This window comes from Arachis stenosperma, chromosome 9 (assembly GCF_014773155.1).
Source record: "Arachis stenosperma cultivar V10309 chromosome 9, arast.V10309.gnm1.PFL2, whole genome shotgun sequence".
NCBI lineage: Eukaryota > Viridiplantae > Streptophyta > Magnoliopsida > Fabales > Fabaceae > Arachis > Arachis stenosperma.
The window spans coordinates 24275608-24347696 of NC_080385.1; the positions used below are offsets into that span (position 1 = coordinate 24275608).

At 35.1% G+C, this 72089-nt stretch overlaps 3 protein-coding genes and 2 non-coding genes across 5 annotated transcripts; 4 read left to right on the forward strand and 1 right to left on the reverse strand.

Moving 5' to 3' along the window:
* Nucleotides 1–10620: 10620 nt before the first annotated feature.
* LOC130949248 (uncharacterized) lies at nt 10621–11997 on the forward strand. The gene is made up of 3 exons (XM_057878022.1): nt 10621–11486; nt 11626–11699; nt 11984–11997. The coding sequence occupies exons 1-3, from the start codon at nt 10621–10623 to the stop codon at nt 11995–11997; spliced, it is 954 nt and encodes a 317-aa protein (XP_057734005.1).
* Nucleotides 11998–26274: 14277 nt separating this feature from the next.
* Nucleotides 26275–26382, forward strand: LOC130953678 (small nucleolar RNA R71). The gene has a single exon (XR_009075840.1). It is a non-coding gene; the product is annotated as a small nucleolar RNA R71 (small nucleolar RNA).
* Nucleotides 26383–36747: 10365 nt separating this feature from the next.
* LOC130953447 (small nucleolar RNA R71) lies at nt 36748–36855 on the forward strand. The gene has a single exon (XR_009075617.1). It is a non-coding gene; the product is annotated as a small nucleolar RNA R71 (small nucleolar RNA).
* Nucleotides 36856–55550: 18695 nt separating this feature from the next.
* On the forward strand, nt 55551–57345 carry LOC130947678 (transcription factor MYB108-like). The gene is made up of 3 exons (XM_057876380.1): nt 55551–55942; nt 56229–56358; nt 56447–57345. Exons 1-3 carry the CDS (start codon nt 55747–55749, stop codon nt 56946–56948), a joined length of 828 nt encoding a protein of 275 aa, XP_057732363.1. The 5' UTR covers nt 55551–55746; the 3' UTR covers nt 56949–57345.
* Nucleotides 57346–64662: 7317 nt separating this feature from the next.
* On the reverse strand, nt 64663–66108 carry LOC130950894 (transcription factor MYB2-like). Its single transcript, XM_057879493.1, has 3 exons — nt 65760–66108; nt 65439–65568; nt 64663–65310 (listed from the first exon to the last, which is right to left on the reverse strand). Exons 1-3 carry the CDS (start codon nt 65923–65925, stop codon nt 64806–64808), a joined length of 801 nt encoding a protein of 266 aa, XP_057735476.1. The 5' UTR covers nt 65926–66108; the 3' UTR covers nt 64663–64805.
* Between the last annotated feature and the right edge of the window lie 5981 nt (nt 66109–72089).

Here is a 72089-nt window from a genome sequence, read left to right on the forward strand (position 1 = left end):
GTTTTAGTTTAAAAAATGAACAATCTACAATACAATATGTGGGTTTAATCCATGTAACTCACTTAATCTATCTAATCATAAAATTAAAAACAAATTAATAAAATTTTATATATTTTTGTAGTTAGGTGTTAAAAAAATATATCTTATTATTTATGTCTCCAAACAATATGAAATGTGTAACACCCTACCATACAGAGTCTTATGCTTAAGTCATAATTCAAAGATGGCAAGGTATTACGACCTCTAAAAATAAAAATTTAGTACGTATAGTAGTATGAATGATTGATTATAACTAGGAGCCTTTATAGAAAAAGGGGTAAACAAAAATCGCAACTCAAAAGCGCAACACTCCGATCGATAACGTAACGAACAAGGATAAACCAACGCGAGATTATATATATACAAAGGAGTGTCAAAAACAGGAATATCAAGACTCAAAATCCGGTTGTGAAGATAACCGGTCCGAGCATAGCAACATATATACATATGATAAAATAAGGAAACCCTAAAGGAAACCCAAAGGGACACAAATACAGAAACCTATTCTCCAAAATCTCCTATAAGAGGAGTCATCTCAGTTTGTATTATTTAATGGAGATAAAAGTATCTAAGCAAATCATATAAACCAAAACATAGTCCCGAGAACAAGGAATCTTCGCAAATTTAGAAGTCTCCAGCATGCCTCAGCGGGAAACCTCGCGTCCTACATCTGAAAACCACAAAATCCGCATGGATGAGAACCAAAGGTCCCCAGCATGGTAACAGCTTCCACATATATAATGCATAATAATGGAGGAAAGCCGAAGGCAATCCTAGAACTTCCTCCAGATAATTCAAAGCTTATAAACAAGCTAAACCATATGTGGCGACTGACTAAAAGTTCTTCAGTCTAACTAATGCTTCCCTTTCCAATTCCTTCAGACCTCCCATCCACCAGCAGGAGTATAATATAGCAAACACGGTTATATCAAACAAGAAATATACAAATAGAAACAATTAAAGAATTTAGACAATTAGCAAGTAATATGCAGTCAAATAGGCAATCTCAAACAATTCATATAGTATGCATATGATGAATGCCTGTCCCTAGTGGCTGATGATATCATCTGTCGGTTATAGAGCCAACCCGACAAGTCCTGGTAGCTAACCATTGGACTGTCCCTCTGTCACGCATCCCCAACTCGAGTTATACTCATCATAAGCTTGATCATAATCATGATCTATATCCATCACCTTCACTGGTGAATATTTACGGGGGCGAGCTCATCCGGGTCTTTCACAGTGCCTGGCCACACTTATGACATAGGGTCAAAAGAGCTTCGAGTCTCAACCTGGAGCACGTGGTGGCTAGCCACTGCTTCCTCCCAGGGAAACTCTCATCTCCAACAGTGGAAGTGCAACATTCACAATTCATTCAACAGCATATATGCATTTATACATAGCCATAATCATGGCTCCGCCGTAACACGGCAATAAGCTAGCCATCCGACTCACGGTTAAATCTATAACCAGCCACCCTGCTCACGGTTAAATCCATAACCAGCCGTTTCATTATCAATTACAGCCTTTCGGCCCATGGCATAACAAGCACTTCCACCACCATCCTCCGCCTCTCACATAATCATCTTTGATCCTCATTGATCATTCATTTTTCCCCTGCTTCACTCGCAAGTTACCACATCCACTAGCTCCTTTTCTAATAGCTAGGCATATCATAATGATTTAAGACATAAGTGGTGAGATCGGAGGCTTAGAAGTATGAGATTTGGCTTTTAAAACTCAAAAATCAACTTTGGAATGAAAACAGGGCCATGCGTATGCGCACTCCATGCGCACGCGTGGATGGCCTCAAAACCTCATCGACGCGTATGCGTCATGCACACTAACGCGTGCATTGAAAATTAGCCAATCGACGCGCACGCGTCAACCACGCGTACGCGTGGGTACTCTCGTGCCCCAGACACAAAACTGGCACAGTTCTGGCATAACTCTCTGGAAAATGGCTGGGCATTGGGTGCAGCACATTCGGCGCGCCCACGCACATCACGCGCACGCGTGGATGGTGTTTTCCGGAAGAACGGCGCGTACGCGCCAAGTGCGCCTACGCGCAAGGGTTCATTCTGCTAAAAATTTTCTAAGTTAAAGCTGCAGAATTCATAGATTCAAACCCCAATCTTCCGACGGACATAACTTCCTCATTTTAAATCGTTTTTCACCCGTTCTTCGAACGACATGGACATCCCGGATCCAATTTCATTTCTAAATAGATTTGGCACAAAACAGAGATCCGTAGTCCAAATTATGTCCCGTCAAAGTATGCCCAAAAACCATATTTTTCATAAAAACCACAAAGTGCCATTTTCAAAACAAGCCATTTTCAACCCTTTTCAAAACCAATCAAAACATGCCAATTTAATCCCTTTTCTTTGAAATCAATCAAAATATATCAAATTCAACATCAAGCCTCCTCAACTCACACATTGACACTTTACCACAATTCACCAAAATCACTATCCCATCATTTTAACCCACTTCACCCAAGTGGCTCAAACTCAAACACATTGACATATCATATATTCTTCCTCATGCCAACTTTCAACAACACCAATCCCAATAAATCATCATTTTACACAATCAATATCATACTCACCCTCCACATGGTTCAATCCACAATTCAACCATAACCAATCATCAAGCATACATCACAACATGCATTTTTCTCATAAATCATACCATCAAGGCATCAATAATCATCATCACATATATGACCACATCATATATATCAACCATTCAACAATACCAACAATTCAATGCCTATCTTAGGGCCTCTAGCTTAAGTATTTCCTACCACATTACATATTAGATACGAGAAACCGAAACCATACCTTAGCCGATTTCCCAAGCTCAACCGGAGCACTTCCAAACCACTTTTTCCTCAAGCTCTCAAGGTCTCAAAACCTCCAAGAACAGATTTTTCACCACCAAAATCCTTCTTAAGCTTTCCAAAATCACCAATCAAGCTCCAATATTCACACATACACAACCTAAGCCACAATCATCATACCCATACACAACATCTCAATACCCAAATATCATAGAACAACAATTTACACTAGGGTTAAGAATCTTACCACACCCAAGGTCCAAGGAGACAAGATTAACCTTCTTCTTCAAGAGAGTTGGGTCCTATAACATCAAAGAGCCCAAAATCTCAACATTTTTGCTCATGAAACTCGAAAATAAGACTGGAAATTTGAAGAGTAAAACGTGGCTTACCTCAAGATTGATCGTATGAGTTTTGTAGAGCTCTCCGCGGTGAACGCGTGGCCGCAAACAGAGCGGCAATCGGAGCTCTCGATCAAAAGTTATTGTGGTTTGAAGATCAAGTGAGAGAAAGAACTTGAGAGAGTGTTCTTCCTCCCCTCTCTTCAATTTCAGCGTGAGTTTGAGTGTTGTGAGGAGAGAGAGTGCTGAAAACTAGGGTTTTGGTTTAGTTATGTTGGGCCAAGGGCCCACTTTGGGTCCGGTTGGCCCGGTTTGGCACGTTCGGCCCAATCTTAGTCCGAATTATATAAAATTGGTACCGAAATTCTCGTCTCAATCTCTTCTATCATATTAAGCCATAAAAATCACATTTTAGGCTTTTTAGAATAAATTCTCATTTATGGATTAATTAGCCGTTAATTAACTGGGTTTTACAAAATGAATCCATAATAATGTATGATTGGACTTATCCATTTACCCAATCGATCCGACTCATGCGTGATTAGTCCGAATAGGTAACGATTTTTTTTTTTGGTGCCTACTTGCATTTTTCACGACGAAAGTTAGAGGAATTTTGGCTATAGATTTGTAATGCAAGTAACAAAATTTTGATATAAATATAGAAATAGTATCTTTTATTTATATAATTGACTAAAAGAGTGTATACATCTTTAAAATCTTTCTGTCGAAAAATCCTTTAGGGTAAAAATAGGAAAAAAAAAAAAAGAATACATGCATGCAGGGACGGTTCTACATGCATTGTTGTGGGGGCAAGCGCTCCCACTACAATTTGGAATTTTTTTGAGTAGTATATGATAATAATATTTATTTGCCCCCATTAGATTATTAAATTTGACCCCACAATAAATTTTTACTCAACTTTTGGTACTTAATCGTCAATTTAAAAATTTTATATTAGAAATTCGTTAAAACTTAGAATGATCAATTCTCAAATTTAAACGAAATTAGTATTCTTTTTTAAAAATTAACTCAAAAGAATATTATTTATCTTCTTTTCAAATTAGCTTTAATTTTTGCATTGCAACTGTATTAATTGAAAGAACTTTTTTAACTATAAATATAAATAAGAGTCGACTTCTAACTGTGTTAGGAAGTGAATTTTTAAATAACTATTTAGTAATATATAAAAAGAGAGAAATTTTGATGGTAGTTAACAAAAAAATTATTTAATTTTTTAAAATATAAAACCTAAAATAATAGAAATTTAAATTATATATTATTATTTAAATTACTATTTTAGTATTGTAATTTATATATTAGATATTTTGAAGGCTAATCATATTTTACAATAATAAAATATAATCATAACAATAATTATGTTATATGTACATAAAAAATAATTATTTGTATAAAATATATATTAAAATATAAAATACACATTAAAAATAAGTTAAACAATACATATATTTATACATAGATATATAATAATTAATAAATAATTTAATATTAAATTTTTTATATACATATATTATTTTTATTATAAAAATAATTATAATGTTATATAAATTTTGCCCCCACTACCAAAATTTTCTGGATCCGTCACTGCATGCATGTGTTTCCTTTTTACATGTGATACTTTCCATGTCCTGGGAATCATGAAGCCTATTAAGATGATAAGTGTGAGCATTCTAATGAATTAGATTCACACCAGAAAAAATAAAAAGAAGTGAGAAGTTTAGAAAATAAAAAATATATTAACTTAATGTTTTAAGATTTTGAATTAGATCTGACGTTTTTTTATTTTGTATTTTATCTTTTGGATCTTTTTAATTTTTTTTTGGTGGTCTGAACAGCGTGTCTCGCAGTATAATACGATAGTGTAATAGACGAATACTCAAATGTGGTGGAGAAACTAGAAAAGAGAAAGGGTTGACATTTTCAATGTGGTGTATTAATGTTGTAAGTGTGAGGATTGTAATGAATTAGGCCCATCTACGAAAAAATAAAGAGAAATGAGGAGTTTATAAGATTAGAGACCAATTAACTTGATGTTTTAAAGTTTTGAGTTGGATGTGGTATATTCTAATCTTGTATTCTTCCACTTGATTTTTCCTAAAATCTCGGTTCCCAACGTTGGTCCAATAGAGCCATCCACAATAAGGATGGCAAAACTCCCCAAGACACGGGGACGGGGAAAAATTTCCCCGAGGCAGGTGCAGGTACCGAAGCGGGGATCCCCGCTCCGTCCCCACTAATCTTCAAAATTTATAAATTTACTTAATTATCTTTAAAAATTTATTTCTCATATATGTTTTTTAGTCATTTCACATGTCATATATATAGAGAGAAAGAGAGAGAAAAACCTAAAATTCATAATTCTTATTTGTATAACCCTTCTTCAATTCATAGAACTTTAGCATCGTCCATACTTCATCCAACCTCTCTGCAGCCACCCCCTCGCCACTCTCCTGTCTCACCGTATTGTCACTCCTTACCGTTCCACACCTTCACTGCGCCGTTTTCTATATTCGTGGCGTTCCTTTCCACAACTCTGTTATCGTATCCATTCTCCTCTCTGCTGTTGCGTCTCCCACCTCATCCACTGCTTTGTGCTTTGACTCACCATGGTGACTTTCATTGCATCATCATTTTAAAAGAAGTCATTATCTTGTTGTTTAGAATTTTTGTATAAAATATTGCTGTTTTTAATTTGTATATGATGAATATTTTTAACTCTATTCCTATGAAAATTAATAATTAGTTAGAACTATTAAAGAAATTGAAAATGGGATTCCCGCAAAAAATGAGACCCTGTAAGAAATGAGGATGGAAAGTAATATTTCTCACAACCAAAAATGGAGTGCAAATCAAGAGATGAAAATGGAAACAAGGAGGCATCTTCTGCGCGTCCTGTACCGTTGACATCCCTAATCCATAAGCCATCCAAATTAGTATGGCTAGCATTCTTCTAAATATATCCTTTTTTTAGAGTCATCAAGGAGGCTTTACATTTTAGAAGGTCTTGGGCTCTGTCCAAAACCATCTAACTTTTAAATGTACTAACTGGTGTTGTGGGTGGGCGTTGTCATCATAGGTATCTATATCAGTGGAGTGAGAAAATATGTACAGAATGAGCAAATCGACAATTTTCATAGAAAATTGTGGGAGTCTCTTCCTTTATCCCCATTCTGTGGAACAGTGGAAGTACCTTGAGTAACCTTTCTTGAAGTCAAAGTCACATCCAACTTAACATAAGAGTGTTCTCAGATCATAACATCTATTTTCTAGCGAGTGTGTCTTGGGTGTTCTTTTTCATGACATCTTCTAAGATCTGTTCTTGCTTTTGAGTTTGATCTTCTAATCTCTATGCAACTTCCGATTGGATCTAGGAATCTCTCTCTTGGTTGCATAGAAAAGTAGCTAGACCCTCCTCTAACTAGTTGATATCTAGGTTGGAGCTTTCGCAGATTCTTTTAATTTCAAGATTTTTGAGATATTTCAACTCTAATCTCAAGGTCAATTATCACATTAGCTAAAGATTCTTTCATTAGAAAAAATTTATCCAATAGTTGCTGGGTACTTTCTTAAATGTTAATATTTCTTTTTCCTTGAGATTTTAGGAGTTGAAATCTCTCTTGTAACACACACACACACACATATATATATATTAGTATTTCTTAAGTTTTAGTAATTTTTTTTTCTAAGATTTTAACTTCGGATACAATAATCCTTGCAATATAAAAATAAATAAATAAATAAATATTCGTGATATTTGGATGAATTTATAATTTTTTTGTGAGTTAAAGTTGAGCTTACAATTAAGCTCGTTGATTAATGAATCAATCTTAAATTTTGTCTGATTCGACTCAACTTAATTAGTCCCTTCCACTCCTATCCCGTGGATTTTCCCAAAACCTGTTGTTTGACAGATTATATCCTCCTGTTTTATAATCAGGCGAAATGTTTATAATTATAAATTTATAATCAAAATCCTTACCCTATAAAAATGATGAGCACAGATGGCGTCAGAAATTAGTCGTTAACCTTTGACCACCGAATACTTGAGGATGTATACTGGTGACAAAAAAAACTATTCATCCCCATTATTATAACTATCCACTATAATTTTTCAGTGTTTTTAAAACAAAGTTTTCCGTGTCTATAAATTAAACAATTTAAAAGTGTGTATGTAAGAGGTGAATTTCGACTAACAAAATGTAGATGGCTATCGTGACTTTCTTAGTTTCAATATTTTTTTTATTTAACCTTTTTGTTTATGAAACCTTAAAAACATTCAACGTTCTAGAATGCGGCAGTTATTCAACTTTAGTTTATTTTAATCATAATTGAGACTTGAGAGAATGTTGTTAATTAAAACAGTTTTAATTTAATTATTCGATTTTACATTTTCAATTTTTTTTTATTAACAACGAAGCACCCAAATTCTAGTGCGAGTAACGGTCACTTTATTTAGGCATATATTTCTATTTTAATATATTAAATGGGATATTATTTGTCAAAAATTATTTTTAGGTTAAATTATACTGTTGATCTCTATATTTTTTTTAATAAAATTATAAATTAGTCTCTATACTTTAAAAATTTATAATTAGATTTTTAAAAAAATTAAAATTTACAATTTAATTTTTATCGTTCAAAAATTGTTGATTTAACAAAATATTCTCAGCATATGCTGAGAATCTACTTAATATACTAAAATTGGATTTTCCCCCAGCTACTAAAGGTAACGTGTCGATCTCTTATGCCTCCGTTTTCCCTCCAAAACGAAAATTTTTTTCTATTCTAAATTATTTTATTGTAATTATATTATAATTAATACTAAATGAATAATATATAATAATACTAATTTAGCAACATATCTTCATTATAATTATATCAAATCAATATTTAATGCACTATTAAACTACTTATCAATTATCAATTAAAAATATTTTTAATAATTTTAATGATAATAATAATATCAATAATAGTAATAATAATAACAAAAAAATCTTTGTTATCCGATTCACGTATATCAAATAATTTTTTTAAATTATTTTATAAAAAATATCTTTAATATAATTATATTGTAATTAATATTTAATGAATAATATATAATTATACTAATTTAGAAACATATCTTCATTATAATTGTATCAAATCAAAATTTAATGCATTATTAAAAAATTACCTTAATAATAGGTAATTTACATATTTATTTTTGTCTTACTAAAGTCTATATATAGTGTTTTCCTGTGGTACATGAATCTAAATTTGAAAGTCAATTCATAATTTTATATTTAGTATTTTTTTTACTACTTCATAGAATAAGAATGTATTATTCATTTTTTTTATTGAAGTTGATCCTTTTAAGGTACAATTTATAATTTTTTATAATATTTTTTTATATACTCATTCTATTATATTATTCTTTTGATAATTTTTTATTTGTTGTTACTCTAAGTTATTCTTATCGTCTAATGTTCCAGTTCGATTGTCTTTTGCCACAATCATTTACAATGCATCACATCCATGAAATATCTCATCGAGTTGTCTTCACTGATTCGGGTTCCAACTACATGGATGTAAGCGTTCAAAGAAGAGGCAATAGTCTCTACTTTACCGAAGGATGTAAGCGTTCAGTTTTGCTAAATTCATGACAAATTTAGATATGTAATTTCAACGATTGGTAATATATTTAAATTTTTTTAGTTTAAACTGTTCATTATTAGAATAATTTTTTAACATATTTTGATTTTTTTCAGAAATTACCAGCTTTCTTTTGCATGCATGCAATGCCATTGAGGGGAATAAGAGTTAGTTTGGTTTTTCGGTGTGGCAATTCTATACCTTGCCGCATTGCATGGATAGCAGATGATGAAACTTATCTAACAAGAGGATGGTCTGATTTTGCACGAATTCTAAATATTGAAACGTACGATGTTATTTCAGTTGGTTGTCGTTACAAGAATGATTCTATACTATACGTGACTAAAGACTAGAATAGGTTCAATATTGTTTAGGTAATTTGGTTTTACTATTAGTATTTGATTAAATTATAATTATAGAATTTTAAATTATTGCCTCAATTTATATATTACGATTGTTTTTTGTGGATGTGCTATTTTTAAATAATTTAATAAAATGAAGTAGTGTCAGATATTATTAAGTTTATTTTTATCCTTTATTTCTTTATTTGTATTTTCATTATATTTGACAAAAAATAAACATACACATATATTAAATCGTTGACCTAAAAACAATTTATTTACCAATAAAAACATATTTTATTTATAATTGGAATAAAATTTATTTGCCAATAATCGGTGGATAAAATTGAAATTACATCCGTGTCATATAATTATAATTGATTAATTGGTATAAAATGAAATTATACCCGTGCCATGAGTAATAATTTAAATAATTATATCTTAACAAAATATAATTTGAAATAATTTATAAACAATTATCTTAACAAAAATAATTATTTAATAATTGATTTAAAAATCAATGCAAAAAATAATTTTTAATAATAGTATTATTAACTAGGTAAATAATATAATTTCAAATTATTACTTGAAATATAAATAATATATGGAAATCAATTGAGTAAATCAATGATTTCGCACCTTAATAATTTGACAATTATTACTCAATTAACCAGTTAATTGAATTAGTAATAACAATTTTCAATTTCAAATTTTGTATATTAAGTATTTATTAAAAACTGGGTAATAACAATTTACACGGAAAATTCATTGATAAATTCAATTAACCATAAAGAAGATAATATACTAACAGTTTTAGTATATTATTTATGGTAAGAAAAATTATTTTCTCAAATTAAATTTTATATAATTATAATAAGTCTCTATAATTAAAGCAATATAAAACTGCTTCATATATAGCAATAATATTATACATATTTATATATTTCTTCTTTTATCTCTTTTTTACAAATATTGGCATATATATATATATGTATAAGTCGTAATAGTCAATTGTTTCAATTATTTTGACATTAATGCTCTTGCGAATGAATTAAGTGGGTATTTAGAAAGGCTAATTAATGAGCAGAAATTTGCATACGATCAAATAATTGGTGCTGTTAGCGGTAATATGGGTGGACTTTTCTTCTTATACGGTCAAGGTGGTTGTGGAAAAATATTCTTATGGTCAACTATATCATGCTCAATTAGGTCTAAAGGATGTATAGTTTTAAATGTTGCTTCGAGTGGGATTGCTGCACTTTTGTTGCCTAATGGAATAACTGCACATTCAAGGTTTAAAATTCCTTTGGCCATAAATGAGGATTCTTTGTGTAGCATTAAATAGGGAAGTCTTCTTGCAAGGTTAATATCCAAGGCCAAATTAATCATATAGGATGAAGCTCCAATGATAAGTAAGTATTGTTACGAAGCTTTAGACAAATGCCTCAGAGACATCTTAAGGTGCTCAGATTCGTATAATGCTCATTTGCCATTTGGAGATAAAGTTGTTGTTCTCGGAGGAGATTTTAGACAAATTTTACCAGTGATTCCTAGAGGCTCAAGGCAAGATATAATTCAGTCTTCTATTAATTCTTCATATTTGTGGCATAACTGTAAGATTTTGAAGCTTACAAAAAATATGAGATTGTCACTAGGTGAAAACAACAACATACAAGAACTCAGAAATTTTGCAGAATGGCTACTCAAAATTGGTGATGGTTTAGCTGGTGATACAACAGATGGTGAATCGATCGTTCATATACCATCTAACATCTTGATTAAAAACTCTGAGACAGCTTTGGATGACCTCATTGATTTCGTGTATCCAGATATGTTATCCAATTTATCCGTTGAAAATTATTTCAAGAATAGAGCAATTCTTGCACCAACTTTGGATTGTGTCACTGATGTCAACAACAAGATGACTGCAAGATTACCTGGACAAGAAAGAGTCTACTTAAGTTTAGACTATGTGTGTGCTGAAGAGGGAAATATGGAATTTGAGTTAGATGCTTTCTCGTCGGAGATTCTAAATAGAATAAATTGTTCAGGTCTACCACCACACAAGTTGGTTCTGAAGGTTGGCGCTCCTGTTATGTTGCTGCGGAATATAGACCAAAGTAATAGTTTGTGCAATGGAACGAGGATGCAAGTTAGAAGAATGGAAAATCATGTGATAGAATGCAAGACTTTAACTGGTAACAAAGCTGGAAGTATTGTTCTTATCCCAAGACTGAATCTAATTCCAAATAATGAAACATTGCTGGTCAGGTTTCAAAGAAGACAATTCCCAATTATCATGTCATTTGCAATGACAATAAATAAGTCCCAGGACAAACTCTATCGAAAGTTGGAATTACCTTCTAAGGCCAGTTTTCACCCATGGTTAATTGTGTGTTGCGTTATCAAGGGTAACGAGTAAAGATGGTCTGCGAGCACTGTTGCAAGATCATGGACACTTGGAAGATCTGCACGATGAATGTGGTATATAGAGAAATTTTTGAGAGCCTATAATAAAAAGGTAATAACAAAATGTCTTACTAAATCTATTTATTTATTAAAATTTATTACTATCACTTAAAAAAATTTAGAAATTCTAGAAACTAATAGATGAATTCTTATTGTACATTAATAGTTTGAGAATATTAAAATTATCATTAAAATTTGTATAATTTTATTCTCTTGACAAATAATTTTATAATTACATTAATCATATAATTTTATATACAAACATTGATACAGTGTTGTTTCATGTATATATTTTGCAGGTATCAAAGGATAGCATTGAATTGTTATTCAGTAGGTTTAAATTATTTATTGTTTATTACAAAACTTTCTGCATTAGGATTCTCTATTAATTTGTTCTTCATTTTGAGCTGATTTTGATATTTTCTAAACCAACATATAAAACTTTGTTGGTAGATTTAAGTATTACTAGATTATTTATGGTCATATTGAGTATATATGCCTGATTTATTGAAAAAAGTAGATTAAATAACTATTTTATAGTTAATACAATTAACACTATATTAAGAAAAGAAAAACAACGCATACAAGTTATTTTTTTATTAATTAAATTATTATAATTAAAATGAAATTTAACATAACAACTTAAAATTATAATTTCAATCTTATCACGTGCATGGCACGGGTGATTAAACTTGTATTCTATTAAAATAGAGAATATTTTAAAAATATTTTATTAAATCAAACACTTTTTGAATGGCAGGACTAGATTATAAATTTTAATTTTTTCTAGAGATCCAATTACAAACTATTAAAGTATAGGAACCAATTTATAATTTTACCAAAAATATAAAGACTAACGGTATAATTTAACCTTATTTTTAATATAGAAGTGGAAATAATATTTTGTTTAAATATTAACATTTAAAATGTATTATAGTATTGTAAAAATATTCAACACACTTCTTTACGTATTTTAACACTTCTCTTATATATTAATTGGAATGTTGCCACGTGTTCAATACACTTTTTATGTATTAATTTTTTACCTATAAAATTTATTTACCTGTAATTATACCAAATAATTTTATTTCTAACAAAAATACTAATATTTTTTTCATATAAAAAAATTAGCCATTATTTGTAGATATGATTATATAAGAAGAAAGTAATTATACATATATCATATATGAAATCCTTGCTGGATTGGAGCAGAAGAGGATGACCACGATTCCAGTTTGAGTCATATAAGTAAAAAACAATTGTATTAGAAATTTTTATTTCTTAATTGAAACCTCTATCAAATTGAGTTGAATTTTCTTAAATTCCTAGTAATACATAACATATTGAAGCTTAAATTAGTTAATATATATATATATATATATATATATATATATATATATATATATATATATATATATTTGTATATAAATATGTGTTATTATTTAACTTATCTTTAATATATATTTTATATTTTAATATGTATTTTATATTAATAATTAATTTAGTGACTAAATTTTAATGTATAATTAAAATGGGTGTAAGTGTATATAGAGCAAGGTTTTGAAAACTAAATTGGTCATTGAATTACTTTACTTATTAATTCACTAGTTTACTAGTCTAATTGATTGTAATTCAACCAAAAAAATTATTTTATAATAAAATAATAATAAATTTTAAATTAACATTCTAAAACATAATTATAATTTAATATAAACTTTAAAATATCTTCTAAATTTAAAACATTACATGCAATATCATCAACCAAAGTCTTCTTATCTTAAATCTTAACAAAGTACAAATTCAAAACTTAAATGACTAAGATGTTTATTTAAATATATTTTGAATCTTTTAGTATTAAAAGTGAATTTTCTTGATAAGAAGGTATTTCGACTGCCAATTGTTTCGACTACAGAAGTAGAGACGAGCAAGCCGAAGTCGAAGAAAGATGGTGCAAAGAATGTCGAAGTGGAAAAGTAGTTATTGTCTTTCCTTGAAGATCAAGACTTGTTCCTCGACCTTCAAGCTGAATGGAGAACATATGTACGAAATTTGAAGAGTAAACTGAATAAAATGTAGGACTTGAAGATCAAGAAAGATGTGAGTGTCAAAACTTAGGAGTCAAGATTATTCATGGTCAAGACAAGTTCATGGTCTGAGAAAAAGGAAAGAGTAAGATTGTAGCCAAATTCTCCATGACAAGTCTATCTTCATGGTGTATAAATAGGAGAAACTCATAAGAGTTCTGGACTTCAATAAAAAGCACTAGATCATCACACAAAATTCCGCCAAAATTTTCAGTTCCAGTGACGCAATGGAAGATCATGGAGTGCAAGTGCGTGTGAGTGTTGGAAGTCAACTTTTATTTTGTTTTCCTTTATTTTTTTTGTTTGAATTCATTTCTTTACTTTAAGTATTTTATTGTTATTTTGCTTTCTTTCAATTTTAATTTTACGCTTTCATTTATTTAAAACTTTCATTTATTTTACGTATTTTTCTTTATTTGCTACAATTTTCCACCAGTAGTTCGATGCAGTTCGCTTCAACACTAATGTAAGGCCCGGATAACTAATATGTAATTAACTTATAAGTAAAAATTTATTTTAGAAAATTAAAAAATTGAATTTTATAGTTAAATGTGATAGAGCTAATTAAAAAAAGAATTTTAACACTAATTTTAAAGAATTTAACCCAAAATTAGGCCAAACGGGCCAAACCGGACCCGTATTGGGCCCAAGGCCCAACCCATTAACTCATTAATGAAGGACACAGCCCTTCCTTCCCCAGCAAAACATCACACACGCCGAAAACAGATTTGGGGAAGGGAAGAATACTCCATGAAAACTAACCCACACTTAGAGAATCAAATCCATATAACTTTCTATCCGGAGTTCCGATCGCCGCACCGTTTGTGACTACACAACCGTGACGTCGAGCTCTACAAAGTCCATAAGATTATTTAAGAGGTAAGCCACGCATTCTTTCCAGTCTCCTAGCCCTTGATTTTTGAATTTATTGAGTAAAGGTGTTAAGATTTTAAGTTCCTTAATGTTATAGGGTCCAATTAGCTTGAGGAAAATGCTTAATCTTACCTCTTTAGTCCGTTGGTATGGTAAGAATCCTCAACCCATAGTAATTTATTGAGTATATGTGATTAGCTATTGAGTTTGTATATGTGGGTGTCTATGATGTGTATTAGGCAATATATATGTATGTGGTTTGGTGCTTGATTGAGATTTTGGAAGCTAGGAAGTGAAATTGTATGCTAAAAAATCTGTTGGTGAGGTGTTAAGGCCTTGGAAGCTTGAGGAAAGGTGAATTGGAGGTGTTCCGAGTTGATCGTGTAATCGGCTAAAGTATGGTTTCGGTTTCTCGTATCTAAAATGTAATGTAATGTGAAAATTTAGGCTAGTGACCCTAGGATAAGAATTGAATTTGTGATGTTGTTGATTTATTGAAATGGATTGTATTGGTTAATTGGTTGTTGGTTTTGGAGGGTGTAATTGATGTCCTTGTTGATGATATATGTGATTTGTATATGATGATGATTGGTATGTATAAAGGTTGATTTTGAAGTTGATATTGTACTTGATATGGATATTTGATGATGTATATTGAATATTGTGAAATTGGAAGTATGGGATTGGAATGTGATGAAAATAGAGAATTGGTAGGATGATGAATGTGTATTGTATATTGTTGAAATTGAAATATTGAGTTGAGATTTATAAAGAATGCTGAATTGGTAAAGGTTTGGGTTGGTTCTAAAGGGTTTGGAAATTGTAAGTTTTTAAATTGGAGGTTTGTTAAGTTTTGTGAAAACTATGATTTTGACCAACTTTGGCAGAGCATAATTTGATCTCCAAACCTCTGATTTATATCAAACTTGTTTAGAAAGAAAATTTCACTCGAGATGTTTATGCCATTTGAAGAATAGAGGAAAATGTTTTAAAACAAGAAAGTTATGCGCGATAAAATTTTGGGTATAAAACTGAAAATTCTGGATTTAACAGCTTTTTGAAACTTCTGCTATACATGCGTACGCGGACCCCCAGCATACGCGGCCATTTGTTTCTGTTTGGTGTGTGCGCGTACGCGGGCAGGTGCTGCGTACACGTCATGGGACAAAAGGGACACTCGTGTACGTCGGCACATGGCTACGTACGCGGATGTTCGTCTCTGTCCAGTGTACTTGCATCCGCGAACAAAGGATGCATACGCATCTTGAGAAACATTGCATTCCCGCATACGCGTGACATGGTTCGCGTATGTGAAGCCCTATTTTCTTCTAAATTTTGATTTTTGATTTCTAAGGTATTCCTCTAGCTTTCAAAACCTTATTTTCTCTTGTTTAAAGCCTGGTAGGTGGATTTTGGATAATGAAGTATAGTGAGGACTGTGAGGAAGATAACTTGTGGATGAAGTAAGGTGTGAATTAGTAATGAATCATGACTAATGATGATTATATGAGTTTGCCGATGATGATGGTGAAAGTGCTGTTTATGTTATGAGCCAAATGGCTGTATATGATAATAAATTATGGTTGCTTATGGATTATGTTATGAGTCGGATGGCTGTATTAATATTGAATTATGGCTGAGCATGAATATATATGATTATTGATTCGATAATGTGATTGTTGCACTTCCAAATATCTTAAATACGAGTTTTATTGGGTGAAAGTAGTGGCGAGCCACCACGTGCTCCAAGTTGATTCTCGATGCTCTGCTGACCTTGTGTCGTAAGTGTGGCCAGACACTGTAAAAGTTCCGGATAAGCTCGTCCCCATGGAATAATGCTGGAGTGTATTGATTGATTAAAATTATGAATTGTTTGAGTTTTGGGGATGCACGACAGAGGGACAGTCCAATGGTTAGCTACCAAGACTTGTCGGTTTGACTTTATAACCGACAGATGAGACTTATCAGCCAATAGGACAGGCATACTTGATATGCATCTATATGTTTGCTTGGTATGCCTTGTTTGGATTGCCTAAGTGATTGCATAAACTATTTGCTAACTGTTTATTTGCTGTATATGCTTTCTATCTGTGATTTTCTTGCATGTAATAATTGTGTTTGTAACATTTGATTCTGGTGGTGGTTGAGAGGTTCGGAGGAGTTGGAAAGAGGAGTTTTAGATAGATTGAAGACCCGTAGCTAGTTGCCTATTTTATTTTACGGTTTAGTTTATGTTATAAGATTAAATTTCATGTCAGAAGTTCTAGGATTGCCTTTGGCTTTTCCAGGACATTATATGTTAGATATATGGGAACTGTTACCATGTTGAGAACCGCTGGTTCTCACCCCATACATATTTTGTGGTTTTCAGATGCAGGGCGTAAGGCGCCTTGCTGAGGCATGCTGAAAGCTTCTAATAGCGGAGATCTTTGTTTTTTTCGGATTTACTTTTGGCTTTATATATATAGTAGATGCTTGTTATCCCCACTGCTTATGCATTTGATGTATCAACTTTCTCTTAGAGGTTATTTTGGAGAAACAGGTTCTGTAAACTTTGTCTTTTGGGTTCTTTTAGGTTCTCTAATATATATATATATATATATATATATATATATATATATATATATATATATATATATATATATATATATATATATATATATATATATATATATATATATATATATATAGCTCTGTAACAGCCCAAACTATCCGCTAGCACGATATTGTCCGCTTTGGCACACAAGATCTCACGGTTTTGCCTTTGACGATAGGGATGATAGCCGAAGCCCCCCACACTCACTCGTCAAAATGTGTCATGCTAGGGAGAGGTATCCACACCCTTATAAGGCATGCTTCGTTCCCCTCCCCACGGATGTGGGACCTTACAATAAATCTGTAATAGCCCAGACCACCCGCTAGCACGATATTGTCCGTTTTGGCACACAAGGCCTCACGGTTTTGCCTTTGACGATAGGAATGATAGCCGAAGCCTCCCACACTCACTCGTCAAAATGCGTCATGCTAGGAAGAGGTATCCACACCTTTATAAGGCATGCTTCGTTCCCCTCCTTAACCGATGTGGGACCTTACAATCCACCCCCTAAGAGAGCCCAGCGCCCTCGCTGGCACATCGATCTGGGTTCTAGCTTTGATACCATCTATAACAGTCCAGACCACCCGCACGAGTGAGTATGGGGGCTTCGGCTATCATCCCTATCGTCAAAGGCAAAACCGTGAGGCCTTGTGTGCCAAAACGGACAATATCGAGCTAACGGGTAGTCTGGGCTGTTACAGATTTATTGTAAGGTCCTACATCGGTTGGGGAGGGAAACGAAACATGCCTTATAAGGGTGTGGATACCTCTCCCTAGTATGACGCATTTTGACAAGTGAGTGTGGGGGGCTTCGGCTATCATCCCTATCGTCAAAGGAAAAACCGTGAGGCCTTGTGTGCCAAAACGAACAATATCGTACTAGCGGATGGTCTGGGATATTACAGATGGTATCAGAGTCGGAGCCCAGGTCGATGTGCCAGCGAGGGCACTGGACTCCCTTAGGGGGTGGATTGTAAGGTCCCACATCGGTTGGAAAGGGGAACGAAGCATGCCTTATAAGGGTGTGGATACCTCTTCCTAGCATGACGCATTTTGATGAGTGAGTGTGGGGGGCTTTGGCCATCATCCTTATCGTCAAAGGCAAAACCGTGAGGCTTTATGTGCCAAAGCGGATAATATCGTGCTAGCGGGTGGTCTGGGCTGTTACAGATTTATTGTAAGGTCCCACATCGGTGGGGAGGAGAACGAAGCATGCCTTATAAGGATGTGGATACCTCTCCCTAGCATGATGCATTTTGACGAGTGAGTGTGGGGGGCTTCGGCTATCATCCCTATCGTCAAAGGCAAAACCGTGAGACCTTGTGTGCCAAAGCAGACAATATCGTCACCGCTGGTGGGACATAGACTTAACTGCCTTCGTCGCCGCCTCAGTAGGATCACGAGAATGACGACGACGACTACTAAAATTGTTAGGGTTTAGGCCTTTGTTTTACTTTTTTATTGTATTTAATTTATTTGACTTTTAATTTATTTGAACATTTGATATTTAATAATATTACATAATTAGTTTCTATTATTTATGATTTGATTACTATTTGTGTGAAAAATAAATTTAAATAAAAAATTAAAATTAAAAAGAAAAAGTTTTAAAAAATTATGTCATCATATTTTTTTTAAAAAATTGACATTACCGTCAAATTTACCGAGGGCATAATCCGACAGTAATAGTGCAAAAAATAGTATATTGTGGCGCTAACTTTACTGTTGAAAGATTTCATTGGCACCCAAAAGGTTTCTCGGGCAGGTATTCCGTCGCAAAATCAGAGGGTAATTACTGTCGAACAAAAAAAATCCAATGGTAACTGGTTACCGGCGAGGTTTATGCTGTCAGATTACTTCCGACGGTAGATTCGTCGGTAATTAACTTATCGCGGATTTTATTCATTTTTCTGACGGTAATTCCAATAGTACTCAGTATTTTTTTGTAGTGAAAGTAACAATATGAGAAAAACACAGCAACTCAAGGACAACAATACACAACAACAATTTAACAAATAAACAAGAATAAAACCTGAATAAAAATTCAGCAAATTATATCGTAACAACCTAACAATTTGGCAATTAAAAAAACAACAGCCCAACAATTTAGCAAATTACCAACTTAATATAATCAAGAATCCTAAACTATAGTAATAATAACAATAACTGAAGAAGAAAAATCTGAGATTAACAATCCTAAACTATTTTTTTTTTACTAAAGATAGGGAGACTCGAACCCGCGACCTCTTAGATGAGTATGAGAAGACTATGCCATTTGAGATATAACTCATTGACAACACTCCTAAACCAATTAAAACAATAATTACAGTAAAAAATACTTTCTAGAGCTGAGGTGAGGGAGCACAGAGGGCTGGATGCGGTAGAACTAGAGAAGATGTTTCCTCTACCACTGCGAAACTGGAGAAGTGGTGGCCTGGACCACTGCGAAACTAGAGTTGTGGAGGTTGGAGTGCGCTGGAACTAGAGCAGAGGAGGGTAAAGCGCAGCGGAACGAGTCACTACATCCGCGCCGTACAACGTCCGTCCACGACACAATCAGAGAAAAAGAGTGGCAGAATGGTGCTTCAATAAAAGTATGAGAGTAAGTACTCCTCATACTCTATAATCTATCTATGTGTAATATAAGGTGGGATAAAGTTAGACAGCCCCATGTTAGGAAAGATCAACAGATTTGGAATTGGGAAGCGTATCTCCGATTGGAGAGTGAATCATTGGTGGCGCGAAATTGTGATCACTACAACTTCACACAACTAACCAGCAAGTGCACTGGGTCGTCCAAGTAATACCTTACGTGAGTAAGGGTCGATCCCACGGAGATTGTTGCTATTGAAGCAAGCTATGGTCATCTTGCAAATCTTAGTCAGGCAGACTCAAATGTATATGGTGATGAACGAAAATAACATAAAAGATAAAGATAGAGATACTTATGTAATTCATTGGTAGGAACTTTAGATAAGCGCATGAAGATGCCTTCCCTTCCGTCTCTCTGCTTTCCTACTGTCTTCATCCAATCCTTCTTACTCCTTTCCATGGTAAGCTCGTGTAGGGTTTCACCATTGTCAGTGGCTACCTCCCATCCTCTCATTGGAAATACGTTCCTGATGCTCTGTCACAGCATCGGCTATCCATCTGTCGGTTCTCAATCAGGCCGGAATAGAATCCAGTGATTCTTTTGCGTCTGTCACTAACGCCCCGCCCTCAGGAGTTTGAAGCACGTCACAGTCATTCAATCATTGAATCCTACTCAGAATACCACAGACAAGGTTAGACCTTCCGGATTCTCTTGAATGCCGCCATCAGTTCTCGCCTATACCACGAAGACTCTGATCTCACGGAATGGCTGGCTCGTTTGTCAGGCGAGCACTCGGTTGTCAGGCGATCAACCATGCATCATGTTATCAGGAATCCAAGAGATATTCACTAAGCCTCAAATGCTTGTAGAACAAGAGTGGTTGTCAGTCACCTTGTTCATGAGTGAGAATGATGATGAGTGTCACGGATCATCACATTCATCAAGTTGAAGAACAAGTGATATCTTAGAACAAGAACAAGCGGAATTGAATGGAAGAACAATAGTAATTGCATTAATACTCGAGGTACAGCAGAGCTCCACACCTTAATCTATGGTGTGTAGAAACTCCACCGTTGAAAATACATAAGCATAAGGTCTAGGCATGGCCGAATGGCCAGCCTCCCAATGATCTAAAATAGCATAAAACGAAGATAGCTACCAAAGTCCTATCTAGAGATCTAAAGTGATCAAAAGATTAAAATACAATAGTAAAAGGTCCTACTTATAGAAAACTAGTAGCCTAGGGTGTACAGAGATGAGTAAATGACATAAAAATCCACTTCCGGGCCCACTTGGTGTGTGCTTGGGCTGAGCAATGAAGCAATTTCGTGTAGAGACTCTTCTTGGAGTTAAACGCCAGCTTTTATGCCAGTTTGGGCGTTTAACTCCCATTTGGGTGCCAGTTCCAGCGTTTAACGCTGGGATTTCTTGAGGTGACTTTGAACGCCGGTTTGGGCCATCAAATCTTGGGCAAAGTATGGACTATCATATATTGCTGGAAAGCCCAAGATGTCTACTTTCTAACGCCGTTGAGAGCGCGCCAATTGGGCTTCTGTAGCTCCAGAAAATCCACTTCGAATGCAGGGAGGTCAGAATCCAACAGCATCTGCAGTCCTTTTGAGTCTCTGGATCAGATTTTTGCTCAGATCCCTCAATTTCAGCCAGAAAATACCTGAAATCACAGAAAAACACACAAACTCATAGTAAAGTCCAGAAAAGTGAATTTTAACTAAAAACTAATAAAAATATAATAAAAACTCAACTAAAACTACCAAAAACACACTAAAAACAATGCCAAAAAGCGTACAAATTATCCGCTCATCACAACACCAAACTTAAATTGTTGCTTGTCCTCAAGCAACTGAAAATCAAATAAGATAAAAAGAAGAGAATATGCAATGAACTCCAAAAACATCTATGAAGATCAGTATTAATTAGATGAGCGGGGCTTTTAGCTTTTTGCCTCTGAACAGTTTTGGCATCTCACTCTATCCTTTGAAATTCAGAATGGTTGGCTTCTTTAGGAACTCAGAATCCATATAGTGTTATTGATTCTCCTAGTTAAGTATGATGATTCTTGAACACAGCTACTTTATGAGTCTTGGCCGTGGCCCAAAGCACTCTGTCTTCCAGTATTACCACCGGATACATACATGCCACAGACACATAATTGGGTGAACCTTTTCAGATTGTGACTCAGCTTTGCTAAAGTCCCCAATTAGAGGTGTCCAGGGTTCTTAAGCACACTCTTATTTGCCTTGGATCACAACTTTATTCCTTCTTTTTCTTTCTTTTTCTCCCTTTTTTTCGGTTTTTTTTCTTTCTTTCTTTTTTTTTTTTTTTCTTGTGTTCACTGCTTTTTCTTGCTTCAAGAATCATTTTTTTTATGATTTTTCAGATCCTCAGTAACATGTCTCCTTTTTCATCATTCTTTCAAGAGCCAACAATTTTAACATTCATGAATCACAAATTCAAAAGACATATGCACTGTTTAAGCATACATTCAGAGAACAAGAGTATTGCCACCACATCAAAATAATTAAACTATTATAAAATTCAAAATTCATGCAATTCTTTCCTTTTTTTCTCAATTAAGCACGTTTTTATTCAAGAAAGGTGATGGATTCATAGGACATTCATAACTTTAAGGCATAGACACTAAGACACTAATGATCACAAGACACAAACATGGACAAACATAAGCATAAAATTCGAAAAACAGAAGAATAAAGAACAAGAAAATTAAAGAACGGGTCCACCTTAGTGATGGCGGCTCTTTCTTCCTCTTGAAGATCCTATGGAGTGCTTGAGCTCCTCAATGTCTCTTCCTTGTCTTTGTTGCTCCTCTCTCATGATTCTTTGATCTTCTCTAATTTCATGGAGGATGATGGAGTGTTCTTGATGCTCCACCCTTAGTTGTCCCATGTTGGAACTCAGTTCTCCTAGGGAGGTGTTTAGTTGCTCCCAATAGTTTTGTGGAGGAAAGTGCATCCCTTGAGGTATCTCAGGGATCTCATGATGAGAGGGGTCTCTTGTGTGCTCCATCCTTTTCTTGGTGATGGGCTTGTCCTCATCAATAGGTGTATCTCCTTCTATGTCAACTCCAACTGAATAACAGAGGTGACAAATGAGATGAGGAAAGGCTAGCCTTGCCAAGGTGGAAGACTTGTCCGCCACTTTATAGAGTTCTTGGGCTATAACCTCATGAACTTCCACTTCTTCTCCAATCATGATGCTATGAATCATGATGGCCCGGTCTAGAGTAACTTCGGACCGGTTGCTAGTGGGAATGATTGAGCGTTGAATGAACTCCAACCATCCTCTAGCCACGGGTTTGAGGTCATGCCTTCTCAATTGAACCGGCTTGCCTCTTGAGTCTCTCTTCCATTGTGCGCCCTCTTCACATATGACTGTGAGGACTTGGTCCAACCTTTGATCAAAGTTGACCCTTCTAGTGTAAGGATGTTCATCTCCTTGCATCATGGGCAAATTGAATGCCAACCTTACACTTTCCGGACTAAAATCCAAGTATTTCCCCCGAACCATAGTAAGATAATTCTTTGGATTCGGGTTCATACTTTGGTCATGGTTCTTGGTGATCCATGCATTGGCATAGAACTCTTGAACCATCAAGATTCCGACTTGATGAATGGGGTTGGTAAGTACTTCCCAACCTCTTCTTCGGATCTCATGGCGGATTTCCGGATATTCACCCTTTTTGAGTGAAAAGGGGACCTCGGGGATCACCTTCTTCAAGGCCACAACTTCATAGAAGTGGTCTTGATGCACCCTTGAGATGAATCTCTCCATCTCTCATGACTCGGAGGTGGAAGCTTTTGCCTTCCCTTTCCTCTTTTTAGAGGTTTCTCCGGCCTTGGATGCCATAAATGGTTATGAAAAACGAAAAAGCAACGCTTTTACCACACCAAACTTAAAAGGTTTGCTCGTCCTCGAGCAAAAGAAGAAAGAAGAGAGTAGAAGAAGAAGAAATGGGGAAGAAGGGAATGGCTTTGTGTTCGGCCAAAGAGGGGGAGAAGTGGTGTGTAGGTTGTGTGAAAATGAAGGGATGAAGAAGGGTATTTATAGGAGAGAGGGGGTGATATGGTTCAGCCATTATGGGTGGGTTTGGGAGGGAAAGTGGTTTGAATTTGAAGGGTGAGGTTGGTGGGGTTTTGTGAAGGATGGATGTGAGTGGTGAAGAGAAAGATGGGATTTGATAGGGGAAGGGTTTTTGGGAAAGAGGTATTGAGGTTATTGGTGAATGGGGGAAGAAGAGAGAGGGTGGTGGTGGGGTTGGTGGGGGTCCTGTGGGGTCCACAGATCCTGAGGTGTCAAGGAAAAGTCATCCCTGCACCAATTGGCACTCAAAATCACGTTTTGAGGCCTTTCTGGCATTAAACGCCGGGCTGGTGCCCATTCCTGGCGTTTAACGCCAGGTTCTTGCCCTTTCCTGGCGTTTAACGCCAGTCTGGTGCCCCTTTCTGGCGTTAAACGCCCAGAATGGTGCCAGACTGGGCGTTAAAAGGCTTACTGGCATTTGAACGCCAGCAGCATCTTCCTCCAGGGTGTGCTGTTTTTCTTCCTGTTTTTCATTTTGTTTTTGCTTTTTCAATGGATTTTGTGACTTCTTATGATCATCAACCTACAAAAAAAGATAAAATAACAAAAGGAAATAGATAAAATATAATCATTGGGTTGCCTCCCAACAAGCGCTTCTTTAATGTCATTAGCTTGACAGATGGCTCTCATGGAGCCTCACAGATACTCAGAGCAATGTGGGAACCTCCCAACACCAAACTTAGAGTTTGAATGTGGGGGTTCAACACCAAACTTAGAGTTTGGTTGTAGCCTCCAAACACCAAACTTAGAGTTTGACTGTGGGGGCTCTATTTGTCTCTGATTTAAGGGAAGCTCTTCAAGCTTCTCCTCCATGATGACAGAGGGATATCCTTGAGCCTTAAACACCAAGGATTCTTCATTCACTTGAATGATCAACTCACCTCTATCAACATCAATCACAGCCTTTGCTGTGGCTAGGAAGGGTCTGCCAAGGATGATGGATTCATCCATGCACTTCCTAGTCTCTAGGACTATGAAATCAGTAGGAATGTAATGGTCTTCAACTTTTACCAAAACATTCTCTACAAGTCCATGAGCTTGTTTTCTTGAGTTGTCTGCCATCTCCAATGAGATTCTTGCAGCTTGCACCTCAAAGATCCCTAGCTTCTCCATTACAGAGAGGGGCATGAGGTTCACACTTGACCCTAAGTCACACAGGGCCTTCTTGAAGGTCATGGTGCCTATGGTACAAGGTATTAAAAACTTCCCAGGATCTTGTCTCTTTTGAGGTAATTTCTGCCTAGACAAGTTATCTAGTTCTTTGGTGAGCAAGGGAGGTTCATCTTTCCAAGTCTCATTTCCAAATAACTTATCATTTAGCTTCATGATTGCCCCAAGGTATTTGGCAACTTGCTCTTCAGTGACATACTCATCCTCTTCAGAGGAAGAATACTCATCAGAACTCATGAAAGGCAGAAGTAAGTCCAATGGAATCTCTATGGTCTCATTTTGAGCCTCAGATTCCCATGGTTCCTCATTGGGGAACTCAGAGGAGGTTGGTGCACGCCCATTGAGGTCTTCCTTAGTGGCGTCCACCTCCTCTCTTTCCTCTCCATATTCGGCCATGTTTATGGCTTTGCACTCTCCTTTTGGATTTTCTTCTGTATTACTTGAGAGAGTACTAGGAGGGAGTTCAGTAATTTTCTTGCTCAGCTGACCCACTTGTCCTTCCAAATTTCTGATGGAGGACCTTGTTTCATTCATGAAACTTTGAGTGGTTTTGATTAGATCAGAGACCATTGTTGCTAAGTCAGAGATATTCTGCTTAGAACTCTCTGTCTGTTGCTGAGAAGATGATGGAAAAGGCTTGCCATTGCTAAACCTGTTTCTTCCACCATTATTGTTATTGAGACCTTGTTGAGGTCTCTCTTGATTCTTCCATGAGAAATTTGGGTGATTTCTCCATGAAGAATTATAGGTGTTTCCATAGGGTTCTCCTAGGTAATTCACCTCTTCCATTGAAGGGTTCTCAGGATCATAAGCTTCTTCCTCAGAGGAAGCTTCCTTAGTACTGCCAGGTGCATTTTGCATTCCAGACAGACTTTGAGAAATCAAATTGACTTGTTGAGTCAATATCTTGTTCTGAGCCAGTATGGCATTCAGAGTATCAATCTCAAGAACTCCTTTCTTCTGACTTGTCCCATTGTTCACAGGATTCCTTTCAGAAGTGTACATGAATTGGTTATTTGCAACCATTTCAATGAGCTCTTGAGCTTCTGTAGGCGTCTTCTTCAGATGAAGAGATCCTCCAGCAGAGCTATCCAAAGACATCTTGGATAGTTCAGAGAGACCATCATAGAAAATACCTATGATGCTCCATTCAGAAAGCATGTCAGAAGGACATTTTCTGATTAATTGTTTGTATCTTTCCCAAGCTTCATAGAGGGATTCTCCATCCTTCTGTCTGAAGGTTTGGACTTCCACTCTAAGCTTACTCCATTTTTGAGGTGGAAAGAACTTTGCCAAGAAGGCATTGACTAGCTTTTCCCAAGAGTCCAGGCTATCTTTAGGTTGTGAGTCCAACCATATTCTAGCTCTGTCTCTTACAGCAAAAGGGAATAGCATCAGTCTATAGACCTCAGGGTCAACCCCATTAGTCTTGACTGTGTCACAGATTTGCAAGAACTCAGCTAAAAACTGATGAGGATCTTCCATTGGAAGTCCATGGAACTTGCAATTCTGTTGCATTAGAGAAACTAATTGAGGCTTAAGCTCAAAGTTGTTTGCTCCAATGGCAGGGATAGAGATGCTTCTCCCATAGAAGTCGGGAGTAGGTGCAGTAAAGTCACCCAGCACCTTCCTTGCATTGTTGGCATTGTTGTTGTTTTCGGCTGCCATGTGTTCTTCTTCTTTGAAGAATTCGGTCAGGTCCTCTAAAGAGAGTTGTGCTTTGGCTTCTCTTAGCTTTCTCTTCAAGGTCCTTTCAGGTTCAGGGTCAGCTTCAACAAGAATGCCTTTGTCTTTGTTCCTGCTCATATGAAAGAGAAGAGAACAAGAAAATGTGGAATCCTCTATGTCACAGTATAGAGATTCCTTGAAGTGTCAGAGGAAAAGAAAAATAGAAGAAAGAAGTAGAAGAATTCGAACTTGATGAGATAAAGTTCGAATTGTGCATTAAGAAGGAGTAGTACTCCATAAATAGAAGGATGTGGGAAGAAGGGAAGAGAATTTTCGAAAATTCAATTAAAAAGATTTTAAAAACATTTTGGAAAATTGATTGATAATTTTCGAAAATTCAAAGTGGAAAAGAAATCAAGTGATTTTTGAAAAAGATTTTGAAATTAGAAATTAAAAAGATTTGATTAAAAACTATTTTGAAAAAGATGTGGTTGAGAAGATATGATTGGTTTTAAAAAGATGTGATTGAGAAGATATGATTTGAAAACAATTTTAAAAAGATATGATTTGAAAAACATTTTAAAAAAAAATTTGATTTTAAAAATTAATGACTTGCCTAACAAGAAAAGATATGATTCAAACATAAAACCTTCCTTAACAGAAAAGGCAAAAAATGTTCAATCAAATCATTAATTGTTAGTAAGTATCTTTGAAAAAGGAAAGAAATTGATTTTGAAAACATTTGATTGAAAAGATATGATTTGAAAAAGATTTGATTTTGAAAAACTTTGAAAACTTGAAAAAAAAACTGATTTGAAAACAAAATCTTCCCCCTAGCACCATCCTGGCGTTAAACGCCCAGAATGGTATACATTCTGGCGTTTAACGCCCAAAATGCTACCTCTTTGGGCGTTAAACGCCCAACCAGGCACCCTGGCTGGCGTTTAAACGCCAGTCTGTCTTCTTCACTGGGCATTTTTGAATGCTCAGCTTTTTCTGTATAATTCCTCTGCAGTATGTTCTGAATCTTCAATTCTTTGTATTATTGACTTGAAAAGACACAAATTAAAAATATTTTTGGATTTTTAATAATCAAAATGCAACAAGAATAAAATAACAATGCATGCAAGACACCAAACTTAGCAGTTTGTATACTACTGACACTATATGAGACACATAAACACTCAAGCCAAAAGAATTCAAAGATCAGAGTAAGAAATCATCAAGAATTACTTGAAGATCCTTAAGACACATGAATGAATGCATGCAATTGACACCAAACTTAAGATGAGACACTAGACTTAAGCAAGAAACATCAAATATTTTTGGTTTTTATGATTTTGTAATTTTTTTTTGTGTTTTTCGAAAATTAAGTGGGAAAAAGATATCAAAATTCTTAATGAGAATTCCAGGAATCAGTGCAATGCTAGTCTAAGACTCCGGTCCAGGAATTAGACATGGCTTCACAGCCAGCCAAGCTTTCAAAGAAAGCTTCGGTCCAAAACACTAGACATGGCCAAAGGCCAGCCAAGCCTTAGCAAATCACTGCTCCAAAAGCAAGATTGATGAAAATCAACAAGCTCTTGTGATGATAAGTTGAAACCTCGGTCCAATGAGATTAGACATGGCTTCTCAGCCAGCCAGATTTCAACAAATCATCATGAAACTCTAGAATTCATCTTCAAGAATTTCAAAAAAAAAAAGAAAATACCTAATCTAAGCAACAAGATGAACCGTCAGTTGTCCAAACTGAACAATATCAGGCATTGTTACCAAAAGCTTGCTCAAAACTTGAACAATCCCCGGCAACGGCGCCAAAAACTTGGTGGCGCGAAATTGTGATCACTACAACTTCACACAACTAACCAGCAAGTGCACTGGGTCGTCCAAGTAATACCTGACGTGAGTAAGGGTCGATCCCACGGAGATTGTTGCTATTGAAGCAAGCTATGGTCATCTTGCAAATCTTAGTCAGGCAGACTCAAATGTATATGGTGATGAACGAAAATAACATAAAAGATAAAGATAGAGATACTTATGTAATTCATTGGTAGGAACTTCAGATAAGCGCATGAAGATGCCTTCCCTTCCGTCTCTCTGCTTTCCTACTGTCTTCATCCAATCCTTCTTACTCCTTTCCATGGCAAGCTCGTGTAGGGTTTCACCATTGTCAGTGGCTACCTCCCATCCTCTCATTGGAAATACGTTCCTGATGCTCTGTCACAGCATCGGCTATCCATCTGTCGGTTCTCAATCAGGCCGGAATAGAATCCAGTGATTCTTTTGCGTCTGTCACTAACGCCCCGCCCTCAGGAGTTTGAAGCACGTCACAGTCATTCAATCATTGAATCCTACTCAGAATACCACAGACAAGGTTAGACCTTCCGGATTCTCTTGAATGCCGCCATCAGTTCTCGCCTATACCACGAAGACTCTGATCTCACGGAATGGCTGGCTCGTTTGTCAGGCGAGCACTCGGTTGTCAGGCGATCAACCATGCATCATGTTATCAGGAATCCAAGAGATATTCACTAAGCCTCAAATGCTTGTAGAACAAGAGTGGTTGTCAGTCACCTTGTTCATGAGTGAGAATGATGATGAGTGTCACGGATCATCACATTCATCAAGTTGAAGAACAAGTGATATCTTAGAACAAGAACAAGCGGAATTGAATGGAAGAACAATAGTAATTGCATTAATACTCGAGGTACAGCAGAGCTCCACACCTTAATCTATGGTGTGTAGAAACTCCACCGTTGAAAATACATAAGCATAAGGTCTAGGCATGGCCGAATGGCCAGCCTCCCAATGATCTAAGATAGCATAAAACGAAGATAGCTACCAAAGTCCTATCTAGAGATCTAAAGTGATCAAAAGATTAAAAATACAATAGTAAAAGGTCCTACTTATAGAAAACTAGTAGCCTAGGGTGTACAGAGATGAGTAAATGACATAAAAATCCACTTCCGGGCCCACTTGGTGTGTGCTTGGGCTGAGCAATGAAGCAATTTCGTGTAGAGACTCTTCTTGGAGTTAAACGCCAGCTTTTATGCCAGTTTGGGCGTTTAACTCCCATTTGGGTGCCAGTTCCAGCGTTTAACGCTGGGATTTCTTGAGGTGACTTTGAACGCCGGTTTGGGCCATCAAATCTTGGGCAAAGTATGGACTATCATATATTGCTGGAAAGCCCAGGATGTCTACTTTCCAACGCCGTTGAGAGCGCGCCAATTGGGCTTCTGTAGCTCCAGAAAATCCACTTCGAATGCAGGGAGGTCAGAATCCAACAGCATCTGCAGTCCTTTTGAGTCTCTGGATCAGATTTTTGCTCAGATCCCTCAATTTCAGCCAGAAAATACCTGAATTCACAGAAAAACACACAAACTCATAGTAAAGTCCAGAAAAGTGAATTTTAACTAAAAACTAATAAAAATATAATAAAAACTCAACTAAAACTACCAAAAACACACTAAAAACAATGCCAAAAAGCGTACAAATTATCCGCTCATCAATCATTCACAATTTTTGTGGATAATTTACCTAGCAATGTTTCAAAGAATGAATTGTTTCATATGTTCAAGTGGAAAGGAAGGATAAATGACATCTATTTGGCACGTAAGGAGAAGTATGGCCGGATCCATCTGTTTGCTTTCATCAGGTATACTACAAAAGGAGGGGTGGTGCGCGAAATTGTGAACTATACTTTTTCACAACTCTCATAATCCCTGGTAATGGCTCCAAAAACTTGGTGCGCTCAATACCATGGCATTACACAACTTCGCACAACTAACCAGCAAGTGCACTGGGTCGTCCAAGTAATAAACCTTACGTGAGTAAGGGTCGATCCCACGGAGATTGTTAGTAATGAAGCAAGCTATGGTCATCTTGTAAATCTTAGTCAGGCAAACTCAGATATATATGGTGATGAACGAAAATAACATAGAAGATAAAGATAGTGATACTTATGTATATCATTGGTGTATGAGCTTCAGACAAGTGTATGAAGATGCCTTCCCTTCCGTCTCTCTGCTTTCCTACAGCCTTCATCCAATCCTTTCTTACTCCTTTCCATGGCAAGCTCGTATAGGGTCTCACTGTTGTCAGCAGCTACCTCCCATCCGCGCAGTGAAAGCTAATGCACACACTCTGTCACAGTGCTGCCAATCACCGGTTTGGTTCCCTCCCCTACCGGAATAGAATAACTCTTTTGCGTCTGTCACTAACGCCCAGTAGGTTACAGGTTTGAAGCACGTCACAGTCATTCAATCATTGAATCCTACTCAGAATACCACAGACAAGGTTAGACCTTCCGGATTCTCTTGAATGCTGCCATCAGTTCTTGCCTATACCACGAAGACTCTGATCTCACGGAATGGCTGGCTCGTTTGTCAGGCGAGCACTCGGTTGTCAGGCGATCAACCATGCATCATGCAATCAGAAATCCAAGAGATATTCACTAAGCCTCGGATGCGTGTAGAACAAGAATGGTTGTCAGTCACCTTGTTCATGAGTGAGAATGGTGATGGGCGTCAATCATCACCTTCATCATGTTGAAGAACAAGTGATATCTTGGATAAAGAACAAGTGGAATTTGAATGGAAGAACAATAGTAATTGCATTAATACTCGAGGTACAGCAGAGCTCCACACCTTAATCTATGGTGTGTAGAAACTCCACCGTTGAAAATACATAAGAACAGGGTCTAGGCATGGCCGAATGGCCAGCCTCCCAAAGGTCTAAGATAGCATAAAACAAAGATAGCTACCAAAGTCTTCTCCCTAATACAATAGTAAAAGGTCCTACTTATAGAAAACTAGTACATAAGTGAGTAAATGACATAAAAATCCACTTCCGGGCCCACTTGGTGTGTGCTTGGGCTGAGAAATGAAGAAATTTCGTGTAGAGACTCTTCTTGGAGTTAAACGCCAGCTTTGGTGCCAGTTTGGGCGTTTAACTCCCATTTGGGTGCCAGTTCCAGCGTTTAACGCTGGGATTTCTTGAGGTGACTTTGAGCGCCGGTTTGGGCCATCAAATCTTGGGCAAAGTATGGACTATTATATATTGCTGGAAAGCCCAGGATGTCTACTTTCCAACGCCGTTAAGAGCGCGCCAATTGGGCTTCTGTAGCTCCAGAAAATCCACTTTGAGTGCAGGGAGGTCAGAATCCAACAGCATCTGCAGTCCTTTTGAGTCTCCGAATCAGATTTTTGCTCAGGTCCCTCAATTTCAGCCAGAAAATACCTGAAATCACAGAAAAACACACAAACTCATAGTAAAGTCCAGAAAAGTGAATTTTAACTAAAAACTAATAAAAATATACTAAAAACTAACTATATCATATCAAAAACATACTAAAAACAATGCCAAAAAGTATACAAATTATCCGCTCATCACAACACCAAACTTAAATTGTTGCTTGTCCTCAAGCAACTGAAAATCAAATAAGATAAAAAAGAAGAGAATATGCAATGAACTCCAAAAACATCTATGAAGATCAGTGTTAATTAGATGAGCGGGGCTTTTAGCTCTTTGTCTCTGAATAGTTTTGGCATCTCACTCTATCCCTTGTAATCCAGAATGGTTGGCTTCTTTAGGAACTTAGAATCCAGATAGTGTTAATGATTCTCTTAGTAAAGTATGATGATTCTTGAACATAGCTATTTATTGAGTCTTGGCTGTGGCCCAAAGCACTCTGTCTTCCAGTATTACCACCGGATACATACATGCCACAGACACATAATTGGGTGAACCTTTTCAGATTGTGACTCAGCTTTGCTAAAGTCCCCAATTAGAGGTGTCCAGGGTTCTTAAGCACACTCTTATTTGCCTTGGATCACAACTCTTATTCTTTCTTTTTTTCTTTCTTTTTCGTTTTTTTTTTTTTTGAAATGCTTTTTCTTGCTTCAAGAATCATTTTATTGATTTTTTAGATCCTCAGTAACATGTCTCCTTTTTCATCATTCTTTCAAGAGCCAACATTCATGAACCACAAATTCAAAAGACATATGCACTGTTCAAGCATACATTCAAAGAACAAAAGTGTTGCCACCACATCAAGATAATTAAACTGCTATAAAATTCAGAATTCATGCAATTCTTTCCTTTTCAATTAAGCACATTTTTATTAAAGAAAGGTGATGGATTCATAGGACATTCATAACTTTAAGGCATAGACACTAAGACACTAATGATCACAAGACACAAACATGGGTAACATAAGCAAACAAAAATTCGAAAAACAGAAGAATAGAGAACAAGGAAATCAAGGAACGGGTCCACCTTAGTGATGGCGGCTCTTTCTTGCTCTTGAAGATCCTATGGAGTGCTTGAGCTCCTCAATGTCTCTTCCTTGTCTTTGTTGCTCCTCCCTCATGATTCTTTGATCTTCTCTAATTTCATGAAGGATGATGGAGTGTTCTTGATGCTCCACCCTCAGTTGTCCCATGTTGGAACTCAACTCTCCTAGGGAGGTGTTTAGTTGCTCCCAATAGTTTTGTGGAGGAAAATTCATCCCTTGAGGAATCTCAGGGATCTCATGATGAGTGAGGTCTCTTGTGTACTCTATCCTTTTCTTGGTGATGGGCTTGTCCTCATCAATGGGAATGTCTCCCTCTATGTCAACTCCAACTGAATAACAGAGGTGACAAATGAGATGAGGAAAGGCTAACCTTGCCAAGGTGGAGGTCTTGTCCGCCACCTTATAGAGTTCTTGGGCTATAACCTCATGAACCTCTATTTCTTCTCCAATCATGATACTATGGATCATGATGGCCCGGTCTATGGTAACTTCGGACCGGTTGCTAGTGGGGATGATTGAGCGTTGTATGAACTCTAACCATCCTCTAGCCACGGGCTTGAGGTCATGCCTTCTCAATTGGACCGGCTTTCCTCTTGAATCTTGCTTCCATTGTGCGCCCTCTTCACATATGACTGTGAGGACTTGGTCCAACCTTTGATCAAAGTTGACCCTTCTAGTGTAAGGATGCTCATCTCCTTGCATCATAGGCAAGTTGAACGCCACCCTCACACTCTCCGGACTAAAATCCAAGTATTTCCCCCGAACCATAGTGAGATAATTCTTCGGATTCGGGTTCACACTTTGGTCATGGTTCTTTGTGATCCATGCATTGGCATAGAACTCTTGAACCATCAAGATTCCGACTTGTTGAATGGGGTTGGTAAGAACTTCCCAACCTCTTCTTCGGATCTCATGGCGGATCTCCGGATATTCACCCCTTTTGAGTGAAAAGGGGACTTCGGGGATCACCTTCTTCAAGGCCACAACTTCATAAAAGTGGTCTTGATGCACCCTTGAGAGGAATCTATCCATCTCCCATGACTCGGAGGTGGAAGCTTTTGCCTTCCCTTTCCTCTTTCTAGAGGTTTCTCCGGCCTTGGATGCCATAAATGGTTATGGAAAAACGAAAAGGCAACGCTTTTACCACACCAAACTTAAAATGTTTGCTCGTCCTCGAGCAAAAGAAGAAAGAAGGGAGTAGAAGAAGAAGAAATGAGGAAGAGGGGAGGTGGTAGTGTGTTCGGCCAAGAAGGGTAAGAAAGGGTGTTTAGGTTGTGTGAAAATGAAGGGTTGAAGAAGGGTATTTATAGGAAAGAGGGGGGTAAAGGTTCGGCCATTAGGGTGGGTTTGGGAGGGGAAGTGGTTTGAATTTGAAGGGTGAGGTTGGTGGGGTTTTATGAAGGATGGATGTGAGTGGTGAAGAGAAAGATGGGATTTGATGGGTGAGGGGTTTTTGGGGAAGAGGTATTGAGGTGATTGGTGAATGGGGGAAGAAGAGAGAGAGTGATGGTAGGGTCCTGTGGGGTCCACAGATCCTGTAGTGTCAAGGAAAAGTCATCCCTGCACCAAAAGTTGCTCAAAATCACGTTTTGAGCCATTTCTGGCGTTAAACGCCGGGCTGGTGCCCATTCCTGGCGTTTAACGCCAGGTTCTTGCCCTTTACTGGCGTTTAACGCCAGTCTGGTGCCCCTTTCTGGCGTTAAACACCCAGAATGGTGCCAGACTGGGCGTTAAACGCCCAACAGCAAGGCTTACTGGCGTTTGAACGCCAGCAGCTTCTTCCTCCAGGGTGTGCTGTTTTTCTTCCTGTTTTTCATTCTGTTTTGCTTTTTTCATTATTTTTGTGACTTCTTATGATCATCAACCTACAAAAAAGATAAAATAACAAAAGAAAATAATTAATTATAAAACATTGGGTTGCCTCCAACAAGCGCTTCTTTAATGTCATTAGCTTGACAGAGGACTCCCATGGAGCCTCAGAAACACTCAGAACCTTGTTGAAACCTCCCAACACCAAACTTAGAGTTTGAATGTGGGGTTTCAACACCAAACTTAGAGTTTGGTTGTGGCCTCCCAACACCAAACTTAGAGTTTGACTGTGGGGGCTCTGCTTGGCTCTGTTTTGAGAGAAGCTCTTCATGCTTCCTCTCCATGATGACAGAGGGATATCCTTGGGCCTTAAACACCAAGGATTCTTCATTCACTTGAATGATCAACTCTCCTCTATCAACATCAATCACAGCCTTTGCTGTGGCTAGGAAGGGTCTGCCAAGGATGATAGATTCATCCATGCACTTCCCAGTCTCTAGGACTATGAAGTCAGTAGGGATGTAATGGTCTTCAATCTTCACCAAAACATTCTCTACAAGTCCATGAGCTTGTTTTCTTGAATTGTCTGCCATCTCCAATGAGATTCTTGCAGCTTGTACCTCAAGGATCCCTAATTTCTCCATTACAGAGAGGGGCATGAGGTTTACACTTGACCCTAGGTCACACAAGGCCTTCTTGAAGGTCATGGTACCTATGGTACAAGGTATAGAAAACTTCCCAGGATCCTGCCTCTTTTGGGGCAGTTTATGCCTAGACAAGTTATCCAGTTCTTTGGTGAGCAAGGGAGATTCATCTTCCCAAGTCTCATTTCCAAATAACTTGTCATTTAGCTTCATGATTGCTCTAAGGTATTTAGCAACTTGCTCTTCAGTGTCATACTCATCCTCTTCAGAGGAGGAATACTCATCAGAGCTCATGAATGGCAGAAGTAAGTCCAATGGAATCTCTATGGTCTCAATTTGAGCCTCAGATTCCCATTGTTCCTCATTGAGGAACTCAGAGGAGGTTGGTACACGCCCACTGAGGTCTTCCTCAGTGGCGTCCACCTCCTTTCTTTCCTCCCAGAATTCGGCCATGTTAATGGCCTTGCATTCTCCCCTTGGATTTTCTTCTGTATTACTTGGGAGAGTGCTAGGAGGGAGTTCAGTAACTTTCTTGCTCAGCTGACCCACTTGTCCTTCCAAATTTCTGATGGAGGACCTTGTTTCATTCATGAAACTTTGAGTGGTCTTTATTAGATCAGAGACCATTGTTGCTAAGTCAGAAGTACTCTGCTTAGAACTCTCTGTCTGTTGCTGAGAAGATGATGGAAAAGGCTTGTTGTTACCAGGCCTGTTTCTTCCACCATTATTGTTATTGAAACCTTGTTGGGGTCTCTCTTGATTCTTCCATGAGAAATTTGGGTGATTTCTCCATGAAGAATTGTAGGTGTTTCCATAGGGTTCTCCTAGGTAATTCACCTCTTCTATTGAAGGGTTCTCAGGATCATAAGCTTCTTCCTCAGATGAAGCTTCCTTAGTACTGTTTGGTGTATTTTGCATTCCAGACAGACTTTGAGAAATCAAATTGACTTGTTGAGTCAATATTTTATTCTGAGCCAATATGGCATTCAGAGTGTCAATCTCAAGAACTCCTTTCTTCTGATTAGTCCCATTGTTCACAGGATTCCTTTCAGAAGTGTACATGAATTGGTTATTTGCAACCATTTCAATCAGTTCCTGAGCTTCTGCAGGCGTCTTCTTCAGATGAAGAGATCCTCCTGCAGAGCTATCCAAGGACATCTTGGATAGTTCAGAGAGACCATCATAGAAAATACCTATGATGCTCCATTCAGAAAGCATGTCTGAAGGACATCTTCTGATTAATTGTTTGTATCTTTCCCAAGCTTCATAGAGGGATTCTCCACCCTTCTGTCTGAAGGTTTGGACTTCCACTCTAAGCTTACTCCATCTTTGTGGTGGAAAGAACTTTGCCAAGAAGGCATTGACTAGCTTTTCCCAAGAGTCCAGGCTTTCCTTAGGTTGAGAATCCAACCATATTCTAGCTCTGTCTCTTACAGCAAAAGGGAATAGCATCAGTCTATAGACTTCAGGGTTAACCCCATTAGTCTTGACTGTGTCACAGATTTGCAAGAATTCAGCTAAAAACTGATGAGGATCTTCCATTGGAAGTCCATGGAACTTGCAATTCTGTTGCATTAGAGAAACTAATTGAGGCTTTAGCTCAAAGTTGTTTGCTCCAATGGCAGGGATAGAGATGCTTCTCCCATAGAAATCAGGAGTAGGTGCAGTAAAGTCACCCAGCACCTTCCTTGCATTGTTGGCATTGTTGTTGTTTTCGGCTGCCATGTCTTCTTCCTTGAAGAATTCGGTCAAGTCCTCTAAAGAGAGTTGTGCTTTGGCCTCTCTTAGCTTTCGCTTCAAGGTTCTCTCAGGTTCAGGGTCAGTTTCAACAAGAATGCCTTTGTCTCTGCTTCTGCTCATAAGAAAGAGAAGAGAAAAAGAGAATGTGGAATCCTCTATGTCACAGTATAGAGATTCCTTGAAATGTCAGAGGAAAAGAGAAATAGAAAGAAGAAGGAGAAGGAGAATTCGAACTTTAATTAGATAAGGTTCGAATTGTGCATTTAGAAGGAGTAGTACTCCATAAATAGAAGGATGTGGGAAGGAGGGAAGAGAATTTTCGAAAATTCAATCAAAAGATTTTGAAAACATTTTGAAAATTTGATTGAGAATTTTTGAAAATTCAAAGTGAGAAAGAAATCAAGTGATTTTTGAAAAAGAATTTGAAATTAGAAATTAAAAAGATTTGATTGAAAACTAATTTGAAAAAGATATGATTGAAAAAATTGATTGAAAAGTTATGGTTTTAAAAAGATATGATGGAAAAGATATGATTTGAAAACAATTTTAAAAGATATGATTTAAAAACAATTTTAAAAGATATGATTTGAAAACAATTTGAAAAGATATGAATTGAAAATAATTTGAAAAGATTTGATTTTAAAAACTAATGACTTGCCTAACAAGAAAAGATATGATTCAAACATAAAACCTTCCTTAATAGAAAAGGCAAAAAATGTTCAATCAAATCATTAATTGTTAGTAAGCATCTTTGAAAAAGGAAAGAAATTGATTTTGAAAATATTTTGATTGAAAAGATATGATTTGAAAAAGATTTGGTTTTGAAAAACTTTGAAAACTTGAAAAAAATTGATTTTGAAAACAAAATCTTTCCCCTGGCACCATCCTGGCGTTAAACGCCCAGAATGGTATACATTCTGGCGTTTAACGCCCAAAATGCTACCTTTTTGGGCGTTAAACGCCCAACCAGGTGCCCTGGCTGGCGTTTAAACGCCAGTCTGCCTTCTTCACTGGGCATTTTTGAATGCTCAGCTTTTTCTGTATAATTCCTCTGCAGTATGTTCTAAATCTTCAATTCCTTGTATCATTGACTTGAAAAGACACAAATTAAAAATATTTTTGGATTTTTAATAATCAAAATGCAACAAGAATCAAATAACAATGCATGCAAGACACCAAACTTAGCAGTTTGTGTACTACTGACACTAACAATATGAGAATGCATATGAGACACACAAAATACTTCAAGTCAATAGAATTCAAAGATTAGAACACAAAAATCATCAAGAATTACTTGAGGATCCTTAAGACACATGAATGAATGCATGCAATTGACACTAAACTTAAGATGAGACACTAGACTCAAACAAGAAATATTTTTGGATTTTTATGATTTTGCAAATTTTTTTTTGTATTTTTTCGAAAATTAAGTGGAAAAAGGTATCAAAATTCTTAATGAGAATTCCAGGAATCAGTGCAATGCTAGTCTAAGACTCCGGTCCAGGAATTAGACATGGCTTCACAGCCAGCCAAGCTTTCAAGGAAAGCTTCGGTCCAAAACACTAGACATGACCAAAGGTCAGCCAAGCCTTAGCAAATCACTGCTCCAAAAGCAAGATTGATACGAAATCAACAAGCTCTTGTGGTGATAAGTTGAAACCTCGGTCCAATCAGATTAGACATGGCTTCTCAGCCAGCCAGATTTCAACAAATCATCATGAAACTCTAGAATTCACCTTCAAGAATTTCGAAAAAAAAAATACCTAATCTAAGCAACAAGATGAACCGTCAGTTGTCCAGCCTAAACAATCCCGGGCAATAACACCAAAAATTTGATGTTGTTGCCGGATCTTGGCTCTGATGTTACCAAAGGCTTGCTCAAAACTAGAACAATCCCCGGCAACGGCGCCAAAAACTTGGTGCGCGAAATTGTGAACTATACTTTTTCACAACTCTCATAATCCCTGGTAATGGCTCCAAAAACTTGGTGCGCTCAATACCATGGCATTACACAACTTCGCACAACTAACCAGCAAGTGCACTGGGTCGTCCAAGTAATAAACCTTACGTGAGTAAGGGTCGATCCCACGGAGATTGTTAGTAATGAAGCAAGCTATGGTCATCTTGTAAATCTTAGTCAGGCAAACTCAGATATATATGGTGATGAACGAAAATAACATAGAAGATAAAGATAGTGATACTTATGTATATCATTGGTGTATGAGCTTCAGACAAGTGTATGAAGATGCCTTCCCTTCCGTCTCTCTGCTTTCCTACAGCCTTCATCCAATCCTTTCTTACTCCTTTCCATGGCAAGCTCGTATAGGGTCTCACTGTTGTCAGCAGCTACCTCCCATCCGCGCAGTGAAAGCTAATGCACACACTCTGTCACAGTGCTGCCAATCATCGGTTTGGTTCCCTCCCCTACCGGAATAGAATAACTCTTTTGCGTCTGTCACTAACGCCCAGTAGGTTACAGGTTTGAAGCACGTCACAGTCATTCAATCATTGAATCCTACTCAGAATACCACAGACAAGGTTAGACCTTCCGGATTCTCTTGAATGCTGCCATCAGTTCTTGCCTATACCACGAAGACTCTGATCTCACGGAATGGCTGGCTCGTTTGTCAGGCGAGCACTCGGTTGTCAGGCGATCAACCATGCATCATGCAATCAGAAATCCAAGAGATATTCACTAAGTCTCGGATGCGTGTAGAACAAGAATGGTTGTCAGTCACCTTGTTCATGAGTGAGAATGGTGATGGGCGTCAATCATCACCTTCATCATGTTGAAGAACAAGTGATATCTTGGATAAAGAACAAGTGGAATTTGAATGGAAGAACAATAGTAATTGCATTAATACTCGAGGTACAGCAGAGCTCCACACCTTAATCTATGGTGTGTAGAAACTCCACCGTTGAAAATACATAAGAACAGGGTCTAGGCATGGCCGAATGGCCAGCCTCCCAAAGGTCTAAGATAGCATAAAACAAAGATAGCTACCAAAGTCTTCTCCCTAATACAATAGTAAAAGGTCCTACTTATAGAAAACTAGTACATAAGTGAGTAAATGACATAAAAATCCACTTCCAGGCCCACTTGGTGTGTGCTTGGGCTGAGCAATGAAGAAATTTCGTGTAGAGACTCTTCTTGGAGTTAAACGCCAGCTTTGGTGCCAGTTTGGGCGTTTAACTCCCATTTGGGTGCCAGTTCCAGCGTTTAACGCTGGGATTTCTTGAGGTGACTTTGAGCGCCGGTTTGGGCCATCAAATCTTGGGCAAAGTATGGACTATTATATATTGCTGAAAAGCCCAGGATGTCTACTTTCCAACGCCGTTGAGAGCGCGTCAATTGGGCTTCTGTAGCTCCAGAAAATCCACTTTGAGTGCAGGGAGGTCAGAATCCAACAGCATCTGCAGTCCTTTTGAGTCTCCGAATCAGATTTTTGCTCAGGTCCCTCAATTTCAGCCAGAAAATACCTGAAATCACAGAAAAACACACAAACTCATAGTAAAGTCCAGAAAAGTGAATTTTAACTAAAAACTAATAAAAATATACTAAAAACTAACTATATCATATCAAAAACATACTAAAAACAATGCCAAAAAGTATACAAATTATCCGCTCATCAAGGGGCATTAAAGGCCATCAAGGAGATTAATGGAATGCGATTAAGGAGCAAAGAGATCTTTGTGGGTAAGGCTAAGTATAGGAGGAGGATTGATGTCTGGGAAAAAATCACTACACACGATGAAGATTTTCCTGCTAGAAAACAAGAAAAAATTAAAGAAAATGATATTGAGGTGAACGAGAAAGAGAGAGTTGTCTTGGAACACCATAGAAGTGAAGAACTAGAAATTCAGAGGGAACCATTGGAGTTGGGATGGGATGTGGTGGTAATGATGCCACAAGGGCTACGGGAGGCAGATCATGACAAGGATAGAAAATTATTTGTTGTTGAGGATTTGGATGAGTGGCATGAGGATTTTTTGAAAACGCGAACAGATAATCCTTTGGTGTATCCGGCAGTTATGGTGAGTGCAAAATCTATGGGATCTCAAACAATCAGTAACGAAGCAATCTCTGAAAGAACAGAGACTTGGGAATACGGGGATAAACGGAAAGAAGGGGTTGATCTGGTGTTGAACAAAAGTTCAGGTGGGGTTGGGTTGAAGCATATAAGGCCCAATATGTTAGTGGAGTGTGGCGGCGAAGTGGCTGTGTGGTGCGGCGAAAAGTACGTCATTGTACGTTTTAAAAGGGCCTCCTTTCTGGCTGCTGCGGGTGACGGTGAAGATAGGGCCGTGGCTGGTCATGGAGTTCGCGAAGGGGTTGATGCCACAGTGAACATCGCCGACAAGGAAGATCTGGGAGCAGTGCGGAAGTCAGCTTCTAGTGGCGGAGGTGATAATGTCCACGGTGAACTTGATGGCATGGAGGGTAGGGAGGAGCGTGAAGCCCCTTATGCACTCGATGAGCAGAATCAAGTCGAAAAAGAGATTGGCGGTGTAACACCCTACTACACAAGTTTTTACGCTTAAGTCGTAGAACAGAGGTAGTGTGGTGTTACGGACCTCTAATACAGTAAAATAAATACATAATAGAGAAGGGGGTAATATACTAGGAGCCTTGAAACAAAGCGGTAAACAAAAATCGCGAAAAATTAAAAGCGCAACACTCAATGGAAAGGATTGCTTGCGTGCTAAGAAACCTAATAAAAACACGATAGGAATAAGCAAAAGAATAAGTAAAAGCCATGGAAACAGATTAACTAGCTCTCTGACTCAGCCTGCGAAGCTAAGGCTGGCCAGAGGATGTATATATACATATAAACATATATAGATATCCCCAAAATACATCAAAATATCAAAGTAAACTTCTAACTCTCCTTCAACCTCTAAAAGGAGCAGCATACATAAGTTACTTGGAGAGTAAGCTAGACCTATATATACATATATACAACCAGAAACCAAAATACACCCAAGGACTACTTCGCTTCCCAGGATCCAGACGCCTAGCGAGGAGCCTCTCGACCTGCATCTGAAAAACAACAATACAATATGGAATGAGAACCAAAGGTTCTCAGCATGGTAAAAGTGCCACGCGTATAATAAATACGGTCCTAAGAATGCCGTAGGCAATCCTAGAACTCCGTTATTCAGTTAAGCAGCTTAAATACTAAACAGAAGCCATAAACAGGGGTAGGTATTCTAAATCTACCTATCCTACTCAAGTTTGATCCTAACTTAACGCCAAACCGTTTCTCCGATTCCTCCATTCCTCCATCATTCATAATGCAACAAGAACAAACATCCAAACAAGTTCACGCACAAGTAGTGAGCAGCTAGTACAAATAGCAGGTATAACAGATAGCAGGTGATATATATCAATTAGGCATACCCAGGAATTGCATAGCAACCAATACAAACAAATGCATATGATGCATGCCTGTCCTATAGCTGATGGGGCCCATCTGTCGGTTATCCAACCAACCCGACAAGTCCGAAAACCTTAGACTGTCTCCCGTCGCGCATTCCCAAGAGTCTATGCATAGAGTTCACATTCATTTGTCATATAATCACTCAATGGGGCTATCCATACCCGGGAATTTATATGTGTCCGGTCACCCTTACGACGTAGGGTCAACAAAGTATCGAGATTCAACCTGGAACACGTGGTGGCGAGCCACGGTTCTTACCCAGGGAAACTCGTATCTCAGATATCTTTATTCATAATCCATAAAAATTATCATCAATACATCATTAAATGGCAAGCCTTAACTTTAAACCTCATTAACATTCTCATTTTCTTCATAAAAGCCACCGTTTACAACTTTTTTCACCCTCAAGTTATCTTGTTTTCCTAGTTTCTTTTGTCTACTGGACCTAGAACCATACTTAAAGCCTTAAAAGGAAGAAAATGGAGGTTTAGAAGTGAAAAAATTGGTTTAAAAACAGCCAAAACCGATTTTTGCAGCAGGCAGCATCCACGCGTACGCGTAAGCCACGCGCACGCGTGGAGTGTACATCAAGTCACACGTACACGTGAGTCATGTGTACGCGTGAATATGCACACACGCATACGCATGCCTTTCGCGCATGCGTCGCCAAAATTCTACGCCACGCGCACACGTGGGTGGGCGTGTTTTGAAAAAAATGGGCAAAATGGCCAGAAGCATTTTGCAACCAGCTTTTACCATCCTGCAACACAGTTTTATACCTCAAACTTGCAACATCCATAACTTTTTCTACGAAGTTTCGTTTTTCACAAAATTGATATCAATCAAAAGTTCTTAAAACCATCTTTTACTTGCAACAAACCACAAATCAATCAAGAATTTGAGGATTAAATTATAGATGTCCAAACTTCATCAAAATTTGGTTTTAACCACTTTCAATAAAACCTCATTTTCACCAACTTAACTTTCTTACCATATAAACCTACATTGTAATGCCATATCCACTCAATTCATCAACAACCATTGCCAATAATAACTTTAATCAACTTAACCAACCTCAATCATCAATAATTACTCACTTTTACCTCATACATCAACAACCCTTCATTGTTCATATCAAAATTTTACCTATACCAACTTTCACCATATATTTATCAACCTCCCATCCATATACCAATTTAAATGCCATTAGCAAAATCAACCCTTCATACACATTAATTCATCAACTTAACATAATAACTTGTCATTAACAATTACCAATCATAATTCATCAATATCAATATCAATATCAACATAATCCATTATAAGTAAGTTCAACAACATGGAATTAATAACATCATCAACCCAATTAATGTTCATCAATATTTATACCAACAACAACACAAAACTACTCATTAAATGCCATTAACAAGTAAATATTAAACGTGTGAAACTTAAACCATACCTTGGCCGATCACTTAATTCACCTAAGGCAGCCTCTCAACACAAAATCACAGCCCCTCCAAGCTCAATCAAACAGCCCCAAAGCAAGCCTTGTCACCAACAAAGCTCCAAGTAATTCAAATTTAAGTCCAATGCATAAACACCCTCTTAACCTACACCTAATACACATATATATGTTCCAATTCAGTTTTCTATTATCAAAAACAAGATTGAGTTAGGGTTAGGATGTTTTTACCATACCCATATGCTCAATAGCTTGAGCCCACAAGTTCCGGAAGCTAACTTGAACCTAGAACATAGAAATTGGACAAGATTCACCATATATTTTCAAGTTTACCAAAGAAAGAGGGATAGGGATTCTGAACTTAATAGGAGGCTTACCAGTGAAATTATTCGGATAGAAAGGTAGAGCTCGACGCGCTGAGCACGTGGCCGCGAACGGTGCGGCGATCGGAGTCCGGACGGAGGAGTTATGGTGGTGAGAAGGAAAAGTGAGGGTTAGGTTTCTTCTCCTCCCCTCTTGCTGTGTGTTTTGTTGCTTTTGTGAAATGGAGAAGATGAAGCTACTGCTTCATTTATGTTATGGGTCCAGTTGGACCCACAGGCCCGATTTGGGCCCCAGTTCAACTGGCTCGGCCCTTCCAGTCTGATTCTGAGCCAAATTTTCAAAATTGGTATCAAAATTCTCGTTTCGACGAGCTCTATCCTATTTTGATATTAGTTTTGCATTTTTAGCTTTCCTAATTAAAATTCTATTTATTAACTAATAATTTACCAATTTTAGCGGGATTTATAGGCGGAGGTGCGAGGAATTATTCGAATAGCACAGTAGAGAAAAATATTCCACCAAGTATAGTTAATGAGATCTACGCCAGTTTGGATGAGAGTGGTAAGCAGCATGTTGGCATATGTCTGATAAGGGGTGATGCAATGCAAGATTCAGATTTAGAGGATGAGAATACAATGGTGCGTGCAGGAAATTGGGTTGGATGATGAATGGACTATAAGGAACTTGGAAGATTCGGAGGACTCAGAGCAGGGTGTAGATGATGAAACTAATCAAGATGAACACGAAGGAAGTTGGGATAAAGATATGGCTGAAAATAAAATAAGGCTGCTTGGGATCTGGCTGTCGAATCAGGAGCTGTTTTATATGACAAGGATGAGGACATTATGGCTATTCTCCAATCTCATAATGAAGTATTGGCACAAAAAAGAAGGCAAGCAAAACAGAAAGAAAAGGAAAGAAGGTGTCGTCCCAAAAACCGAAATAAGGTGTGTAATAAAGTTTTTAAATGATTTTAATTCGTAGAATATGAGGGGTTTAGGGAGTGTTGGAAAGTGAAAAATGGTAAAAAATTTAAGCGTAAAAATAATGTGAATATGTTTGGATTGATAGAGACAAAGAATGAGGTAATTTCTAAGTTTGATATAGTGCAATTTTGGAGTAATGATGCGGTGAGTTTGGAATTTGTGGGATCGGAAGGTGCTTCTGGAGGTTTATTAATAATGTGGGATGTTATGATGTTTAGGTTGAGTAATTGTTACAAAAGAGAGAGATGGTTGTGTATAGAAGGAGAATTGACAAACAATAATTTTTATTTGTGTTGTTTGCTTGGTGTTTGGTGCGCATACAAGGGAAGAAAAGCTTGCTGTGTGGGAAGAGTTAAATTTTTTTACCGAAAATATGTCAGGTTCCTCTTTGCTACATGAGTTTCTTCAATGAGGTTGTGCAGTTGGAAGAAAGAAAATGCGCTAGTGTCTTAAAAGTATTATCAAACTGGTGGATATAGAGCTAAATGACCGTAAGTTTACATGGTTCAGGGGTCAATCATGTAGTCAAATTAATAGAATATTGGTGAGTTTGATTTCATTGTTATCATTTGGAGCACTTGTTTGTAAAGAAATGACAGAATTTCAGGAATCAAGAATCAGGTGTTGCAGGAGTATTTAACAGGTCGATTAAGAATTACAAAGAGTGGAGTGATACTTGATCTTTTAGGTTATCGATGGCTTTTGTCGAAAATGATTGAGAATTAGTTTATTTTATCTGTTTAATATTTTTCTGTTGAGACGTTAATACTTTATCTTGTTGTGTTGAATTTTTTATTTCAAAAAAAATTTTAGAACCATGATATGGAGACGTAACTTTAGTATAAGTATCAACTATTAACAATTTGGATAGGGCAATTAACATCTTTAAAATCTTGTAAATATTTTGTACTATACGTATGCCATTTGGTTACTTGCATTTTATAGAGCGAAAGTTTTGACAATGAAGTGAGTTTGATAAGATTTTTTTTAATAATATTTGCATATATATTATAAAATAGTTATTTATTTATTTGAAACACTAATTTAATTCAAACTGAAGGTGGTGAGATAGGTAAAACTAAATAAATATCGCAATACAATTAATAATAACAATTTAGATGTAAAAGTTTGGAATTATATTCCTCTTATTAATAAGACAAAGTTTGTAATTTAATTAAGTAGGGAAGTAAAGGAACACACACATGATTGAACGATTATTGCTGATGAGTTGAATCGGAGTATAATATGATGTCAGCGATGACCAAAGATTGGACTCCAAAAGCGAAGAAATTGAGAAGTGATTATTAAAAAACAAATAATATGTTGACTGCCCAATTACGTGTCAACGACTCTTGTAATTCAAATAATTTAAGAAGAAACAAAATGTGCTTATTTCAAAGGTTGCGGCGATTAGTGCTTCCAATGAGAAACACAACGAATTTAAAACGTAATATTTAAAGATCAAATCCAGTGATCCCAGTCTTCTATACTCAGTTTATTAAGTCAAACTTTCATCACGTTTTTTAGCCTTAGCTGTTTCTAGAGTATTAGCATAAATAATCCTAAAGCAGAACACAAAACACACACAAAATTTATATAATAATTTATATACTCAAATTAATTAATTATTTAAAATATTTAAAATATATTAATTTTGTTTAATTTTAAAGTGTATTGGTTTAATTTTTTTACACCTACATAAATCAGGTTTATTAAAATAGTTAACCAAAAGAGACCAACTAGAGAATCAAAATTTACCTGCAATATCAGTTATTTTTTTTAAATTTTATTTTTAATTCATAATAACATCTAAATTAATATTTGAAAAAAAAATCAAAATCTCATTAAAAAGAATGTTCGAAAGTGGAATAAAAATCTATCAGATTTATCTAGAATAAATTACTGTTTTTGTTTTTAACATTTTGGGTAAATGTTAAAATTGTTCTTAATATTTAAATCGCTTTATTTAAGATTCTAACATTTTAAAATTATTTCAATGTTATCCAAATTGTCACGACGTTAGACTAAGTCAATCTAACTCTCAATATTTAGTAAGAAAATTAAGAACAAAAGGAAAAAGAAATTTTGGTAAAAAGCACTTTACTACTCAAACATTTATTACAAATGACTCACACACCACAATACAAACTCTCACCTCTATTTATAACCATCCACATACTCATAGACGGTTAGAATTAAATCTAATAATGGTCCAAATCGAGTGTCCAGAACTTTCATTATAAATATCTAACCTACCACATTTTTCTAAACTCTTCTAGATTATTTTACACCACTCTTCATATTTCTACATATATCCACACTCTTTTAGAATGTTCTGCCATTAATGATTTGTTAACAGAACTGATGCTAGGACAACATTGGAACGATTTTGAAACATTAAAAACTTAAATAAGACAAAAACGTTAGGAACAATAACAATACATTTCTCTTAGAAGAATTATTAAATTAATTAAAACGAAAGTGAATTTTAACAAAATGAATTTGCATTACGAATTCAAAATTTTTACTCATCATAAAATACTTATAGCTTAAAATGACTAGGAAAAAAGAGCATGATATATATATATAATAAAACATAAATTATATTATTTTGTCTCTAATGTACCGAATTTTTTTACGTTTATTTTAATAAATTTTAATTTTTTTCTTTAATAATATTAATTTTCGAGTAGATAATTATTCAATTATTTTTTAATCACATCCAAGTAAATTATTCTTAATCACATTACTTTCATTCTAATAAGTAAATTTATTTTTTTTGTTTTACTCTTAAAGATTTTTACTCATTATGGAATTAAGCCTGTTTATGGATTGGGTTAAATCCGTATATTCCCGGTGTTTATCCGAATCCAATGTGAAAATTGCGGATATGATCCAATCCATAAGACTATCGAATCTAATCTGATATGCACACTAATAGAATCAGATTGCGGATTTCAGGTTGGTATCCACATATTCGTGGATCCATAAAAAATAAATAAATAAGTAAATATTCTTTTTATGTTTAATTTCAATTAATAATTATTATATATGTTGTATTATTTTATTTTTATTATTTAAAAAAGTATGTTTAATAATATTTTAGAAGTAAACATGTTTAAAAGAATGAAAAAATAAATTTTATCGATATTTTTAATAAAAATAAATTTTTTAAAATATTGTTATGTTTTGCGAATATATCCGATATCTGATTTGCAAATGTTCAGATCGGATTTTATCAGATTTGACTAAAAAACTTGAAAATTGGATCTGATCCGATCCAATCCGCGTACTTGCCTACATGAAATTCTTATAGAATGATTAGTAGATAAACTTTCAAGAAAGAAAAAAAGGAACATGGTACATATATAATAAAATATAAATTATACTTTTTTTCCTCTAATGTACAATAATAGACAATACTTTAACAGGTTGTATAATTAAAGGAAGAGGCAACGTTTTTTACTAGTGGCCAAAACATGATGACAACCAAAAGAATATGTGTAAAGCGTTGCCTAAAAACCGCTACAAAGCGTTGCCTGTTTTCAAGAAAAGACAACACTCCCAAAGGATTGTTTCCAAAAATGTTGTTTTTGAAACAAAAAACCATTGCTTTTAATCTAAGACAAGGTCACATCTCCAAGGCCCCAAAAGCGTCGCCTCAAATCCCAAAGTGTTGTTATAGATAAAAAAATAACTCTTTATTAGTATTTAGGCAATAATTTTTAAATATTGTCTTACTCATATCCTATAAATGTTGTAGTAAAAAGCTCTCTGAAGTAGGGTAGTGAAATCCTATAAACAAGAGTTACGCATAAATTATAAGACTATAAACACCATCTAAACAAGAATCATATAATCTCAAACAAATAAAAAAGTCAATGCTTAGTCACTACATAAAATCCCGTCCTGCAATATACACACACTTGAATTGAAGAAAATGCTATCAAGGAAAGGAAGAAGGAGAAACAACCACTAAAAACCATGAATAGAAAAATTTGTAAGAAATAAAAGAGAAGATTGAAAGTAGAAGAACAGTATAAGAAAAATGCTAAGTACTATCGAATTTAACTTCACATATTAACGTCAGTTTTACCAACGAATTTACCGACGGTTTTGACGTGAAATTCATTGAGCCAAATCGTTACTGATGGATTCCGATTTTTGACGGTAAATTTGCCAGTAATACTTGAAGGAAAAGTTGGGAAAATAAGCATAAAATGTTGCGTGGGATTTACTAGTGAATTTAACCTATTTTAGTGAAACGTTGCGTTTTGGTCATTTATAACGAGTTACCGTCGAATTTATCTGCCAGTAAATTCGAGAGTAATTAGCCTTAAAATTCAAAGCGCGAACCTCTCTCCTCCTTCAATTTGAAATTACTCTCTCTTTCTCTTTCTTCCTCTCTCTAACCTCTCTTCTTCCTTTCTCTCTCTAGCTGTGTCTCAACCCCGCCGACGCCGTCAGCCCCACCACTGCCGCCAATGCTTTCCTCCTATCCTTGCACCTCCCGTTTGCCGCGATGTCTCCATTGAAGCTGTCGTTGTGATCCCTAGCCTCCGTTGCAGCCACCGCTCTTCTCACCGCCAATGAACGCTGATCTTCGCGTCACCAGTTTCGTCATCCGCCGCCAAATCCAACTTCGTCGTCGTCCGCCAAGTCCAGGTTAGTGACATTCCTACTAATTTTTATTATCTTAAATGTATTTTGGATATTATTCTGCTATTTGTTCTGCTATTGTTCTATTGTTTTTCTAAAATTCTTATTGTTTTTTATTACTGGTGAGCTATTTAAATACCTATAAATTAAACTCTTTGGTATTTTGTGTGTATAAGACTATAAATTATAAGAAATTAAGAATAGCGATGGAAGTTATCATTTTTTGTACTCAAGAGGTGGAGCTACATGAAATTGATAATAATCACATGAGCTAATCTTTAGATTATAATTTAACTATGACTATGACTATGTTTGCAAATTAATAACAGGCTGTTATATTGTTGATTTTATTTGAAAGATATGATATGATTGATGGATATGAGTAATAATTCCCACTTTTTGACTATGACATTCATTTCTTTCTGTCCGTTAGATTAGTTTATACTTACTATCAAAAAACAGTAATAAGCTTATAATTAATCTTTGTCTAATTCTTATTGTTAATTAGACTTCATACCTCGTATTTGAAAGGTATTTTAGAATTTGGTACTTTGTGTGTATAAGACTCTAAATTATACTCATTAGACTAGGTCAAAAGGTTAATAGTGCTTAATAATCTTATAAAAACTGCACATGTAGAATACGTATGATTTAGTTATTGTCTTTGCTAGTTTCTCTTAATGATTGTGCTCCTACACACTTGAGCATTTCTCATACTGCTTTTATGTTGTTGAATCTATCTCTCTATTGATCAGATCTTGAATCTTTTATCTTTTTGGCCTGCTCACCCATGTTTTCTTTATTGCAAGACCTCTTAACTTTTTCTTATCTGATCTTTCTATTTTAGCATTGTTATTTCACTGACTGATTGTGATGAACTGAGAAAGAGGTCTTCTTAATTGTTATCTTTGATCAACTGCTGTAATTAGTGTTTTTTATTGAACCAAATAATTTATTGTCATCAACTGAATATTATGGGAAGAATAACTGAAGATGGGAATAGAAACAACTGATGTACACTTTTTTTTAAATAAAAAGCTCAACACAATAAGGTGGAGAATCAACGTCTCAACAGAAAAGTACTAAATAGATCAAATAAACTAATTTCTAATCATCTTCGACAAAAGCCATCAACAACCCAAAAGATCAAATATCACTCCACTTTTTGTAGTTCTTAATCGACTTGTTAACTACTCCTGTAACACCTGATTCTTGATAACTACTCCTGTAATACCTGTTCTTGATTCCTGAAAATTATGTCATTCCTTTTCAACCAAGTGTTCCAAATAATAACAAAGGAACTAAATTCATCAATATTCTATTAATTTGCCTACACGATTGACCCCATGAACCACGTAAACTTACGGTCATTCATCTCTATATCCACCAGTTCGATATGCTGTTACACACTAGCGCCTTTTCTTTCTTCCAACTGCATAACCTCATTAAAGACACCCATGTAGTAAAGAGGAACCTGACATATTTCCGATAAAAAAACTCAACTCTTCCCACACAGCAAGCTTTTCTTCCCTTGTATGCACACCATACACCAAGTAAACAGCACAAATAAAAATTATTGTTTGTCAATTCCTCTTCTATACACAACCATCTCTCCCCCTTGTAACAATTACTCAACCTAAATATTATAACATCCCACATTATTAATAAACCTCCAGAAGCACCTTCCGATCCCATAAATTCCAAACTCACCGCATCATTGCCCCAAAGTTGTACTACATCAAACTTAGAAATCATCTCCTTCTTTATCTCTATCAATCCTAACATATTCACATTATTTTTACACTTAAATTTTTTTACCATTTTTCACTTTCTAACACCTCTTAAACCTCTCATATTCCACAAACTAAAATCATTTAAAAACTTTATTACACACCTTATTTCGGTTTTTGGGGTGGCACATTCTTGCTTTCTCTTTTTGTTTTGCTTGCTTTCTTTTTTGTGTCAATACTTCATTCTGAGCTTGGAGAATAGCCATAATGTCCTCATCCTCGTCATATAAAACAGCTTCTGATTCGACAGCTAAATTCCAAGCAGCCCTATTTTCAGCCATATCTTTATCCCAACTTCCTCCGTGTTCATCTTGATTGGTTTCACCGTCTGCATCCTGTTCTAAATCCTCCGAATCTTCCAAGTTCTTTACAACCCCTCATCATCCAATCCAGTTTCCTACACCATTGTATTCTCATCCCCTAAATCTGAAACTTGCACTGCATCACCCCTCATTAGACATATGCCAACATGCTACTTACCAGTCTCGTCCAAACTAGCGTGGATCTCATTAACTACACTTGGTGGAATGTTTTTCTCTTCTGCACCTCAGCCAATCTCTTTTTCGGCTTGATTCTGCTCGTCGGGTGCATAAGGGGCTTCACGCTCCTCCTTGTTTTCCACGCCATCAAGTTCAGCGTGGACATTATCACCTCCGCCACTAGCAGCTGACTTCTGCACTGCTCCCAGATTTGCCTCGTCGGCGCTGTTCATCGTGGCATCAACCTATTCGCGAACTCCATGACCAGCAACACCCTTCTCTTCACCGACACCCGTAGCAGCCAGCAAGGAGGCCTTTTTAAAACGCACAATGACGTACTCTCCGTCGCACCACACAGCCACTTCGCCGCCATACCCTACTAACATATTGGGCCTTATATGCTTCAACCCAGCCCTAACTGAACTTTTGTTCAACACCAAATCAACCCCTTCTTTCTGTTTATCTCCATATTCCCAAGTCTCCATTCTTTCAGAGATTGCTTCATTACTGATTGTTTGAGATTCCATAGATTCCGCACTCACCATAACTGCCAGATACACCAAAGGATTATTCATTCGCATTTTTAAAAAACCCTCATGCCACTCATCCAAATATTCAACGACCTTCATGAAGACGAAGAGTAGACTGGCAAGAATTTTGTCATTGTTTAATTTTTTTAGTAGTTACTTGAATTAGTTGTTTAATTTGTTCATTTATTTTATTGGTTGATATATTTTGTGGTCTAAATCATTAGATCGTGAGGCGACATTGGCAGAGACTTGCTGATGAGCGGTCTGTGACCCATTATGTGAGTTTAAATTAATTCTAACTTTCAAATTTATTTGGTTTAAAGTCAATTATTTAACTATTATCCTAATCACAATGTATATGACACAAGAGGATTAAATGCAGAGGTTGGAAATTACGACTCAGCAATCTCAGCCACTTAGTGGGAACGACAAAGCCGACTCCGAGACCTTAGTGGTAGATCCTGATAGGATTTATCCCGAGACCACCTTTGAACCCCACAAAAATTGTCGCTTTAATTTGGGGTCATTCTTCACCAATAGCCTCCGATCCTCCGCGTTGGCAGCTTTCTCTGCCTCTGCCACCAGCCCTGCGGATCCCAGAAAGTTGTCGACTCGAGGGAGGAGGTGCAGAAGTTAACACAGGAGATTCACCAACAAGGAGAGCAGTCTGAGTAGAGATACAACGCTTTTTTTGCATGCGTGAGAGGAGCCGTTTCTATCAGCTCGGGCCTAATGGAGAAGTTGGAGCAGCTAGATCAATTGCGAGAGTAGATGGAGGAGTACAACTAGCAGATGTGCGCTAGAGGCAGCAGCGTTGTTGGTTCCAGTGACAACGCTGCTGATAGGGCACCAACATCAGCAGCTATTCTGTCGTCTTAACAGGGGACGACGTCGACGACAATTATTGGGATCTGTAGGGATTATGGTTTTATTTTTTTGTTGTCTACTTCAATGTATTCTCCTTCCGTGATATTTTATTGTATTTAGACAATTTATTTTTAATAAAATAATTTGTTGATTTCTACTAATTTTAGATTTCTGTTAACAATTTTTTAACATGATTTTTAATTTGACTACTAATTGTGGCTTAACTGTGTCCAAAAAAATTACTACCGTAGGATTTATCGACGGATTAATCCGACGGTAACTTGGCATCTAAACACGTAAAATGGCGCCAAAGTTAATCCGATGGTAATCATCAACTCAGCCTCGACAAATCTATTGAAAATACTGACAGAAAATCTACCGATAAATAATTTCCGACGCTGTATATACCTTCAACTCCAAAACAGCGATAAATCCAACGGTACTCAATATTTTTCTTATAGTGGAAGAAAAAAATGTATAAAAAATGTCCAAAACTTTTAATCTAAGCACATAAATATTTTGATCTAAACATGGAAACTTTTGAAAAGAATTATAAGAAGACAACATGGTAATTTCTTACCAGAATATGTAAATTTTTTACGATAAATACAAAAATTTTTAAAAACAAACACAAGAAGAAAATGCAGAATTTTTTACATAAATACAAGTTTTTTTAGTTAAACACAATTTTTTTACTTAAACATGGAATTTTTTTTAAAAGAAATAAGGATAAAAGAACACAATTTTTTGGTGTATTACGAATTTACTCTCTTCATCCTTAATTATAAAAAATTTTCATCTTCTTCTTTCATTGCCCTTGATGGAATGAGATTGGGAATATTTACTGGCCTTTCTTTTCCATTTGATTCTTGACAGATTGGTAGAACATGTGCATGAATTGGTATTCAACGGCAAAACTCAACCATCAAAACAAAGATTTTATGAGTAAATCAAAGTGCTTTCAATAGTAATGAACCCTAAAAAAAAGAAACACACAGTAGAAAAGGAAAAAAAATTAGCAGAATGTGTGTTAGAAATTTTTGTTGAGAAATTATTTTGTGCTAATAAATACTCGACTAATTTAATTAGACTTATTATTAAAAAGGTTTTTTATGTAGCACTATTGTAAAAATATTTGTCAATAACACATCTTCAAGAGAAGTTGGGTTCACAATTGAAACCTGCTGGATGAGGCAGCTAAAAATAAGAATATGGTGAAAAATTGCATACAATTATCTTCTGATAAAGTTTATATTTAAAAATTATTAAATGAATTAATAAATTTAATTAAATTATTATCTAATAATTTTTAATTATTAACCTCACACAAAAAATAATTTCACACGTGAATTTTCACCTAGGAATATACAAATTAGTTGTCATTGCAATTAACACAAACTGTTACTATAAACGGTTACAAGGAATAAGAAAGTAGGTAGGGGCGGAACTATAAACACAATTAGGTTACATTGAACCACGTCGTGATATCGATAAAATTAGGACGTTGACCGAGTGTTGCAGCAAAACCCACTGTGTGATCGAGTTTGACAACATTAAGGAAAAACAAATCTTCTTATTATTATATTGCTCACTTTTGTTTAGAAGCGTGTCATAAGAAGTCAACGGGTCAGCCCCAAATGCAACGTCAAAGACTCAGCCAAAACCTACGAGAAAAATAATACTCTAGACCCATTGAGTCAATTAAAAGATTTTCAATTCGCAGCCCCCCAACTTGGTTTTGACAAATACTCTATCTTGGAAGTGCACATTCTCCTAAATCCAGTGCCTCCTAAGAGCTTACACATCCCTATATATATATATCACCATTTATATCTCCCATGTGCTCAACAAATCTTAAGCTAAGATATTTTCCTTTCTTTCTTTGTTTCTTTCTCTGAAGCAATACAGAAGATATATAGTGCGTGGTTTTATGGAGATGGAGTACACAAGCAGTGTTCACATGATCATGAGAAGTTTATCGGATTGTGGCTCTTCAGTAACAAATGGGAGCGAGGAAGACATGGAAATTAGAAAAGGTCCATGGACAGAGGAAGAGGATTCTGCTCTGTTGAACCATATCACCACCTATGGTGAAGGACACTGGAACTCTGTTGCACGCTCTGCAGGCAAGCATTATTCATATATTTACCATTATTCATAAAAAGTTTATACTAAAAATCTTTCGGTGATTCACAACAGTTTCGTTAAGTATACATAAAAAATCAATGACCAGATAAGCCACATATACATTGAAATAAGTTAAACAACATATGTATTTATACATAAATACCATAGCTAATTTTTGGTGTGCATTTACCATTTTTGGGTTCTGAATCATACACACCATGCATGTCTTAAACAAGGATATGGTTGATATGATTAATTAATAGTGTGTTTATTATTGAATTGCAGGTCTAAAACGAAGCGGGAAAAGCTGCAGATTAAGATGGTTAAATTACTTGCGTCCGAATGTTAGACGTGGGAACATCACCCTCGAAGAACAACTCTTGATTCTTGACCTCCATTCGCGATGGGGAAATAGGTACTTAATTATTATATAACTAATTTATTTGATTGATATGTGATTACTATGTGAATGAACAAACCGTTATGATTGTGTTTATCATCAGGTGGTCGAAAATAGCAGAACAATTGCCTGGAAGAACAGACAACGAGATCAAGAACTACTGGAGAACGAGAGTGGTGAAGCAGGCGAAGCAACTAAAATGCGACGTCAACAGCAAACAGTTCAGAGACGCGTTGCGCTACGTATGGATGCCGCGCCTTATGGAGCAGATTCAAGCCCAAGGAAGATCCACCATGTGCGTCTCCCAAGCTTGCGAGATAGTTAATCCTGTCACTTCAGTTTCGATGGCTTCGTCTAAATCTTGCTCTTCATTCTCAGGATGTGAACAATTCCAAGCCTCTTCTTCAGTCTCTGATTCTTGTGTGTCTTATTACAGTTTAATGGGTAGTGGAAGTGGTGGGGGTTCTTCAGAGCGTGCGGAAAAGGGAGCCACGTCATCATCCACGCCATTTGAACCGGAAAATGGTTTCGGGGGTGCTGATTTTTGGACTGATGAAAACATATGGTTCTTGCAGCAGCAACTTGCTGATGACGATCATCTTTGACTCTGACCATTTCGATAATTTCTTTTACGCTAGGCACCGCACTAACATGTTTGATTGCAAGTGTATTAGAGTTTACGTGACATTACGGTGGAAATTTGTTGTTTTTCTTATGAAATTAATAATTTAATTAAATATATTAAATTATTTAATAATTATTTATTATCAATTTCATATAACAAAAAATAAATTGTTTGTGAGTCTCCATCCACTTGACATTATTGCTAATAAAATTTAATTGCATGTTTATTTAGTTTCTTAGGATTATTATTTTTGGTTTTTTAGGTCGTAATCCTCGTCCTACGTATATCAACATGATAATTTGTTTCCAAAGATTGTTCATGTATCATGTTGTAATCGTTACATTTATTTAATTTGAAATATTTCATTTCATTTTTAATTTCTTCCGTTAATATTTCATTTACACAGGTTATGTAGCATATTAAATATAATGATATCCCACCGATTGAGTTTTTCAGAGTTAATACTCAATTTAAATCGATTTAGTTCCTAAAATTTTAATTATTTTTTAATTATTTTTAGTTTTTAAACTTTGTAAACGTAATTTATATTAATGATTGGGATAATTTTTTGCACAAAAACATTAATAAAACACTGACATAGAAACTAATGAACCAAATGTCATGCTGGAATTTATAAAACAATATCATTTTGATTTTGATATTCAAACAACTTAAAAGTGATACTAGATCAATTGTTTTAGAAAAAAAAAGAGTTTTAATAACAACATATTTTTTGAATTATTTGAGTGCCAAAATAAAAATGACATTTTACAAAATTTAATAAAGTATCTAGCTATCTATGCCAGTATTCTATTAATGTTTGTGCATAAAAAATTATTTCAAGGACTAAAATGAGTCACATCTACAAATTTTGTAGGCTAAATAGAGATAATTGAAATTTTAAAGACTAAATTAAGATTACGTACAAATTGAAGAACCAAATTGAGTATTATCTCGAGTTTATCACTTATTTTGATGGTTCAAATTTTTATGTACCTCGAGTAACGTTTGTTTATAGTTATATATAAAAGATTGGAAGCGTTTCTAGTGAGGCTGGCTCCTCTACTGCTAGTTTAATACGTCAGTCCTTTCATCCATTAAGATATATTGTAAAATATTTAAATGGGTAAGATTAAAAGACACGGAGATAATGTGATAATCGATGCGATGAGGTGAATAGTAAGGGTCTTACCGAATGATTCGGTGTGCAGTTGTTATTAATTTGAGGGGGTAAGTATTGTTTTGGTCCCTAATATTTAGAGTCGGAATCAAATTCGTCCCAATGTTATTTTGGATTTAAAATCGTCCCCAACGTTTTATTTAGTATTAAAATCGTACCCTTTGGTATATTACAAGAGAGAGAGAGAAAAGCAAGGCTCTTCTTCGTTATTCACTTCTTCTCACTCATATTTAGAGAAGAGATAAGCAGAAACTCAGAGCAGAGACTCAGAGAGAGAAAGAGAAGGAGAGAAGAAAGTCTCGCCGTCGTGGTCGCCGACGCCCTGCACCTCAACCTCGCTTCGCCGCACCTCGCCTTGCCTCACCGCACCTGGCCCTTGCCCTCGCCTCTTCTTCCTCCTCGTCATTGGGGAGGTGGTGGTGGTGGTGGTCGTGTTCCTCGCATTTCTAACATCACCGCCGCGCCTCCCTTCCCCTTCCCTCCCTACTTTCCACTATCCAGATTCACTGGTACCACTACCACGCAACTCCACCGTCATTGCCATCACAGGTAAGTTAAGATTTAAGTTTCTAATTCCTGTTCTTATTTATCACAATCCCTAATTTTCAAATTCATCATAATCCCTAATTTTCAAATTCATTACAAATCCTGCAGTGGTTTTCGTCGAGGCTGAAGGAGGTCGTCGCCGAGCTGCTCCCCTCCCTACGTTGCTGCTGCTACTGCAACCACCTTTTCTAATCTCTGTTCTTATTTTTGTTATGTTCTTGTTTCTGGATTGCTGTTACTTTTTTCATTTTTTTAAAAACCTGAATTTATTGTTGTTGTTGTTGTTGAATTTGAAGAATAATTTTTATTCTTGTTTTTGTTTCTGGATTGCTTCTAGATGCTGTTATTTTTTTATTTTTTATTTTTGTTTTTAAATTTGAATATGTTATTGTTGTTGTTATTGTTGGATTTGAGAATTTGATGTTATTTATCACAATTTTTAATTTCTTAATTTTTATTCTTATTTTTGTTTATTATAATCTTGAGTTTTGTTAATTATATTTAAGAATTTATAATTTTAAATTTTGTTAATGAAAAAAAGAAGAATTTGTAACTTGAATTTTGTTAATAAAAGAAGAAGAATAGTAAACAGGTGAAAAAGAGTTATTTTTATCATTTAAAAAAAATTATTAAAAAAAAAATTTTAATACTGTTTTAAAATATTGGAGACGAATTTGATTCCAATCATGGGCGTGCGTTAAAAGACCAAAACAATATACTTACCCCTTGATTTGAGATGGCGTCAATATTCTTTTTTTTTTTTTGGTCTTGAGATGGCGTCAATATTCAAGCTAGTGTAACGTAATGGCTCTTTCTATATAGCAGGCTTAGAAGGATGGGCCATGGGACCTTAAGCTGTTTTTTTGTTTTGAAATGATTCAATTTGGGCTAGGTATTTAGAATTTTCTTTTTGGAGTTAATTGAGGTGGGCTCATAATTTATTTAAAATGCAAGTGTTGGGATAACTCCGTCTTGTGCATGCAGCAATCCATTGGCCAGCGACAGACCCTTAAATGGAACTCAAATCTACAACGAATTAGTCCTTAATCTATCGAGTTGGAGAATACCGTTTGGGTAAACCAAAAAAATAAATATATATAAAAAAATATAATTAAAGAATATTGTTTCTGATATTGTGGGTAAGTATGTTTAAGTAGAGTTTGATATATAATAATAAAAAAAAGTTATTTTAAAGGATTGTTAAAAAAAATCTTTAATATCAAAATTATTAAAAATGATTAAATATTTTTATAATATTTAAGAAAAACAATAAAATTTTTATAAAAAAATAAATATATTTTTAATTATTTTTTTATTTATAATTTTTATGTTGATAATTTTTATTTTTTTAAAAATTTTAGTAATTTTTATTTATTAATTATTTATATTTATATTTTTATTTTTGTAATTTTTATCCAGTAAAAAAAAGACAAAAGATCATAAAAATAAATAAATAATAAAAATTATTAAAACTTTAGAAAAAAAAATTGTTAATATAAAAATTATATTTAATTTTTATAATATTAGACTAATTTAATTAAATTTTATTAATAAAAAATTTAAATGTATAAAAATTATTTTTTAATTATTGAACATCAATAAATAAGAACCATGAGATGACACATGTTGTAATAATAATGGTAGAAAAAATAAAAAAAATAGTTATAATCTTTATAGCTCTCATTAACGTTTCGGCCATTGTATTTTAACTGTCCCTTTTCGCATTTTTCAAAAGGTTTTACAAGAATAACATTGTCAATTACTAACTCACTAAAAAACAAATAATTAACCCAAAAATTATTCATACATGACATTTCAAACTTCCAAAAAAAAAAGGACAGGAATATTCCTGAATTGCTTCCTAAAAGATTTTCTTATTAAATATTACGAGTAGTTGCTTGTAGTAATTATATATATATGTGTGTGTGTGTGCGCCTCTAATAAACTAAATTATTCTAATACAAAAACTATTAAGTTATAAATATTGCATGTCACATTTTAAATACCTTAAGAACTCTAGCTAGATAATTTCTTGTGTTTGTATAATTAATAATACATATTATTTTTAATAAAATATTTGTAACCAATAAATACCCCAATAAATTATTGTGTTACTGTATAATAATAATAATTTATTTCTTTTTATTATAAATAATGAATACTCTTGTTTTAAATTTCGTCTGTAATTTAAAAAATGAATGAATTTAGCTTTCTCTATACTGTGCTTGGACATGTTTCAAAATAAATAAATAAATAAAATAAAAATTCATATATAATTGTATTTATATAAAATTATGAATTAAAAATTATTAAATAATATAATATATTTAACTAAATTATTTAATAATTTTTAATTATTAATTTTATATAAAAATAATTGTATGGAAGAATTTATTTAAATAAAAACTTTTTTTATTGAAGATGATAGATATAAATAACTCACTTGAAACGGATGCTTTCTAGTATTTTTGTCCTTGATCAATATGTCCAATACGCGGGCATAATAGTTGAAATGTTGAATAGATCACCCTTTTGGCTTACATGGGAAGGAAGGAAAATGTTTTGGACTTTATTGGTACTTTGGTGCTCATTTTTTTAAATAGGAATAAATTTTCTCAATTTTTTTAATAATTAAAAAAATAAAGTGTGATCTTTTATTATTAATTTTATAAATGAGATTAAAAAAATTATGAAAAAAAATAATAAAAAATTAAAAATTATATTTTACTTCCTCAATTCTTTTCAATATTATTTGAGAAGATCTATTTTCTAAATTTGATACAAATATCTTCGGACAAAAAAGTGGGACACTGCTAATATATTTAAAGGTAGAATATATTTTTTATTTTTGATATTTATAATTTTTTAAAATATTTATAATATTTAATTTTGTTTTTTAATGTTTTTTATTTATCCATTTTTTAACATTTTCAATTTTATATGAAAATTAATATGATTGTTATAACTTAATCAAAATGTTATAAATCGACTCCCTACGTTATAATTTGGGTTTGTATGTTATAACTTACTCAAACATTATAATTTGGTTTCGCACACCAAAATATATATCATAATGTCCAGATATAATATTATTTTTTTAATACATATAATTTTTAAAACATAATTGTTAATATCTTGTCTCACATATAAAGAAGGTAAGATACTTTATCAAAGATATGATCACTACTTTTACATACAAAAACTAACTTGAATGTCGGAGTGCCTTTTGCATGTACTTCTCCTTTTGTTCTCTTTGCACCAAGGTCTTCCCAAACAAAAAGCTCAGAGTTGTGATAGGAAACTCTGAGTTGACTGCCGAAAGGACGAGCTGTACTCTAGCCAATCCACGTAAGAATAATTGGCGGTGGGGTCTAAAAAATAAAAATTATTTTTCCTTTTTAGACTCCAAAATTTCCTTGTTTGCATATGACTGATCAACTTCCTTCAATACCATCGGAATTTCTTCGGATGGTAACCGAGTTATAACAGGCCAATCAGCGTATGGCAGAAAAAAATTAAAGAAAATCAACCTTCTAATGAATTTATATTAAAAGTAATTTATAAATAAGTTATTTTATATTTGTTTTTTTAATTATAAAAATACTTATTTTAAAATGAAAGTGATACAAAAATTTTATTATAGGCGAATTTTTTTTTTAACTTCTCCATAAACACTTTAAATTAGAGGTGTTTGCGCTGCGATTTAGATTGGATAATTCCGATCTAATTTCAAGAAGTTTGGATTGGATTGAATTAGCGAAGTTGTAAATTAAAAAATTAAATATGTGTCACAAGTCTCAAGACCAAATTTTAAATAACCAACAATGACATAATAAGTCTTAACAATATCTTAAAAAACCAATAATAACATTCAATAGAAATAAAATTATAAGTTAGTTAAAATAAATAAATAATTTTTTTAACATAAAATATTTATTAAATAATAATAATATATAAATAATATAAAAATATATAACAAATTGAACAAATTATAAATAAAATTATAAATATTATAGTATATTATGCGATTTGGATTAGATTGGATTGGGCTTGTGAAATAGATTCAAAATTCGACCTGATCCATACTATTTGCAAAAATAGAATCTAATTAAATTCAAATTAGTGCAGTTTAATCAGTTTTCGATTTGAATTTGATTTGATAAACGGTTTAATTTGAATTGATTTGTATTTAAACACCTCTCCTTTTAATAATTTTTTAGAAAATTACAAATTAATTTTAAAAAATTATATCAAATATTAATGCTCTAACTTTTTACAAATTAAAAATAAAAAAATTACTTATAAATTTATCCAAACTGATCTTAAATGATATCAAGTTGTTTAACTAGCTAATATGTAGGACTAGAAGTGAGCCGAACAAGCTTAAGCTCATCTCACAAAAATTGAGTTTAGTTCACGGCTTAATTCATTAACAATTGAGCCTATTTCTTAAGTTTAAATACGCCTCACCGAAAACTCACAAGCTGGCTCGAGCTTACGAGCTGGCTCAAATAATAAAAATATAATCTATAATTTTATATCAATAAATTATAATTTATCTATTTTAAAAATATTTAAAAACTAACTAAATAAACTTTACACCACTAACCAATGCAATAAATAAATAACTGTAAAAAACGTACATGTGAAATCACTTGAAAGTGGAAGCCACTATCACTACAGAGTGCATACCGTGTTACATGTGCAACATGTCAAGTTAATCTTCTACATAATGTTTCACATGCTCTCCTCCATTATTAGAACCAGTTAACTAATTAGAAGCATGAAAATAAATTAAATTAAACTAATGGAAGAATAAAGGCAGAGACTCATAGAGTGATTAGAGTCAACCTGAGAGATAGGAACTTAAAACACTTTAATTTGTTTTGGGAATGGGAGGGCCCGGCTTAACGTATTCCCCATGTAACACATTGCTTGCTTCCTCTCCACAAACTCTCTTTTTTCTAAGTTCAAAAGCAGAGACCAATTAATAGTGCTTTATCAAGCGTAGAAGTAAACTCAATTGAGTGCCCCATCCTCTCTCATCTCCAAAGTACTAGCAAACAAAGGAAACTTCTTTCATTTTTTCTTTTCTTTTCTTTTTTTGGTTGTTAATTATATTCTCCACGAGATGCAATTATCTTCCGCTTGAAAACATCCATATTATATAGAAACGATGTTAAATCTTTATTTCCACTAGAATCTATTTTATCACAATTTTAAATCCAAGACTTTGATTAGTGAAAACTAACATGCACCAAAAGAGTTAGTTCCCACTGGTTAAGGAAACATGTTTGTTGGAATTTTTTAATTTTTAGGTATTAATATAAATTTTAACTTTTATTGTTTAATGTTTAATATTTAGTGGAATCAGCTAATTTGTGAACGAAAAAAAAGTAATTATTGAAAAAGACTAAATAGTTTTTACAGCTCATCCAATTCTTTATATAATAAGTATAAATTTCTTAAAGAATTTGGTATAATATAATAAAAACAATTTTATATGACCAATAAATTCATTATTGTTGATCTACTTGGTTTATTTTAAATATTAAAAAATAAATTTTAAATTTTAAATTTTAAACTAAAACCATAAATTTTAATACTATAAAAATAAAGTGTTAGTTAATATTGATAAAAAGTATTGATTCTAATATTTTTTATATAATAATATGTCTTAGTTTTTTAACATAACTCTTAAAATGAAAACAAACAATATTATTTTTGTTCATCAGTTGCTATCAATATCTAAAAATATGAAATAAAGTATATTGTTGGATTATTAAATTATATAAACTAAACTAAAAAATAGAGTTGATAGTTAAGTGATGATTAAAAATAATAAATTTTGATAGTCCCTAAAATTTCTTTTATGGTAACCTATGCATATATAATAGACTCATTTGAGTGAAAGGGAGAAAAAAAAAAAGACTAGTGAGTTTTTATAAAATAGATTGACATTCCATTATTGAAACGAAAGAGACTAACAATAATAGGTACACTTTCCATGTGTTTGTAGCTATCGATGGTAGGAGAATTCATCCCCTAATGGCCACAATCCACCTATTACCTACACTCCTACTTTGTACATCAAAGTCTTCACATTATGCTTCACGCAAGAGAATTGAATTTCACTTCAAGATCATCGCAAAGTTGTTGTTGCAAGAACCACACATTCTCATCATTCCACAAACACTCTAGTGACTCACCACCACCACCACAACCATGTCCATTTTCATTTGTCCCCTGTTCAAACAACAACTGATTATTGAAACTTGACCATTGATTTCCCACACTCACACTCTGTCCCGACGACGAGTCCGATAGGCAGTTGCTCTGTTTCGCGCACAGTAAAGGTCCGGAATCTGAACCGTTTCGGTTAGAAACAAGAACTCCGGTTTGGGTTTCAGGTTCGGTTTGGTTAGTGAGTTTTTGTGGTGCAGGGTGGAGCCTCTCGAGCAATCGTGGCATCCACACGTAACGCAAGGCGTCTCTAAACTGCTTGCTGTTAACATCGCACTTTAACTGCTTCGCCTGCTTTATCACCCTCGTCCTCCAGTAGTTCTTGATTTCGTTGTCCGTTCTTCCTGGCAGGTGCTGAGCAATCTTTGACCACCTATACGGAACATTATATTGCTTATTACTTTAGTAAAACTTTTTATTCTTCCTCCGATTCTGTTACTTTATCACTTTACGCTCGTCTACTCATTTTTATTATGACAAGAATGAAAACAAAATCTTTACCTATTGCCCCACCGGAAGTGGAGGTCAAGAATCAATATCTGTTCTTGGAGTGTGATATTTCCACGGCGCACGTCGGGGCGCAAGTAGTTTAGCCACCTTAATCTGCAGCTTTTACCGCTTCTCTTCAATCCTGATGATATAATTAATTTCGATAGATCGTAATTGAACAAACTATGTGATAGAACATGCCATCTGTTAAGAATAAGATATATGCTAACTATTAAAAGTAACGGTGATGATATGCTAGTACGAATTATCCATGCAGGAGGAGATACGAAATTTGTTTAGCAAAGTCATAATTAGAGTATGAATTTGACATGCCTGCAGAACGTGCGACGGAATTCCAGTGACCCTCACCGTGTGTGGAGATGTAATTGGTGAGAATGGCGTCCTCGTCAACCGTCCATGGACCTTTTCTTAGTCCCATCTCGTTTGCAAGTTGTTGCACCTGTGACCCTTCACTTTTCTTAATAACATTAACATCCATATGTATAGTATAATAGAGACCTTATCTCTAAACCAAGTTGGGATTTTGGGTGAGGTAGACAGAGCAATATGATCTAATATATATACTAAGAGTAGATAGTACGGCTATGAATGAATGGAATAGTGGGATTTGTGCTTTGTTGTTAGTTTCACTTATTGGGGTCATGTATGCGTATGTGCGCGCGCTTTTACATATAGAGGCGTGGATAAGATTAAACACGCTGCAAGTTCATAGAACGAAAAGGGGAACGGGGCCAGTGACTGGTTACACGGAGAGAGCACACCTGATTCCACTTAGCTTGATTTTCTGATTAAGTACATACGGGACTATTATTAGACGCATGATACATTGGAATTATATATATATTATATATATATTAAGAAAAAGTATAGGTAGACAATAATAATACTAAACAATGTGAACAATAGTTATGTGGGATATTTAATTTAATAAGTATGTATATGATTAATTATGTTCATTATTTTTAATTGAATGATTATTCCTTTTGATTCGGTTTATTCATCCACAGTTAATGATGGGTGGATGTTCAATTCATCAGGTGTGCGGATGGTTATCATAATGTTAGAGTTTTGGGAATAATTTAAGAGTGGAGTATTCTTTTACTTTGTTGGGCCAATTTTAGAGTTCACTGTTCATATTGTTCACAAAAGTCATTGTATATCTAAAAAAACCTATATATATATATATATATATATATATAAGCTATTTGTACACCAATTTAAGCCACTAATTTCATCCATCGTATATAAATACAGTAAAATACAAGTATATAGATACATTGATGCAGAAACTACCTAAGAATACATGATAGCCAAATCACAGAACCATAACCCACACAACCCAGTTCTTCGATCGCGCGCCACTACTCTTCACTCCTTAATTTCTTATCTTCTCTGCGCAGTTCTTCACTCTCCTCTTTTTAGTGCTATTGAGTCTCTTCATTCTCCTCATTACCGTTCGCACTGGAGTCACTGCTCCTCACTCCTCAATTTTTTCTCTTTTATATGCAGCGCTTTTGTAACATCTCAAGTTTTTTTGAAACATTTCACATATACCCTCTAATTTTATCAAAATGCTTAAACTACCCTTTACCCTTTTTCTAAACCCTAACCTTCTCCTAACACACATACACACACTCTGCTGAGAATGAAAGAAAGAAAAATAGCGAGGGAAAATAGAGAGGGAGAAGAAAGGAAGAAGAAGGGGAGAAGGAGGTGACACCGGTGAGGTTGGATGTCGTCGTCATTGCCGCGGATCAGGTAGGGAGAGGGAGCAGGAGATCGAAATAAGGAATGGGGGAAGGAGAAAGGAAGAGGCGCGAGAGAGGAGGTGCTGTCCCGCCGTCCTCGCCATCGCCCCTGGAGACCGTCCCTGCCGCTGGAAGGGGAGCTTTGTTGTTACCGTTGCGGCTGCAGTTATGGGGCTTCGAAGAGAGAGAGGAGCTTGCAGAGGAGAGAGAAACACAATGGCTAGGAAGAGGAGAGTCTCGCAAGGAGGGGGAGCTGGTACGCCTTCACCGTTGTCGCAAGCTGCGCCACCGCGCCTCTGGTCACCGGGAATCGCGTTGACGTCGCCGGAAGCTGCTGTTGGAAACTCTGCAAGTTTGTCCTAGCTCGGCTTTGCTTCTACCTGTTCTGTCCTTGCCGGTGAGGGGTCACCGGAGCTGCTGATGCTCCATCCTCTTCTTTCCTTTGGTAAGACTAAACTTGTTCTGCCTTGTTTTGCCATAAAGCTCTATTATTGACTCTGTCCTATCATGTTTGCTGTCCCTTTTTATCTTTGCTTAGTTTTAAACCACCGTAGGCTATTAGATTCGCTGCCATTGTTACTGTGGTTGTTCTATGTTATTGATACTAGGGTTGTTGTTGAGGTTGCTGCAGTGAGAAATCGAAGTTGTTGCTACTACCTTGGTCCAAACTTCGTGCTCTTTCATTCCATTCTACTTCAACCTTCCTCACCTTTTATCGTGGCACTCTGGTTTGGTTTCTTCGGTCCCTTGGGACTAATTTGTGAGTAGGCTTTATATTTATAATTGTTTGATTGGACATCTATAATTATTTTAACATATATCTATTATGATCTTTGAATATACTCACGATATTTGCCTTGAAGGATTTTAAATTGATTAGAATAATGAATTTATTAGAATTTAATAATTCATTTTTATGAAGTTTATACCTTCGGAACTATACATGAGATCATATATATTTTTTATGAAGTTTTGCATTATTCCAAAATGTTTGATTTTACTTGAATATATGTTTTTGAAGCATTGAAATGTTTATTGGTATTCACTTACTTTAAGGATTGTGAATCATGTTTGAAATTTCTTATGATTGAAAAGGCATGATTGAAAATATTATCTGATTTGATTTGATTTGATTCGATACTTTATATATTTGAAATATTAGAGATTTATTGTATTTGAAACTATATGTTTTGAATTGGTTTGGGAGGCTCGTATTAGAAAACCGTAGTTAACGGCGATTATGAAGTTAACCTAGATGAATCTGGCTCAGACCTCAGCTAGCAGGGGCGTTGCTAGCCTAACGTATAGGCCACACGTTGGATCTGTTATTCCGTACGGACACACTAGAGGAAAGGGCTACGCATAGAGGTGGAGCCGCCCATGTGTGGGCTTTTGGTTTGCTTTCTGTATGAGGACTCCCTTATTGATTCACTTATTTATATAAATTATTATCTTCTAACTAAAATTATGTTTATATGGTCTCATGTGAATTATAGATGTACTGTCTAGTCACTGGGTTGTAAAACTCACTCTGTTTTTATAAAAATATTTTTTCAGGAATAAATATTTGATTAGGTGAGCCTTTCTATTCAAGAGTAATGATCTGCAATGGGTATCTATTCGTTGTTTAGTTCTTAGGCGTCATCTGCTCCATATGTCATAGGCAGGATCCACCCATATTTATTTTATTTTTGTTTGTTAAAAATATGTAATTATTCATTTTAGACATTATAAATTTATTTAAAATGTTTGTAATTTTCTTATTCAACTTACATTTGAGTCGGTTAGGCTTGCTTGGGGATTATTTTTCTGAGCGCCAATCATGGTTCATTTTGGGCCGTGACAAAGTGGTATCAGAGCTTAGGTTTAATCTGTGTAATATGGAGCAAGTGTTCTATGGTAGGATCACAATTGTATAAATAGAAGCGCGCCTATTTGTACAAATTGTGGCACTATCAGAGGCCTATAGAAATGTCATCCTTGTCTTTTTGTCATTCTTGTCTTCTGATTCTTGTCATCATGAGTCATCTGTCGATTCTTGACACCTCTTTCCTCTTCTTTGTACGCAACCTTGAGTTATTATTTGGTAGCTTTTCTTGAACTTGCTTTTACAATGACTTTAGTTTCGGTTTTGGTTTACGATTCCTGCCTTGTAGCTAGTTCTAATCTTTCTCGTTTTTGTGAATATTTGCTTTAATCTTCTTCATATTCATGTTGTTTTCTATGGTTTCTGATTTCAAGATTTCATCCATTATCTAGAAGATTCGATATGTTTTGTTGTGAATTATTATCTTATTCCTGTTGTAGAATTGTATTTAGATTTGTGGATTGTGGATTTACTTAGCTTGCTGATTGAAATGTTTTGTTCTGGATTTTGATAAAACAAGTTTGTTCTTCTTATGTTGATGATCTTTGAAGTTAACATAATTTTGAACCACTCATGATTCTTTCTTTCGAATCAATAAATTTAAAAACTGTTATTCGATTGTTCAGGTAGAAGAACTACGTGACAAACATATGCATGGAGTGTTATTCTTATTTGCTAGATTGGAATTATAATTTTTTCTGTTTAGGTGTGGCAAAATTTTTTTTATGATGTGTTAACTGATTTGAAGACCTTTTCTGATCTGAAAGTTTGATTGAGCTTTTTTGTTTGATAATTTGTTCTGCTATGGTTTTGTTTGTTGAACGTGGCTTTTCTTTTAAGGGCACTATTTCTTCTGGGAACCTTCAAGTTCTTCCCTTTTCAATCTTATGATTCCTTTAATTCTCAAATTTTTGGATTTCAACTTTGACTCATTTTGCTTCTGCTCTGTACTGACAGCGCTTCATATTTTTCATGGTAAGAAAATTCAAAATAGTATGCAAATTATGGGACATGAATTTTGTGCATTGAAATTTCTGTGTAGTAATCACTTCTTCAAAATCTGTGCTTTCTTTTTCTTTTCCTTTTTCGTTTTCCTACTAGTTGATATTGCTTTGGATTAATACTCTTACCTTGCTGTGAAAAATAACTCAAACCAGTTTAGTTTTTTGTGTATTGAATATTGTATTGAATTCTGAAGAAGGTCTTCTTTTCCTCTTTCATTTGTTTTTCAATCATGTTTTGAAATCTAAGATTCTTTGTTGTTTTTCAACACCCAAATTGAGCATTGTTTTGAATACCTTTCAAAAGTTTTCAACTTATACTTGTTAGTTAGTTCTCTCTTTTTATGCATTTTATTTGTTTAATTTTTGAATACTGTAACATTATTTATTTTATGAAAAAGTGCTTTGAATGTTCAAGCTTCCTTCCTTTATAGACCTTTGTTTTAATCAATGCAAGTTTTATCCTTGTGCTTCTACAATGCTTTGCTTGTTTGGATTTTCATTGAAGACCCTTTACTCACAAGTTCCTAATTCGTTTACTGATTTTCAGCGGTTTCCTTGTTCCAAATTTATGATTAAAAAAAATATATATTGGTTGAAGTTACTTTACCTTATGCAAGTTAACCATGTTTTGGTTTGAACCTTGAATTGTTGTATATATTGGGGGTTCTAATATTAAGTGTTATGTTAATGGGTGCATGGGATAATGCTATTATTTATGATTTTTTTCGCCATGAATTAATTAGTGTAAAAAAAAAACTTTTTTTTCTTTTCTTCTTATTAATTCTTACAACAAAAATATTGACACGGACCACACTTATCATGTCTCATGCCATTCATGTGATATAGTTGCTTTTTGGTTTTTGTATTTTGTGTAGATACTTAAATGCTATTATTATTATTATTTTTTTGGCACAGAGAAGACAAGAACTTTTGACTTAAAATAGAGAGTCGCCAATAAATCTGCTATACTTTCTAATACATTGAAATTACATTCTTCCCAGTTTGTCTTGCCAGGTTTTGTACATTGATTTTCATAATCTAAGTGATACTTTTACCTCTATTTTATTACGGTATTCTTAATGTTAATTTTGCAATTTTGACTGATTTTTCTTATATTCCGATAACAAGATAATAAAATCCAGCATGAGCTAAATGTTCTTTAAAAAGCTACAAGCCTACAATTCATATATATGGGAACTCAGGATAATGTATATGAAGAGAAGAGTGATGAGTGAATTCCTACTATGATTGAACTCAAAATGTGATTATATGACTAATATTAATAGAGATCATTGGGATTTTCTAAGTAACAAATAAGTCGATTTCTTTTGTGATTGATTGGACTTCTGAGTTTCTTGATTTGTATGTAGTGATTATTTTTGTGTTTCTTAGCCTCACTTTTGGGTTATAAATTTGTCAAAGACACTGCATAAAAAAAGGGTTCTTTTTATGATATATTTTTCAAGATACTACAAAAATTTAAGAGATATATTTTTTTATATTTAGATTAAATACACACACACACACACACACACTCAGTGAACTATTTATGAAGGCGAATTCTCTTTTTGGTGTTTTATCTTTACATGAAATATGATCCCATACCAATTTTTTGAAATTCTTTTGCTATGTGCTTGGGCTATGTCAAAAATTTTTTTTATTGTAACTAATCTTAGTGTGTTAATTGCCAATACTTTAAATTTTAGTTTTATTATTATCATTATTTTATATGTGAATTTATTCATAACTTCATACGAAGTCTAATTGCATGATTATAGGAAATCACATTATTGTATTTTATCAATAGTGACCATAATGAGTTAAATACCTAAATGTATATGTAAATTTTGTCTTACGAGGAGATCAATTGCATTTCTTGTCATGTTTTACATAATCTATTTACTATTTTGAGTTAGGAGATATCAAATTTGTATTGACATAATTATTTAATTTGCAAAGACATGATAATAATCTCAAAGGTATTTAGTTGAAGGTTTCTATAAAAAAAAAGGAAAAAGAAGCA

Bases quoted from the DNA above. Each gene is read 5' to 3' on its own strand.
- LOC130949248 (XM_057878022.1), top strand. From the start codon at position 10,621: ATGATAAGTAAGTATTGTTACGAAGCTTTAGACAAATGCCTCAGAGAC. The intron at 11,487-11,625 runs GTTTCAAAGAAG...TGCGTTATCAAG, and splicing joins AATGAAACATTGCTGGTCAG to GGTAACGAGTAAAGATGGTC.
- LOC130950894 (XM_057879493.1), bottom strand. From the start codon at position 65,925: ATGGATGTTAATGTTATTAAGAAAAGTGAAGGGTCACAGGTGCAACAA. The intron at 65,569-65,759 runs GCATGTCAAATT...TTATATCATCAG, and splicing joins TTCCGTCGCACGTTCTGCAG to GATTGAAGAGAAGCGGTAAA. The intron at 65,311-65,438 runs GTAAAGATTTTG...TGTTCCGTATAG, and splicing joins CACTTCCGGTGGGGCAATAG to GTGGTCAAAGATTGCTCAGC.
- LOC130947678 (XM_057876380.1), top strand. From the start codon at position 55,747: ATGGAGATGGAGTACACAAGCAGTGTTCACATGATCATGAGAAGTTTA. The intron at 55,943-56,228 runs GCAAGCATTATT...ATTGAATTGCAG, and splicing joins CTCTGTTGCACGCTCTGCAG to GTCTAAAACGAAGCGGGAAA. The intron at 56,359-56,446 runs GTACTTAATTAT...GTTTATCATCAG, and splicing joins CATTCGCGATGGGGAAATAG to GTGGTCGAAAATAGCAGAAC.